This window comes from Miscanthus floridulus, chromosome 10 (genome assembly GCF_019320115.1).
Source record: "Miscanthus floridulus cultivar M001 chromosome 10, ASM1932011v1, whole genome shotgun sequence".
Taxonomy (NCBI): domain Eukaryota; kingdom Viridiplantae; phylum Streptophyta; class Magnoliopsida; order Poales; family Poaceae; genus Miscanthus; species Miscanthus floridulus.
The window spans coordinates 124342000-124414088 of NC_089589.1; the positions used below are offsets into that span (position 1 = coordinate 124342000).

The 72089-nt window shown below is 45.8% G+C and overlaps 2 protein-coding genes and 1 pseudogene across 2 annotated transcripts; 1 reads left to right on the forward strand and 2 right to left on the reverse strand.

Annotated features, from left to right (window-relative positions):
- The first annotated feature begins 6959 nt into the window (after positions 1–6959).
- On the forward strand, positions 6960–12056 carry LOC136485599 (uncharacterized). Its single transcript, XM_066482450.1, has 7 exons — positions 6960–7247; positions 9360–9551; positions 9636–9911; positions 10262–10364; positions 10689–10807; positions 10921–11061; positions 11192–12056. The coding sequence occupies exons 1-7, from the start codon at positions 6960–6962 to the stop codon at positions 11780–11782; spliced, it is 1710 nt and encodes a 569-aa protein (XP_066338547.1). The 3' UTR covers positions 11783–12056.
- A 188-nt stretch (positions 12057–12244) lies between these two features.
- On the reverse strand, positions 12245–16053 carry LOC136485598 (F-box/LRR-repeat protein 3-like). The gene is made up of 7 exons (XM_066482449.1): positions 15111–16053; positions 14257–14379; positions 14035–14139; positions 13518–13917; positions 13299–13428; positions 12914–13208; positions 12245–12827 (listed from the first exon to the last, which is right to left on the reverse strand). The coding sequence occupies exons 1-7, from the start codon at positions 15786–15788 to the stop codon at positions 12558–12560; spliced, it is 2001 nt and encodes a 666-aa protein (XP_066338546.1). The 5' UTR covers positions 15789–16053; the 3' UTR covers positions 12245–12557.
- A 46260-nt stretch (positions 16054–62313) lies between these two features.
- On the reverse strand, positions 62314–66734 carry LOC136489514 (receptor kinase-like protein Xa21; annotated as a pseudogene).
- Positions 66735–72089: the final 5355 nt, after the last annotated feature.

Below are 72089 nucleotides of genomic sequence, written 5' to 3' on the forward strand. Positions count from 1 at the left end.
CATCTGAGCAGCTTCAGAAATTTACCACTAGGATTTTTTATATATGTTAGCTTCCTTTAGAAAACAATCTTTAGCCATTATTTTTTAAATCATTGGTTTGGCTGTGGCTGTTTGACATGATTCTGTCTACTGTTCCATGAACTCGAGTCTCAGTAGTTTTGCCAGTGAAAGCTACTTGTATTATCTCTATACAGGTTCTTGTTTTATCTCTGGACATGTTCTGAAATGTAGTATCTTAATTTATCCTCCTGGTGAAAGTTACATTCTTGAGCCTGCTGATGTGTATTGTGATGTTTTCGACTAATCCTGATAGCAGTTTTGGTGTGCATTCCATCATGGAAGTGATGTTGTCATCAATGACTCCACTACTATTTTCTAGTCCTGATTAGTTCATAGATCACATTGTAGCAAAAGACAAATAGTAGGAAAAAATTGTAGGTTTGAGAAGCTCATATTATATATGCCATATCTAGAGATGTGTTACATTGTGGTATGCTGTTCACAATAAAATTGTCTTTGCCTATGACTTTTAGTTATTTATTCTTTCTTTTCTTCCAGAAGTGCGGCTATGGCTTGGCTCCTCAGAGTGTTTAGTTGATGGTTATGTGGTGCCACTGAGAAAGTTAGCTCATGCTGAAATGGTACCACTCTACCTTTCGCTAATGGCTGCAAAATATTGGAGTTACTAATGGGTGGGAATTAGCCAATGAGATGTTTGGATGACCCCTTGCACTGTCAGATTTGATGTGCGCCACTCAGTCACTGTAGATCATTGTCTATGCATGCATTCTCAGGTTTGGGTGTTAGGATGATTCATATCTGCAACCAGCTATTCAGTGCAATTGAAAGTTCTTTTGTTTTTCCAATTAACCATTGGCAACCAGGCTTTACAAATCGAAAGATACAGACTGATTCATTGTGAAGTTGTTAGATATTGTTGGCTTATAGTGGCCCTTTTTTGGTACACTTGGAACAGATTCTCATGGGTTTGGAATTTTTAATTTTAGGAACAATTGAAGGAGAAACACATGATGCTGTTGATCTGTATAAAATTTCAGTAAAGAGAGACCAAATGTTCTATAAAAATTTTTCAGTGTTTCAAGGTCAACAATGAGTTAAGAACTTTGATTTTATCATTACTTGGATATATCTTATATATGTTTCCACTGAGCAATCTAATAAGTGCTAACTGAGTGTGAAAATGACATATTCCTGATCTTTCTTATTACCTATGTGGCCTTTGTGAAAATTTGTAGCAGAAACTATATGGCCCTTGTTAATTTATGTACAAATTTTAATGATAAACTGGGACATATATGTACGAAACATACTATCACCGTTATCTTTTTTCTGCCTTCTAGATTTCCGGTTTTGTTATTTAACTTTAGAGTTTTGGTTAATGCTGTAAGACAGTACGTGTTGTATACCATACCATCTTGCCTCCGAGATCGGCAGGATTCTGATTATTTCAAATGCCTGAATATGACCATAAAGTTGATAGGTTAGCTATAAATAAATGCAACACTGATGACAATTGTTTTAAGTATCCAAAATCATGTATGTTATGTAGTGTTTAAGATTACTAATGGTGTTCATTTATGTCATTATGAGATATGCAACTTGATTTGATTTGTCCCAGTTAATAATACTTTCCTTATGCGGGACTTACAAGTTACAAGTGCTTCACTACAAGGGTGCCGGAGCCTCTGATTTCCATAACAGCATGCTAAGACATGGACACCTATTGCTGAACTTATTCACTTTTTTTCTTGAATTTATTCTAGTTGCATCTATGTTGCTAGGATGTAGAATTAGAGTGGGCTGCTCATGCTTCGATGACACAAAGGGCTGGCTCTTAACGTGTGTGAGATCATGCTTTGTTGACTCAAAAGTTCATGTGTCTATATATCTGTTTTGTTTGTTCAGATATATTAGTATTGAGAGATGTACATGGATTTGCAGTTAAGACATTGATGTATGTATTGAAAATATTTAATATGTTTTGCCTATAAAATCAAATATATTTGATGACGTGATGTTTTCTCTGTATAATTAAGTGGATTTCTGAAATTATTTAGATTGTATTAATATGAATATCTATTAAATAGTTTTGACAACATATTAGTTGCCACAGAGGACATCTTTCCAACCATACTATGGAAAAGGTCTCACCAACATATAAACTGTCGGGAAATGTATTACCTGTCGGCGTATGTCTTACCTGTCGGCGTAGGGTTAACGGTCGGCGTATGTTTCAACTGTCGGGAAAGGTATACTATTTAGCTACAGCAAAAGTGTCGGCGATTCTTTAAACTTTCGGCAAAACTTTCGCCGACTACTTCTACTATGACTATTTCTTAACTGTCGGCAAAACTTTTTGTGGGAGGCTATCTGTCGGCGAAAGTGCCCTTTGCCCACTATAGAAAGTGTCGACAAATGTATGTTGTGTTATAGTGAGCGTCCGCTAGAGTGGCGTGGTCAAAACCACTCAACATCGGTCAAAAACAGCTTTACCCCCGCCCATGTGCTAAAAGTGAATGGTTTTGACAATTGGGATACCGGTACTAGACGGTTTTGTAGTTGAGGATTAAAATTAGACCAAGACAATAGTTGAGGGACTAAAAGTGGACTTAATCCTATTATATATGTATGTATAGGGCCTGATTAGTTTAGTGACCTGCAGCTGCAGGGATGTCTGCCTACTCGGTTGTCTGAATAATAGATAAACACATCGATCAGGTGTTTGATGGCTACTCCCTTCGTTCCGATGCATAGGTCGTGTTAGCTTTTATGTGCGTGTATATAGACATATTGTACATCCGGTGCATAAAAAAACTCGATTCGCGGGGACTAGATAGCTCTGGGTATTTTAGCTTAAGATTTTCTTACGCAGATAGAGAAAACCTCTGAACCCCTACCTCACCCATACACAGCGTCACCGTAGCTCCGTAAGATGAGCTAGTCCACTACTAGAGAACAGACTTTAGAACGATGTCCCAATTTAGCATTAGCCTCGACATTTTTTTGCCCCCGAGACTAGAAGGTCTTTAGTCTCGGTTGGTATCTCCAACCGAGACTAAAGGTCCCTACCCAACGGCTAAACCGGGACTAAAAGTTCTCCAACCTTTAGTCCCGGTTGGTAACACCAACCCAGACTAAAGGTAGACCCTTTAGTCCCGGTTGGTAACACCAACCCGGACTAAAGGTCCCCGGATGGGTTAGTTCAAAAGGAAAGCATCCCATCCATTGTTAGATGTGTTGTGTAGGTGGGGTGGTAAGCTACGCGCGAGGCAGTGCATGAGGTCTTTGGTTCGAATCTCACAGGGCGCAGCGATGGGAGGCATTATTTTTTTTAAAGCTGGGAGGATCTTTAGTCCCGGTTGTGGCAAACCGGGACTAAAGAACAACACCTTTAGCCCCGGAAGAACAACACCTTTAGTCCCGGTTGGAAAACCAGGAGTAGAGCTAGTTCTCAACCGAGACTAGATCTCATTCCTGTAGTAGTGATCATAGACCTGTGCTTTGGATGTGGGGCAGACAAGGAAGTTTTTTTTTCTCTTAATCACTGCCGTCGAAGCCACAAATAGTGTGAGTAGTCCTTTGGGACTCGAACGTACATCAGGCGCATAAGATAAGCTATGTCTGTAAAAACGTGAGAATGACCTGTAGTTTGGAACAGAGGTGATAGTTTTCTTGCTCGCAGCTACGCTCGTGATCTCTCTCTTATACAGGCCAGAACATGTGCACTCCGTCTCCGTGACCACGAGCTAGGCCTAGAAGAAATGGAAACGATTCTCGTTTGCCCGAGCCAGCCGGCTCAACGTGGGTCTTGCTGCATGTCGTCGGCAATATGAGAGCTGCTATATTTCATATGCCTAAATTTTTAGATGATTCTAGGCGATAATTTTATATAACCAATTAGTTTAATTAAAAGAACAACTCATAATAAAATTATAGTTTTTCTTGTAATGAAAATGACAAAACACATATTATTAGAATAATAAAAAAAATCAAGCACATAATGTGTCTTACTGCACTACATATTCTTTATCATAGTCTTCATTAATCAATCAAGGACTAGCTATTGTCCAGTACAACCAGAGATACAACAAAAATTGCGGTGGTTCCTCTGCTTTAGCCACTGGTCGTAAGACACGTGTGCAGTTCCATTGGACTAGCCGGCCGCATGGCTACATACATGCATGCTACAGGTACAGCACGTTGTATGCACGATAGCCTCGAAAGCAACTACCGCACGTTGTATTTTATTAGGCACATGCATACACATTTAGGTCCTTCGGACAAATTATATCATTTTTTCCTGTATAAGAGGATTTAAACAAATCATTGACCTGCTTTCCCATTTTCTCTCTCTTTTTTTGTTTCTTTGAGAAAATTCTCTCTTTTTTGTTGGGAGATGGAGGGAGGATGCCTTGCGGACCAAGCGTTTAATGAACTTCATGGGCTGGTAATAGGCCGTCACAAACAGTGACGGCCCAGCACACCGATCAATAATGTGGAAACACTCAAGGCCATCACATAATTTCTTGTCGTTTTCTTTAAAAAAAACGATCACCACTGGCCACAGTAAGGACCTTGGGTGTTTTCCACATTTGTGAGATGTTCAGTCTGAGAAGAAATGAGGAACAAACGTGGTAGTGGGCATCATCTTTTCGATTTTTTCTATTTATGATTATGAATGGATGGAATGGACTAATCAGTCACCACCTTATCCATTAGAAATTAACAATTAGTATAAGCATATATAAACGAAGCCATTTCATCAAATTTTTATGAGTTAAACCCATGATGATACACCTCGTAATCTAACAGCGTGTGTTTGGTTTGCTAGACCGATTGATGCGCAATGATCTGATGCTATATATCCGGATCTGACCGTGGTGTTTGGTCATTTGCGTCAGGAGATGAACCCGTGTGTCATCGAACTGCTCCCGGTAGTACTCATGATAACTCATTTTGTATGATCATTAGACAAATGAGCTTCTGGGTTCACACCTTTAGTCATCCTGGTCGTGTTGGGGCCCGAGACTAATGTGAACATTAGTCCTCGGTCTAAATTTTACTGGCACCGGGGCCCTTTTATCCTGGTTGGTAACACCAACCGGAACTAAAAGTTCATCGGACATGCTATAAGTTTTCGAATGGTTACAAGGGAACATCGTTATTGTGTGCCGGATGGAGGGCTATTAGGAAGAGGAACGAAAGAGGCAAAGGTTGTTACAAGGGAAGGACCTAGACCATTATATATATTGATGCCCTATCTGACGACAGTTAAAAGTTCCAACTGATTTACAATTAAAAATGCGTCGACGGAAAAAATCTATTTGTATAGTCCCATGTCTCAAACGTTTAATTGGAACCTGTACTACATCCGGCCGAAAATTTAGGCCCTGTCGTGGGGTGTGTTTTTCTTCTCTAGCATGAGTCTCTGCACTGGACTAATGCTTCGCTGTTTGAGCCTCTTTTCGACTCTCTTTTCTTTTTGCAATTCTTTTTCGACCTTCGCTCGCCTTTTTCAGCATCGGTCTCTTCGCACAGTGTGGGCAATATGCCTTTTCTTGAGTTCGTTTTTAGTAAAGTCAACAACAACAACAGAGTCTTTAAGTTCCAAACAAATTAGGTTAGACTAGAGTTGAAACCAGCAGAAACCATCAAAGTTCAGGCATGAGAATGTTTTTAGTAAAGTCAACGAGTCAGAAAAACTAAAGCAGAAAATTTTCGAGTAGCAGCACTTCCAAACAACGGCAAGCTGATAAAGGGGTTCTTTGCAAGCGTGCGGAGTTTTCGTACAGTCTGATGCGAGAGCTCTATTTATTTGCAGCCTCTAACGATTTGCATAAGGTTGCAATAGTGTGTTTATTTGTGAGTGTCTCAGATAATGGTGTGATCCTCAAATAATACTCCATTCATAGTTGTCTTCACTTTTTTAAGTAAATCGCTTTTGCTATATATATCTAAATATAGAATATGTCTAAAATATGTATGTGGAGAAAACCAAAGCGACTTTCCATTTGGTACCGAGGTGTCTACCCCAATAGCCAATATGTATCAGTGCTGTATTCTGATTTTTGAACTAATTATTTTTGAGCTGTAGTGTCAGGAATCAGCGGTATGTGATACATATAACGCTTTGTCAATTTTACGATCTACTCCATTCGTTTTAGATTATAAGTTATTTTATCTTTTTTTCTATAATTTATAGCTTTTATTATGTATTTAGACATAATTGTCTATCTAGGTGCATAGTGGCATAAACTATGTATTAAAAAAACCGAACAAACTTATATAATTAAACACGAAGAAATTATCCACTATACTCTTCAAGGCGTTTACAGTGGTAGGAAGCGCACGGGCACAGTTTGCATGAGCAAACATGTTTTTAGCATCTGTACCATGTTTCAAAAAATAACAAACAATTTCTAAATGCCCGTCGATAGGTAATTTCATCATTTTTTAGATTTGTCGGTCATGTTCTTCCAATATGCTCATAAGAGCAGGATGTATATGCTCATAAATCACTCCAAATTAGCTATAATTGGCTAACTAGTTGACTAACAACAAGTTGAAGATTTGTTTAAAAAATTAGCTCACCTATTAGTCATCTTATTTAGATGTACTACAACTAATTTGAGTGAAGAGTGAGTTAATTTTTAGCTTGCTAGTAATTAGCCCTTGGATCAAACAAACCCTTAAAATGACACTTTGGAAGAACCTCGTGAAATTACAGTATCACATAATGAAATGTGATCGAACTTTTCAAAATCAAAAACAAAGAAGAAGAAGAAAAAAGAAATCTTTGAGAACTTAGCAACCAGGGGTAATTCTGTCCATCCCGTATTACCCGTCCTCCCAATTTTAGGCGCCCACGCCGGCCACGCTTCCACTCTACCACCGGCTCCCGCCTCCCAGCAGCGCGCACCACCGTCGATCGCAGAGGAATGGGGGCGAAACGGGTGGCGTCAGCGGCGGGGACGGCGGCCCTAGTGTACGTCGCGCTCTCGGGCCGCCTCTCCCCGGCGTCCGGCGACGACGCCGATGCGGTGAGGCGGCGGCGGCGGAGCGCGGAGGAGGGAGAGGCGGAGAGGTGGCCGGAGCAGGCGTCGACGAGCTGGAGGGAGGCGGTGGCGGTGCTGTCGAGGACGGCGGGGTTCGCGTACGCCGAGACGCTTGGCAAGTGGCCGCTCGGGGACATCGCCTTCGGGATCAACCACTACATGCGCATCCAGGTGCTGTGGTCGTCGTAGGAAGGCGGCGCGTGGTGCGTGTGTTCTTGCTCGGATAGAAATGTGGCTTTGTTCAACCACGATGAGATAGAAAAAAAAAAGAATTTAACTTATATTGTGTGAAACCTGCTTGATTATTCTTGTTTCTGTGGAGAAAATAAAGGAGGAACTGGATAAAAAGAACGACTTTGTGGCGTAGTTTCTAGATCCTTTGACCATGGTCTGCCCTGCTGCAGTTTCTCCTTTTTCTAATCACATCTAATCACAGGGCTAATGTATTAAGTTGGTTAATTTGCGATATTTTTGTTTGGGATTTTCTTTTTCTCGTTTACATTCAAACAATAACTTGGCCTTCTCGTTCATTTCCGAAAAGGTGAAAGGTACATTGAGTGATGGATGCTTAATGGATTAGTGAAAGATGATTAATTAGAGCTAGCAAAACTTGGGTTATGGTAGCTCGGAACTTCTGTAAGAACGTCCATCTTTTTTCAGTCATTCGAGGTTTGCCAAATAGAATATGTTCTGTCCAGGGCCGGTCTGAATTTTTAGGGGCGCAGGACGAAACAAATTTTTTAGGTCTGGGTATTAGAGAAAAAACATATGAACGATGCCGTAGTCATCGTGATGCACGACTTTAGCAAGGTGATATTGCGATGGATGCGCATGTTGTAACTGTTTTAGAGGTATGTTGCAATTATTTCATATGGATGTTGCACATATTGCAAGTGTTTCAGAGGTATGTTGCAATTGTTTCATATGGATGTTGCAAAAGTAGATCAGGGATGTTGCACATATTGCAAAATGGTTCAGAGGTGTTGTTCAAAATGTTTCATTTATTCCAGACGTATGTTGCAAGCGTTCTGATATGGATGTTGCACATACTTCACACATATATTGTAAGAATATGTTCCAAATATTTCAATGTTATGTTGCAGTACATGTTTTCATGGTTGCAAGTATTTTATCTGATGTTGCATATGTTTTACACATATGTTGCAAGTGTATGTTCTAAATGTTTCAACCGTTTCATACGGATGCTGCATTCAAATGTTTCATGTTGCACGTGTTTCATACTGTTTAGAGAGTCGATGGGCACAGGGAGTGATGGTGGCACGGCACGGGTGTTGGAGAATGGGCTGCGACGAGCTAGAGGCCAGCGGTCGGGTCACGACGGGGGCGGGGTGGGCGTGTGGGACGAGGCGGGCGGCTTCGAATCCAGGCGGACAGGGCGTGCTGTTGGGGCGAGGCGAGTCGTCTGGACACGTGGGTGCTGCCACAGGGCGGGGTGCGCGTGTGGGGCGGGAATAAAAATCAACATCAGTGCACGGGGGCAGGCTGCGCGGGCGTCCTGTCCAGACGTCCAGGAGCCAGCATAGCCCATTGGGGGTGGTTTGGGGGGGTTCGGATATTAGCGCATACCTAGTTCATAAGAAGGTACGTTCGTCTCGTTGAAGTCTTACTCCGAGTTGGCCGCCCGCCGTGGCGCCGTCGTTGAGTTGGATGATCGCGTCGCAGTTGCTGCGTTGTGATCGGGATTTGCAATTTGGTTCCGAGATGAGAAGTCGCAGTCGTAGAGTTGACAAACAAATCGCGAACGCCAATCTGTTAGGCTGCTGTGGGCCTTAACGAGCCAAACAAGCCTTATACTGATACAACTACGTATTAACTGTATACATGGGGTGGGGCCTGTGGGATTGGGGGCCCAGGGCGGCCGCCCCGCTTGCCGGCCGTGGTTCTGTCAGTTAACTTATTGCATTGACAGCTCTAAAGAATTCAGGATAATTAGGATTTCTGACCAATTACCCTCTCTAGCTTTGCTTCTCACTCCAATTTCTACTATTGAACTTGTCAAATCTAATACAAGCCTTCCCAATTTTTTACTTACAGAAAAATGCAGTTTTATTGGCTGATTGTCCATCTGACAGTTTTCTGGAAAGGGACTAAAATGTTGTTAAATCTCTGGTGAGATGTAAAGAATCACCATTTGGTTTGTTAGTGAAAACTCATGATTTTGGCCATCTGCTTTGTAACATTTTTTGATGCATGATACTGAAAAGCATTCGTTTCCTCAAAAAAAAAACTGAAAAGCATTCTCTCATTAGTGTTTATTTCCAGGGCAATCTGCAGCATGAGTACACTGGCAGCAATTGTGTGCCCCTGGATGGTCCTGGAGTAAGGCAGGAGCTGATTGGACTTCTCAGATACCTCAGACTCTGCATGTTCTTCTCCAAGAAGCCATATGAAGTGTTCCTAGAGTTTGGTGGTTATGGACAGAGTGATATTCTCATAAGGAAGTCGAAGTCACAGGTTTGTATTACCCTGAGCCAGCTGATGTTCTACAGCATACGTTGCAAGTGGAGATACCTCATAGAACTTTGTGATTCTATTCAGTTTATGAAGCCTGCATTCACGGTTGTCCGTGATGAAAGTACCAAATCCTTCCTTCTTTTCATTCGGGGAGCGACCAGCACTAAGGATCGTCTGACAGCCGCAACTGCTGCAGAAGTTCCATTCCATCATTCAGTATTATTACAAGATGGACGTAGATCCAATTTAGTGTCTGGACATGTGCATTGTGGAATGGTTGTTGCCGCTCGTTGGATTGCAGATCAGGCCATTCCATGCTTAAGCAAAGCAGTCGAACAATTCCCAAACTACAGAGTTAAGGTAATTTAACACTCTTTTCTGATCCTATCAGTGTACACCGTAAAAGATGCGCGTGGGATTTAATTTATGTTGTCAAACAACACATGTTATTATGATTTATTTTGGTTAACCGAAAAAAATAATCACCTAGTATGGTTGTTTAGTTTACAAGGAACTCAGTGACCCTAATATGAGTAATAATCCGTTTCAAAAAAATATATATGAGTAATAATGTGTCTGTTTGTCCTCTTAAGCAATCAATATTAGGAAAATTCGATTGAAAATACTGCATATCTGAAGCTAAAGTAAATAAGTAATGCTTCGAATTTGCTTCTGGCTAACAGAACTGCACTATTTTAATCTAATTTTAGATCATTGGGCATTCAATGGGAGCTGGGATTGCTGCGATATTAACATACATGCTACGCGAGGACAATAAGTTATCATCAGCCTCATGTATTGCGTTTGGACCAGGTACATAATCCAAGTAGAAACGAAGATTTGGCTATCAAACACATCTGTATCAACAAAAAAAAAAGTAAAAGATAAAAAATCATGGCATGCTAACTTAAGAACATGGATTCTTGTCAACACTTTACACTGATATAATTTCTTAGTTTTGAAATATAAAAGTAGCTAATCTAAAACAGAGTACTATGTAGGAGCAATCATAAGTTTCCACAACAAAGCTGTCACATTCCCCTTTTCTTGGTATCTGGTTGCAAGATGTGCCATATAAACACCTGTTATTAGATGTGCTCCTATGGTATTCTAACACTTTGAAGTGCTCCTGTCCAGCTGCTTGCATGACCTGGGACTTGGCTGAGTCAGGCAAAGACTTCGTCACCTCTGTTGTCAACAAAAACGACATGGTGCCATCTTTCGGCAAAGCTTCAGCTGCCAACCTTCGCACAGAGGTTAGAGGTACCCCGTGTTTACTGAGTTTCAAGTAGTAGTGACGTCTGGAATTATGAAACACACTTTCTCCCATTAATTAATAGCCTTTAAGTTGTCTTAAAATCTTATGCAGGTTATGGCATCGTCATGGGCTCCAGACCTCCAAGAACAAATTCAGCAAACAAGAATCTTGGGTTTTGTAAATAGCTCTGTGAATTTCATGCGATCCCACATTCCCTTTGTATCCAACACAGGGTCTGACAACACTCCTTTGGTAAACCCTAAACACCATGTTCTTTGAAGAAACTCATTGTATTACTGTCATATTGATGTGGAGTCTCCTAAATACATTCTATGATGTTTTTATTTGTAATACGCTGAATTGATTCCTCATGCCATCCCAGGATGAGTTGAACCTTTCCACAAATGTGCGTGCTGCTGTGCAGAAGCACTCTGCACTGTCCCGCTGGTCATCTGTCGCTGTTAATACCCAAATCCTGGAGTCTCTGGTGAACCCCACTCAGGGCATTCCAGCATTGATGTCTGCATACAGAGGAACTGAACAAAACACTGAGAAGCCAACAATTGCAGTAGAACCAGCCTCATGCTGTCCTGGAGAACTCAACCGTGAGAGATCTGATGCTGTGGAGATTGACCCAGAGGAGAAAGCAACAGACGAAGAACACATGGATCAGCTTCTGAAGGCCTTGCGATCATCGCAAATGGCCTCCCCGGAGCCTCACCAGCTGTACCCTCCGGGCAGAATCATGCACATGGTTGAGCTACCAGCACCAGAAGGGCCGAGCACCGGCGAGCAATGCCACCAGAATGAGGTAGTTGCCATCTATGAGACCCCTCGCAGCATGTATGGCAAGATCCGGCTGGCGAGAACCATGATCAGAGACCATTACATGCCGAGGTACATCGAGGCGATGGAGATGCTGATCGACAAGCTTGCAGAGGATGAGGATGACACTGACAACCGGTTGGACTAACAGATGAACCCCAAAAAACAGAAAGGAAGAAGATTGATAGGGAGTATTGATAGTATAGATTACTTGAACTTACTTATGACTTCAGGCTAGAATCCAGATTAGTGCAGATTGTTGTATCGTCAGCCATCGCAGGAAGAGCAGAAACATCTGCGTTTGTTGCTGAGGCTTGAAGGAACGACTACTGTTATGTTGTGTATTAGCAGTACTTCAGGATTACATTTTAGATAAAAGAATTCAGTGAACAATTGTGATTCTTGGACTTGAGAATGCTGAATGTTTGCTGTTTGGTTGTCCGTGATGTTTGTAAATAAGCAGGGGCAATATTTTAATTATTGGGTTGCGATTATTAGTTGTGATTCCAACCAGGGTGTTGGTTGTAAATATGAGAGGCTATATGCAGTAAAAATAAATACGATTCAGTTTAGGGATCTAATTAGAAAATTTTGGGGACTGTTTGCAAATATTCAGGCAAGAAATGGACCAAAATGGGGGTAAACTTTGACTACAGATGCAGGTGATCTTACAAAGTTCAGGCCAAAAATGCCAGTTAGAGACGCGAAAATGGACAGTAATCATAATGTGGGAACTCTGAAAGTTTGCACACTGTATTGAAGGACAGGTTATAGACACCATCAGTCTCAGCTACATGATCTTCTACAGTCTCAGCTGGGCACTGTTTGAGAGGTGCTCTCCGCGCTTGCCACGCGGTCTCAGCTGGGCACTGTTACTGATCTCAAGGATGCCTGTCTCCTTGATTTGACAGGCCAGTTCAAGCTCATCCCTTGTAGACGAGTGGCTTGTCGACCCAGCGGACACGGCAGCCACAGGCCTGCAGCATCTGGAGCAGCTCGGTGGAGAGCACAGACCTCAACCCATCCAGCAGCTTCAGCTTCTTCAGCCTCCCACACGCCGCTCGCAGCGCCATCTCAAACCCTTCAATGGAGACCCAGGAGAGGTGAACCATCTTCACGTCCTGGAGGCACCTCAATGAGCCCAGCAGATGGCAAAGGCCCAGGCCAGTGACTTGACAGTAGGAGATAGTAAGCTGCAAACAAGCCGGACAGCAACCTGTAATGTCCCTGATGCTTCACAAATTACAAAAGGAGAAGATGAAGTTGTTGAGTTCTTTACTTGTCTAAGGTTCTGGGAGTATCTTGAAAGAGCCCACAGGCCAGCATCATCCACAGAGTAACAGCGTTTAAGGTCCAGTTCTATCAGGCTAGTGCAACCAATGGCGATGGAGGTGATCCCGATGCCTGTGATGCGCACCAGGCATCTCAGCTCCAGGTTTGTGAGTTCTTCCAAAGCGCTTACATGCTTCAAACCAGCATCGGTGATTTGGGTGCAATAGCATAAGTTTAGCATCCTGATCTTCTTGCAGCCACTAGCTACCGCTGCCAGCCCATCATCAGTAATAGCACTACAACTGTGGGAAAGATAAACAACATGCTTTAGTTTAGAGACCAATGATTAATCAATAAATAATTTCTAAAGCATAAATATAAACATTGATTACCGGTATAGATCAAGTTCCACAAGCTTTCCACAGTTTGAACTAATATAAACAAGGCCTCCATCAGAAATGCTAGAGCAGAGGCCAAGCTTCAAGATCAGTAATTCCGAGCAAATTGCCAAGTGCTGCAAAGCTGAAAATGTGGGATTTTGAAATGATGAGCTCAAATTTAGGAATGAATTTTTCCTATAAAAAAATATGGCACAGCTATTTTTCAGTTACCTGCATCATTAATACGACAGTCAGTGAGGTCAATCTCCTTAAGGTGGGAACAGAGGGTTGCGATTCGCTCTAGTCCCTTCTCACTTATAAAAGGGCAGGATTCCAGTCGAAGGCATTCAATCTTTCTACAGTTCTCGGCAATTGCAGAAAGGGCATCATTTGTAAGAAGATGGCAGCATGTCACGTCGATAGTCCTTAAGTCACAGCAATGAGCAACTAGTGAAACAATACCATCATCTGTAACACCATTGCATTTGCTAAGCCCAATCTCAACCAAATTCTTGCAGGTAGAACCAATTGCCTGAAGATTTGAGGCAAAGATTTCAAGGCCATCGAGTCTTAAAACAGTCAAAGTTTCTCCTATTGTTGATAATTTGCTCAGAACGCAAGTCTCTATCTCCTGCAAGTGCGACCGCAGAAGGTGAACCACCACTGGAATTGCGAATTTTACTGCTTAAATGAAATCATGGATTCGTATCATTTGTTCTGAGAAAGACAAAGAAGGAACTGTACTCACATGCAAACTGTGTCCAACATTTATTTTTTGGAGAAATCTTTGACCATCTATGAGTGAAGCTAAGCCCAGAGATGACACATGGTTACACCTCGATATATCAATACTCTAAAACAGGTGAGATTCAAAATATAGTAAGCACAGAGGCACGGAAGAAAAGCTGACATCATAGTTTACAGTATGATGAAGTTCATACAAGATCTGCATCCTTGCAAGGTGTTATACCTGAAGCGAGTTGCACATACTTAGCATTTGTAGACCATCATCATCTATAAACAAGCAGCTGACCATTGCTATGTCCTCTAGCTTCTCAAGAGTAGAGAGTGATCTAAGGGATTCATTGGTCACCTGGGAAACAAGTCATAAGAAATTTGAGCATTCTTGGATACGAACAAGAAACAATCAGAACCGTCAAGTCACATTAGGTATATACTATATACAATGTAGGTAGATAGCAGGTGTGTATATGTTGTGTATTCAAATGGGTGAGTGAACCATACCCTTCTAAGTGAAATTTAGTAGTCTTATTCACCAAATTTGTTGACCGGACCTAAGTTTATTCAACGGAATTCCAATGGACTTTAATTCTCTAACATCAAGAGCCAAAATTAATAGAAAGAAGAATTGACCAAGCAATGTCAAGGTGCTAAGCATTTCTGATCACAGAGCTTCTGATTTACACTGTGTCGAGACAAAATATTCTTTGTTATTGTTGTTGTTGTAAGAAGCAACGACACTTTACCAGCAAGGAAAAGCTGGAATGCTGAAAATGCATCAAATATTCATGAGAGAACCGGCCCAAACACTAATAATAAGAATAATTTCTAATGAAAACGGACTCCTACAAACAATTTATAATTGAAGCATTTCACTCGCTGGACATTGCACTCGCTGTACTCAGTCCACATATCATTGAATGCTACGAATTCTGGAAAGTCAGGTGGTCCGGTCACAAGCAGTATCAATTGATTTGATGAGAGCAATCTCAAATTTTTTTCCTCAGTGCTACTGACACTACTAACCAAATTTGAGACAACAAATTTGAGATTGGGACAACAAATTTGAGGTTGAGACGCTACCTTGAGATAGGAGATGTCGACGCTGCGCAGTTGGGGGCACTTCTTGGCGAGCAGCTCGATGCCGATGTCGGAGATCTCGAGGCACCACTTGACGCTGAGCCTCTGGAGGCCGGGGCATCCGACGGCGACCTTGGCGAGCCCGACGTCGGTGACGCCGAGGCACTTGTCCATGACGAGCTCCCTGAGCCCCGCCGCCGCGGCGAGCGCGGCCATCTCCCTGTCCCCGGCGGCGACGCAGTGGGAGAGGTCGACGGCCTCGAGCCTCGGGCACGCCGCCACGAGCGCCTCCAGGCCGCGCCACCCGACCCCGCTGGCCCGCGCGAGCCGCACCCGTCGGACGGTCAGCAGCAGCTGGCCCGGCGGCGGATCGGCGGCGCCGGCGCCGGGGTCCGGGACGGGAAGCGCGGCGGCGAGGGAGGCATCGTCGAGGCCCGCGCACGCGGAGAGATCAAGCGAGGACAGCGCTGGGAACGCGCGCAGCACCCGCGGGAGCGCCTCCCGGCGGAGCACCCGCGCGGCGCGGCGGGACGCGGCCTCGGCGCGCGCGAAGGCGCGGCTCGCGAGGCGGCACGACTTGCGGTCCCGCGGGTCCCCGACGCCTGCCAGCGCGTGGGCCAGCAGGTCCAGCGAGAGGGACTCCACGCCCGCGCCGGCGCTGGACCCGGAGTCGTGGCTCATCGCGGTGGTGCGTGCGATGGGCGAGATCCGATGGATCCCGCGGGTGGACTGGACAGTGGCGAGCGCGCGGCGGGAAGCTCGAGGGGCGGAAGGCTTCGGTTCGCTAGCTAGCTGGATAGGAGGCGAAGACTGCGGCGAGTGGGAGGTGGCCAGCGGCGGCGGGGCAGAAGAGTGGTTGGTTGCAGTGGTGGCTGGCGGCACGGCGAAGGGAGGGCGGGTGGTGGGTGGAGAGAGAATGGGAGGGGAGCTTTGGCTGTTGCGCACAGTTGTGTTCTTGGCTGTTGCGCACAGGAGTTGTGTTCAGATCTCTTGTGTTTGTCGGGCCTTATTTAGTTCCTCCTCAAAAGTTTACACCCTATCTCATCGAATATTTAAATATATATAAAAAATATTAAATATAGACTAAAAAATAATTAATTACACAGATTATGATTACTTTACTAGATGAATCTTTTAAGCCTAATTAGTTTATAATTTGATAATGTTGTGCTACAATAATACATGTGCTAATAACAGATTAATTAGGTTTAATAAATTCATCTCGCGATTTACTGACGAATTCTGTAATTTATTTTTTTTATTAGTACTCGAACAAAACATCTCATATGACATGTGATGCGACACGCCGTGGATTTAAACAAGCCCTTAACGGTGGTGGAAGCAGGAAGTGTCACTGAGGTAACCGATAGATAGGCCCGGTTGCAGCGGATGACGTTGTCTGTGTAGTTCTCGCGGATAGGTCCCTGAAAAATTGTGATATTATAACAATGGCTCGTCGTAGTGACGTGTACAATGTTGTGTTGCACTGCAGCTCCCGTCACCTGATAAACCAAATGCTAATACTATGATTAGGGCGTTCGTTCGGGCGTGTGCATCCGGACGCGCCTCGTTCTTGGGTCTGCGCGGCGAATCAGGCCCAACATCCTCTCTCCTTCATCTCTAACCAGTGACATAACCCCCACCAACGAAAATCCCCACTCATTTCGCTTGCCACGGCTTCAACGCATCGAGCGTCAACTGCTCCGCCCAGCGCCCCCATCCCTCTCCGCACGACATCTGTCGCCATGCCGCGCCCACTCCTCCAGAACCTCGTCGACGCCAGCGTGGTCGACGAGTCGGACGTCTTCAGCGGCACGGGGGATGACAACGCGGACCTCCCTGGCGGGGACCTCGGGCTCGACGTGTGGAAGCTCTTGGCTGTCGTAGCGCTCTCCTTCACTGGCGTGCCCACGTTGCTCGGGTACCTTGTCCAAGCAGCAAGGTGACATTGAGCAATGCATGGTGCAAGTTTCCTCGGGGCAACAGATGTCGATGTCAGGCATAGAAACGGACTGCAGCCACGGACGTCCGTCCGAACACACGAGCGCTGGTAATGTCATCGTAAACCAAAACATGTACACCCGAGAACTTAAAATCGCCTAGATGCGGAAGCTTCCGTATAGGATTCCATGTGACTTCAAGTGGGCCCGCCCCACATGTCAAGAATGAGGCATCGCGGAGACTTTCCGTACGGTCCGCCCGTGGGGGGTCCCACGTGGGCAGCCGTACGTATCCAAGGACGGGCGTGCCTGTGCGGCCTCCTGCCGGTGCCGGTACGGACCGTGACCGAGTCGAGTCGCCTCCTGACTTGTCATCTCAATCTGTCTCGACGAAAAGAAAACACAAGAAAAGGGAAAACGAGTCGACGCATGACGTGTCCCAGCGACGACGGCCAGATCGGATCTGAAATTTCAAGGTTGTTCATTCGTTCAAGACGTAGGGAACGTGGTGATTTTGCCTTTTGGCATTTTCATTGGGGGTTGAAATCAGCGGTATCTTCGATATGACAATCGCTTTTTGTTTTAGCACAGCTTATTGTTAGTCAATAGTATTTTTCTTTTACAATGAATCAGTATTAACTAGACTTATCAGCCTAAAAACCAACCAACCAATAAACCGAAAGTGTACATCTATACTTCCGGAGCCCGAGTCTATAGCCCCGACGATGGCTGGAGCCAAATAAAAATGTACGAGAGCAATATAGTAGCTTGATCTTTTCTTTTCATGTACGTTTCCAATGGGCCGGCCGGACATTGCTAGATTTTTGTATAATGCCCTGTGTATCGGTTTTAATGTTCATTTGCTCAAATAAATCAGTTTTAATGTTCAAGCACTATATGATACTGTCCACTTTTGTTTGGTCCTTGGTTAAAGAGTTTTGGTCCATAATTTAGGAAGCAAGTAACAGTGGGAGTGGCCACGGTGTGCTAGGCTTTATGGTTGAGTAGAGATGATGATGTGTTTAACAGAACAACTACTAATTCTTTTCTACGAGTATATAATATCAGAGGGGAGGGGGACGTACCAGATCATTTTGGTCTCAGTTGTCTAAAGAGAAAGAAAGAAAGAATGGTGGATGGTGCATACGATTGAAATTCATGATGATTGAAGTCTTTGTGTACCTGGGTTAGAGTCGCCAAAGAAGGATAGAGAATTAAGTTTTCCTTGTATTTATATTGTGGGTCAATTTTTTATCCTTTGTGTTCTGTCCAGTGGTGTTTGATCTAAATACCTTTGGGTTGTAATAAACTGACTGTACTCATTCACATGTGGTGAGAGGAGGTCGGAATACTTTTTATTTGTAAATTTGAAAAAGGAATATGTACGGATGTCCATCCCACGTTAATTTACTGATGATTAGTTCGTGGAATTTCACTCATATATATGTCTATATATATCTGCAGTTCTAAGGTTTATTTTATTCAGTTTGAATAAATTAAAACATTGGTCTTAATAAGTACTCTAATAAATTTTTGTATTTGTTTATTCGTTTAGTATACTCCTAACATATATTATGGATGGTATTCGGTATAGTTAGTTATAAAATTGATGATAGGATCACTAATTGTTCCTTTTTGAAGTGACTAGTATACTGTCTGTGCTAAAGCTATACGGCAACATTCGAGTATATGCAAATTACAACTGAAATATCATTATAAAAAAAAATCTTGACAATACTGTAAAATGTCAATGTTGGCTTGAAATTTCAGAGACCAACAAATCAAATGTGTACTAACAGGTTGGGCCGAATGAACTCTATTCTTTTCACCTTAGATGATACAATTATTATTTTCACACACAAGCAACATTGATGCTAGACACGCAGTTGAAGAAACACTCTGAATAATTCAACAATAATAAACTCGGTAAATGAAAACAATGCAGTTCATGAGGAGCATACCTCTGATGTCTTTAATGTTTTCTGTCCCGGTCCATGTTTTCTATCCTGGTTCCGGTCCCTTGCAAGGTTCCTCCCACGGTAATCCTCTCAAGATTATTATCCTGAAAAGATGATAAAAGGGGATTCACCATGCCATTAATAAACTTAGTAGATTCACTTCAAAGGTGCTCACAGTTTCATGACCGTTAGGATCATCAATCTCCATGGGTTGTTCCTCCTTGCACTCCTACATATCAACAAAAAGAAAATATAGTGCAAGACATATGACCATCCCTCACCATAAAAAAGAAGGCTTGGTAATTGTTCCTTGCTGCTCTTGCGCCCAAAAATTCTCCCATGGCTTGCTGCTTCCTCTCCACCAGATGCAGCAGCATGGGGAGGGCGGAGGGAGTGGTGGGGCGGCGTCGACGCGGGGGAGGAGCACCTGTTGCACTAGTAGAGAACCTAGCTATAGTCTGGTTCTCAACCCCCTTTAATCCCGGTTTTAGAACCGAGACTATGCAATCGGGACTAAAGGTCTTGATTTTTAGTCCCGGTTCGAACCTATGACCTTCCACTTCAGCTCTTGCACGTGTTACCATCTCACCTACCACCACACATCTAACTTAGATAAAATACACTTTCCTTTTAAATTCAGTTTGGAGACACCTTTAGTCCGGGTTTGAGACATAAACCGGGACTAAATGTACCTTTAGTCCAGGTTCGTGTCTCAAATCGGGACTAAAAGTCACACTTTTAGTTTGGGTTCATGTCTCAAACCAGGACTAAAGATTCTCGCACTGACGTGCCTCTGACACACCTCGGTAACCGTTACAACCGGGACTAAAGGTCCAGTCCTCCCTTTAGCCATGGTTGCAATTTTTAAACCGGGACTAAATACTTTTTGGCCATGGGATGAAAGGCTGTTTCTCTACTAGTGTTGGCAAAGGAAGTCGCGGGGTCGCTGGAGGGCGTCTGCCGGTAGAGCGAAGGAGGCCGAGGGGAGGGGGCCTGTGGTGGCTGCCGCCTCCACGGTTGGGACACCTCCCAAGCGGGGTGCTTGCTCTTGTGCCCCGGCGATCAATGGATGGCCCCCGGTAGCCTATGACCTCGCAGCCGGCTCCCTAGTGCCCTAACGGCCAGCGCCCTACACGCCCTGGTGAGGGGAGGAGCCGCGTCGCGTGGGGGAGAGGATCACGCGTGGGGAGAGTCACGTGCCGGAGAAGAGAGGCGATGTGAAGCCGGGTGGGAGTCGAGGCATCACATCGCATGCGTGTTGGACTGAGGTGGGTTGAGGTTCCTTACGCGAACGGGCCTCCAGCCTAGTGGTTGGAGCTCCTCGTAAGCACCCTAGCATGTTGGTTCAAATCTCCTCGGGATGAATGCCAGACTAGGTTAAAAAAAAGGCACGGGCTCTCCTTATTTAAAAACCATAAATCACACATTCCCATCCAACCTTGCGCTGCACCAGACCCACGGGGTTTCTTCTGTGAAACGGTACAAGGGAAAAAGTGGAGTTCGCGATACGACCACGAGTCATATATGGGCTACAGTACTTGTTGGAAAAGACATTCCATATTTGAGATGAATTGTTTGGCGGATAGGCCTGCACATGGAAAAGCCCATGCGACTGCAGGGTGGGCTCGCAGCCCACATGTCAGGTCGATCGTCGTAGGAAATCCGAGCTAGCCTGGTTTGTTGGGTAGGTGTAACCGGACCCAGCCGATCGAGTCGGAGAAGAAATCGGACATATTACTTTGCTGTGTATATAGACGTATTATTTGATCTATATATATATAATAAAATAGATGTATCAAAAAAAATTAAAGGGGATTTATAATTTGGAACGGAGAGAGTGGTACGTTAGCTTGATCTTTTCTTTTTGTGCAGTTGTTCAATGGAGCCATTGCTAGATTCCTGTGGGATGCTTTGTTCATTAGTTTTAATGTTCAACCACCATATGATACTATCCACTTGTTTAGGCCTTGGTTAAAGAGTTTTCCTTCATAACTTAGCAACCAAGTAATAGTACGTGGAAGGGCCGCGATGTGCTGGGCTTTATGGTTGAAAGTAGAAATGATATTGTGTTTAACACAATTACTAGTAATTCTTTCCTATAGGTAATTTCAAGGGCGGGGGCCGGGGTGTGTGTGTGTGGGGGGGGTGTGGGGGAGGGGGGGGGGGTGGGTGGGGAGGCGGGGCGTACTAGATCAAATTTTGATCTCAGTTGTCTAAAGAGAGGAAGAGAGAGTGATGATAAAGGAAGGGTGCATGCGCTTGGAATTTATGATGATGGAAGTCCTTGGAAGTTGGGTTGGAGTCGGCAAAGAAGTATAGGGAACTAAGGGGTGTTTGGTTTCATGGACTAAATTTTAGTCCATGTCACATCGGACGTTCGGATGCTATTTAGGAGAACTAAATATGAGTTAATTATAAAACTAATTACATAGATGGAGACTAATTTACGAGACGAATTTATTAAGCCTAATTAATCCGTCATTAGCATATATTTACTGTAGCACCACATTGTCAAATCATGTACTAATTAGGCTTAAAAAATTCGTCTCGCAAATTAGCCACAATCTGTGCAATTAGTTATTTTTTCGTCTATATTTAATACTTCATGCATGTGTCCAAACATCCGATGGGACAGGGACTAAAATTTTCCTGCAGAAACCAAACACCCCCTAATGGTGGTGTGTGTTTGGTTTGTTTGCTGGTTTGCCTGTCGTTACCTTGTCAAGCAAGGCCAGCCTTGCCAGGAGCAGAGAGCCTCCTATTCGGCTTGCTCATCTTGGCGAGGAAAAAGTCTTGATAGCACTAGCCCCGAGACGGATGACAAATTAAAGAAAACAAACGCTACTAGACCATTGATTCCACACCTAGGTAGACAAGGTGAGGGAGCGGCAAAGGGTATCAAATGACCCCTAAGTTCTCCTTGTCTTTTGCTGCGGGTAAATTTTTTATCGTTTGGATTTGTTTGTGTTCTGCCCAACGCTGTTTTGGTCTAAATACCTTTGGGTTGTAATGGACCTATAGACATGTCTAGTGTATATATCTCCGGTTCTAAGGTTTATTTTATTTTGAACAAAACTTATCTAGGTTAAGGTATGGCAACCTTTATTTCTACTAATACAATTTAAAATACTCGGTCTGAATAAATTTATTTGAGGACCATTAGTAGAGAACAGAGTTTTGGTTTTTCGCTTTAGTCCCGACCGGAATTTGGCCCGGGAGTAATAGGAGATTTAGTCCCGATTCGAACCACTAACCGGGACTAGAATCCTCTGCCCAACGGATAGTGCAGCATGCTTTTGCAGCAGGGACATTTAGTCCTAGTCTATGGTTCAAACCGAGACTAAAGGTTGCCTTTCAATCCCGGTTGGAACCACCAACCAGGACCAAAGGTCCCGCTAGCCTTTTATCCCGGGTTTTGGCTCCAACTGGGATTATAGGTTGATCCTTTAGTCCCGGTAGGCTCCACCAACCAGGACTAAAGGTCCCCACCTATATATACTCGCTTCCACTTTCTCCTTAGCCCGAGACACACCGGTTAAATCTTGGTCTTTGCTTATTGTTCATCCGTGTTCTTGATAGGGGGAGCAAGTTCTTGCTCTCGGTCGCCGGCTTCATCTTCAATCTTCTAAAGGTTAGCAATTTTTTCTTCTAATCTTTCATTGCTAATAATGTAGATCGTTTCATGCTTTAGTAATAAGCATAGAAATATTCAAATATGTGGTTTTTTAATTAGGAATAATAATGGTGGATTTTATTTTTATTTATACATTACTTCTACATAACCTTAAACATTTATTATTTTCTAGATCTTTGTTAGCAACATTATTTCTTGATGCGAGTTAATAATCGTTAAACAAAATTAAGTGCAAAATGTTTAAGTTTACTTGTGTGTGTGTATATATATATATATATATATATATATATATATATATATATATATATATATATATATATATATATATATATATATATATATATATATCTTGATGATTTATTGTTGATATGTTTTTCTAATATATATTGTTACATGGTATATTTATATGGGGGTTCTATATTTATAGGGATGTTTTTTCAGTTTTTTAGTTATGATGAATGACGGTGGACTTCTCCAGCCACAGGAACCTGGTTTCCACCCTGACGATCTTCCATTCGCGCCATCGCTAGATAGAGCCGTTCCGCGTTACCCAGACCCTTTAATAGTATGAAATATTTGAAGTTTTGTGTGCTAATATAATTTTTGTATATATACACTCATTCATAATATGATTATTGCATATGTCACAGACTATAAAATCGGTCAAGTGGCTGGAAGCAGCATTATGGCTGCTCGGGGTGTGGGACATGTTCGAGACGACGACAAGTGAGGTCGTGAATGATGAAGGAGGCGAGTTATGGACATGCAGTCTCGCCTTCGACATCCTCATTAGGTACAATAATGAGGTGCACTAGGACATCGTGCAGACTGGATGACGATCGTTGACCAAGATAGGCGCCTAGATCGATGTCGTGCTGCTTTCTTGACAGGCAATTGAGCGAATTGGCTACCGTGTGCCTGATTTCTCGTCTTTGAAGATAGAAGCTTTTACGTCAGCATAGTCTGGATGTGCCACGAGTAAGCGAGAGGCATGCGACATTCAACTATATAAATGTGGTACGTCGTATATGATATGAGAGTAATGTTTATTTATTCTTATTATTATATGAGCGCTTCCTAATATTTTTTATTTGTCAGCTTGCAGGTTTTGCTCTATGATTTCACCTATGCTACATGTGGCTTACAACCCATTCTCACGCAAGTTCTTAAGTGACTGGGGTACGCTTGGGACTTCGTGGAAGCGATGGGCCAGAGGACGACAGCTGGCATCTAGTATTACGTGAGATTTAGGTAGTACCATGCCATCAATAGTACGTTAGTAGGCTACATCTATGGGATGCCATGTCCTCGGTGTTGTGAGGCAATGGAGAGTGTTGTAGTGCGAGCCTTGCATTACATAGACAATGACCGTAGTTACACAATCCGAGGCATACTCTACTAGCAGTGGAGACAGGCTAGGGTTGCAGCCGGTTTGCAGGATCCATGTGTTAGTTAGGTTTATTCTTACTATTATGTTTAATTAGGTTTATTAGAACGATTATGTACTTTAATTAGGTTTATTTGTATGGATATTTTAATTATGTTTGTATGCAAGTTAATTATGTTTCATTAGGTTTATTTGTATGGACATCATAATCATGTTTGTATGGATTGTAAGGTTCTCTAAGATCTTTATTATTGTTTTTGTTATTTCTTCGTCTGACAAAGTGATAGTTTACATTGTTTATAAATTTACATCTCTTATAGTCTATAAGAGATGTAATTTTGTGAACAATGTGCAGTACCACTTTGTCGGACGAAGAAATGAACAAAATAAAAGTTGTAGATCACGAAAAATAACACAACTTTGTAGTTGACAACTTTTTGACTTGAAATCATTTTGTCAAAGAAAACTATGTTTGAATTTCTAAAATCTGAAATTTAAATTTTTAAAATGTCCTCAAATGGAGAAATGACCAAAACGAAAGTTGTAGATCTCGAAAAGTTATGCAACTTTATAGTTTACAACTTTTTCATTTGAAATCATCTTGTTAAAGAAAACTTTGTTTGAATTTCTAAGATTTGAAATTTGAATTTTTAAATTGTAATTATAATTTATAGCATATGTTATTAAACATTTAAAGCATGAGACAAAAGCATTATAAATTGTATATGAAAGCAAATTTGTATTGCAATTTTTTGAGCTATATTTTTTTACTACGTAATTTCTAATTTTCAGCCTATTTATGTTAAAGGATATATTATAACCGTTGCATGGGTGAGAAACGAAACTGTCGGGTAGGTAGCAGTTTTGCCGCGTGCCAAAATTTGGCTTTAGTCCCGGGTTGGGCCACCAACTGGGAGTAGAGGCCTTTTAGTCCCGTTTGGTGGCCCAACCCGGGACTAAAGGTACCAACCCTACATATACTCGTGTCTTCTCTTCTTTCTCCTTTCAAGCATCGCCGGATCCGCGCCACGCACTCCACCGCGCCGCCACCCCCGTCGTGCGCCACGCGTCCGACCTCGCCCTCTTCTCCGGCTCACACGGTGGGTCCTCGTCCTCGTCCTCAGCTCCGGCGCGTGCGGCGGTGCCCACGTCCTCGTCCTCCATCAGCCGGCCAGCGTCCTCGACCTCGGCTCCGGCGCGTACGCGGCTCGTGCCCTCTTCTCTGGCGCATGCGGCGTGCCCTTGTCCTTGTCTCCCCGATGCGCGCGGCGGCGCCCTCATCCACGTCCTCCGGCGGCGGGCTGACCTTGCCATCGTCCTCGGCTCTGGCGCGCGTGGCGCCCTCGTCCTCCTCTCCGGTGCGCACGGTGGCTCCATCACCTTCCTTATCTCCGGGCAGTGCCTTCGCGTCTCTGGCCTTGCCCTTATCTCCAGCATTGCCTTCATCTGCGGCCTCGACATCGTCTCCGCCAGTGCCTTCTTCGTCTCCAGCCTCAGCCTCGATGCCGCTAGGTGGTAATACTCGTTGCCAACCCCTCTGTCATCCCTTCGTGCTGTGTGAACCGGGCTTGGAAAGATGCTGAATTTTGAATTTTGATACATAGGGTTTATTGATGTGAATTTTGGTATATATAGACTTATAAAAAAAATTTACATATATGAATTTTGATATATTGACATGTTATGCATTTTGATATATTGACTTTAGTGATATGAATTTTGATATATAAGGTTTATTGATGCGAATTTTGATATATATATATATATATATATATATATATATATATATATATATATATATATATATATATATATATATATATAGACTTATAAAATAAATTGACTTCAGTGACATACATATATGAATTTGGATATATTAACTTTAGTGTTTATGCATTTTGGTATATGGTAAATATTGACCACAGTGATTTGAATTTTGATATATAGGCTTTAGTGATGTGAATTTTGATATTTGTAGACTCATGAAAAAAAATTGACTTTAGCGATATACATTTTCGTGTATGAAAAATATTGTCTCCAGTGATATGATTTTTGATATATTGACTTTAGTGAGAAGAGATGGCTAGACGTCGTCTTCCTCCGTCGGAAGTCATAGGTTTTAGCGGCTATGTAAAGTGGATGTGATTCGATCCAGTGTTGTTGAATGTACCGTTTAATCATTCAAGCATAGTAAGTAACTCTATATGTTTCCAATAAATTAATGTATCAAATACGCTTGTATAAATATATTTTATGATATATATATATATATGTGATTCTTAAATGTACTGTAGGTAATTGACCCAATCATTTTGCTTAAAGAGACTCTCAAATTTGGGGGTTCAGGCAGTGGATGTTTAGACCTTTCATGTAGATAATGGTCTATTAATCCAATGTTGAATTAGTTTTTCCATCGCCACTAGGAGGGGTAGAGGTATTGTACAAATCTCAGAGATGGAAATAAAGGCACTCCAACAGACTGTTGCACAAAAATATGCTGTCATTACATGTGTAACTAAGCTTGCGAATATTGGGTACACCCTGCCTACACTATCCTCCGTGCTGATACAAGCTATAAATGCGGACATGCGTCATGATGTTCAGGGCTTCTATGCAAGCATTGCTCGAAACAACCGAAATCATGTGGTAAAGTCAAAGTCGAACTCATAGCTTATATCTGGATTTGTTGTTATATGTTGCAAAGCTTGGTTCTCATAACCTTTTTTTTCTGCCAACACTTACATGTTGAGGACTATGACTTAACCTACAAAGGGTGTAGTTTTGAAGCCATTCTAAACCAGACAATGTATCAATTGGGTTATGATTAGAAATATGCTCATAAATGGCCAACACTCACTACGGAAGGATTTCAAGCAAAGCTGCTTGCGACTAAGAGGGGAGACCCACCGACTTCTCGAGCACCGTTAAACGTCGTTAGTAGACCCTGTGCTCATAGTTATGAAGCAAGGGAGAGTGCACTAGTTAATACGTTGGTCTTCATCACTGATATTTTTGGATACCACATCGGTGACCTACACTTCACCGAATTGAAAATACGAGAAAGTGAACTTCATTAGGTAGTAGTGTTGACATACTATGTTTGCATGGACTTTGGGGGGCACTTGGACATGTAGTGTGTAATGACTTGGTTTAAATTTATTATGGTTTGTATGAAATTTGATTGTGGGATGGATGATCATTGTAATATACAACATTTTACTTAATTAGTTTCACTCTTAATATGTGCGTACAATATTCAATGCAAAGAAACCGTAAAAGAAAAGAAAAAAAGAAAAGAAAAGAAAAGAAAAAAAAGAGACATTCAGCCTCGGTTGGTATAACCAACCGAGGGGTGTAATACATGGCAGCGCCTAGAGCTCGGGCTGGAGCCGCCTTTACTCCCAGTTGATATTACCAACCGGGACTAGAAGTCCCTAATCAATCCTAGTTGAGGGGACTGGGACTAAAGCCGGGCCTTTGGTCCTGGATTGGCAGTCCTGATTGAGAAACCGGGACTAGAGGAGGTTTCCCAACCGGAAATGAAACCCACTCCTGCACTAGTGGACGTAAATGCTAATACTATTTACTATAAACGTGGTTAAATTTGAACTAATTTGACCGGCGTGGATATCATAGTTGTATTCTTTCCTGGACGGAGGGAATACAAGACTGACCTTCTACATGACCTTAAGGTCAAAAGCTTGGGGATCGACTTCTTGTAATGTGTGGTACATGCCTTAAACATAAGGGATGTTGGCCTTGTAATGTGTGTTCTGATGATGAATTGGCGGATGACTTCACCAAACCAATAGTGGCGTCCAAGTTGGCTCAATTTAGAAGCAATCTCAATCTAGTGGCGGGTTGAGATTGAGAGGGGTGTTAAGGTATGCGTTACCATCACGATCGGCTAGGTTGCTACAGGCTTGTAGTCCAAGGCAGATGAGTTAGTTTCTTTCGAGGATATCTATTGTTTTCCTTGTTTGCTGTACACGCCACGCCGGAGGATGTTCCCGTGCCCATATAACACGTAGTCAAAGACCTCTAGCGAGGTATCTCGTTCACGGGCGGACCCATAGGATATGCCGGGTGAGCACCTTGAGGTTCAGGTGTAAGTGAACCATAATACTCTATAATTTTTTTTGTGAAAATAAAAGAAAAAACATACCTGGTCACACGCCCGACGCTGCCCTGCCGTTCGGCTTCTGTTCGCTCACGAACACGTGCAGACGGTGCAGTAACTCCACCCCACCAGTCCCACACATTGACCCACGCGCTTGGCAGTGAAACCGTCCCGCCGTGTCATCGCAAGTCCGCAATCGCATCCACGCAGGTCACGGGAACGCCGTCACGCGCCCACGCCGACGCCGGTCGCCGCCATGCCGGAAGCAAGGAGCGGAGGTTCGGAGACTCGGAGGCGCGACAATGTCGTCGTCTCGGCGACATACTGCACGTGAGCACGTCTGCACAGCGGCGTCGTCTCGGCGAGATACTGCACGTCTACACAACGGCATTGACAGGTTTTAGATTAATCTTCTATTCTTGTTCTCGCTTGTGTACAATGTACTTAAATAGTTTTAACTATTTTATGTATTTATGTATGAGTGATTTTTGTATTCCAGTTCGTGAGTTCATTCAACAGCAACAGATCCTAAGGACTTCTCCAACAATGATTTGCTAAAACTTGAATTGCAACTTGATAATTATATTGATGACATTAAACGAGATGATAGCTTTCAGGGTCTAGACAGCATTGTTGATCTCTCGGTTAAGATTGTTGCAACATAGAGCACAAAGTGTATGATATGGTTTACTTGCTTCTCAAATTGATATTACTTTTACCGGTGGCAACTGCGAATGTTGAAAGGGTATTTTCTGCATTGGTTATAGTAAAAACAAAGTCAAGGAATAAGTTAGGTGATAGTGTTTTGGATGATTGTCCTTTCATATTTATTGAGTATGATATTTTCTTTCAAGTTGATGAAGATGATATAGTCGAGACATTCATGTCATCAAGAAAGCAGCGGATAAACAAGTAATATTGTAAGTCTCTTCTACGGCTATATTTCAAACTATTTGTATTTCATTTGAACAATTTATATCGAGATTTGTCGTCGTTTCTAGCTTAATCTTTGAATTTAAGGCTTATCATGATATATATTTAATGTACGTGGTTTTACCGAAATAAAATATGGTTTTACCAAATTATATAAGTAATTTTTTTAAACATCCCCATATCCTATCGTAAAATCCAGGTCCGTCACTAATCTCGTTCCACCCATTTTTCACATGCGGCCCGCTAGTCCGCACCCCATTCGGCTCGCCCGTGCGTTCCTGTGGTTGGTTGGCGGTGGCCCACGGGGATTGAAGGATGCCGGGAGAGACGGCGAGGACGAAGCGGGTATATGAGTTGAGAAACTTCGCGAGAGCTCGGGCTATTATGGCTGAAGTGGGAGTGGGCGAAGACCCGACCGATCCAAGATGAGACGATCTCTTTCCCACTTAGGCTATTGCTTCAGAGGCCTGCGCTTGTAAAAGCCCATGCGACTGCAAGTGGGCTGGCGACCCACACGTGAGGCCTTGCACACCGCGTGGGCCCGCGGCTGGCTTTCGAGTCTTCTCTTCTTCACGTACACACGCAACCCGCAAATAAAGCCAGGCCCAACGCAAAGGCACAGCACAATTAGGCCTGCCCGAAGGCCGAAGCCCTAGCGCACGCTTTCGCCAAGAGATCGAGAGGAGGTCAGTCGGTCGTCAGAGGAGGGTTACGATGGCGGCGGCGATGCGATCGGCCTTGTTGGCGAGGCTCGGCCGCCGTGCCCGCTGCATCCCTGCGCCGGCGCCGAGGACGACAATGCCGCCGCGCCTCCAGCCAGCGGCGGCGTTCGATGTTTCGGATCGGCAAAAACTACTACTACTACCACCACCAAGAAGTTGCTCCGGACGAAAGACAAGCCGAAGATGTTTGTGAGCAGGTGTGTGACGGCTGTTTCGGAAGCAGAGCACATAGAGCACTACCTTTTGGCGTTGGCAATGTTTGGTTTGGCGATGATACAGTCCGGCTATGTCATGGCACAGTGTTGGCGCGACGGGTCTCTTTTTCGTGGTCCTAAGCCCCGTCTACCGGACGTGGGTACTTACGCCTGTGTGGCAATAATAGTAGCTAGCCAATGTTCTTAGATCTGCAAATGATTTCTTGTTTGTTTTTAATCCATTAGTCAGGATCTGCAACTGATTCGGGGGTAAATACTGGAGAAAGCTCCATGATTTATAAAGCAGCAAAAGTTGAATGGTTTCTGGGCCTGAATCAAATGGCAATCGTCATAATCTCAACTCTCTTGCATATATTATTGGCTTTTTTATTAGAACACTAAAAAAACCCCGGCAAGCATGCAGATCGTATCTCCTCGAGGAGTAACAGCAGCCAAACAGACAAGTCACATGTTTTGTATCACTCGGTAATCAGTCCGTATCTCACAAACTACAACTCCACTACTCACTAATTTTAGTAGGCACGTAGATCCACGAGTCCCCTAACCACCAATCGAATTTCAGCTTGATCGGACACAGTTTGAGCACCCGGACATATCTTCTACCCAAACTGCTCCGTTCTGAAATTATATATAGTGCACTGAACTAACAAAACCCCTCTCAAATCTGGTGCTCTACTCAATTAATCCTCAAACAAACTTCATAGATCAAAGTATTCTAAGTGAGGATGTGGTGTGGTGTGTGTTCTGCTCTCTCCTCCTCTCTGACAGCTGCATCAACTCTTACAATGAGAGGCTAGGGTTTTTGCTTTCAAGAAGCAATCTAAACCATTGATCTAGGGACCAAATCAACGGTGCACAAGCACAGGGCTTGTGGGCTGTTTTGGTGGGTTCAAAAACATCCTCTATGTGGAGGGATAGCCCAACTTAGGCTGCTGCTGGGTATATGCAAGTGCCATGTCTCAACCCCACTTGTATAATAGTTAGATTTTGATACATACCACACCATTATTACATAGTCTATGCCATTCTCTCGTAGGAATTCTTGAAGTTCGTGTTTAGTTGGTTGTAAGGTTTTGCAGCCTGCTTATCTTCTCTCTCCTCTCCCCTCTCTTCCATCTCAGTATAGATTTGACGAGGCAACCCATACAACTCGCTTACATAACCTTATTATACTTGCTCTAAGTGGCTATGTTGATGCTATTCATGTGGTTGAGGCTTGTTATGAAGTCATGCTGTCGATCTATAGCCTAAGGGCTATTGGGTCGGGCTGATGAGGCCTGGGCCAATGTTTATAAGTTTTTGTCACGCTATGGGTGGGCTCGCGAGCCAAGTGTTTTATTTTTTTTTATCTATAATTCCAATCCAATCTGATGATTAGGCCTAATCTCGTTGCATGATACAAAAACACTTATGGTAGCATGGGCACATGCATCATATCATAGAGATGACGTGGCACATGCATGATACAAGCACTGCTAGCACCTTTCGTCCACGTCATGTCGGCGATCTATCAGCACAGACAGTAAAGTGGACATGGTACTATACATTAAACAAAGCAAGACTCGTCTGTTTTGTGATATTCGTACCTCGTCAGCTTAATTGTATTGCGTTGTGTCGTCGTCATTTATATACTTGTCTACCGGCGTGTCATATTTATAATGGTTAAAAAGAACTTATGTATAACATTAGTGATTAGACCACACATTAGATGTAAGTCCTGGCTATATACCTTGTGCTGCCGTGCAGATGCCTTGCGCATGGTACTGCGCGGTACGAGCTTCGCTGCGAGCGAATCCCCATCGTTCCACCTGTACGGGAATGCAGGTCCTAGTGGAGCGAGACTCTCGGCCGACATTGACTTCACGGCCATCGTCGTCATACTTGTGAAGACTCAAAAGAGATGACACGGTACACGCGTGGCGTCTGCAGGGCAAAAGGAGGGCCGGCATCGAGCACCGCTGCGTACGGCGCCCACCGGCGGTCACCATCGACGTACTCAACGCGTCAGAGCAGTAACACGTACGCCTTGTTGACGCTAAATTTGATCGCAAACTCGATAAGGAGCTAGATCACTCGAGGTAGAGTCTAGCCGATTTTTGATCGGCCGGCGCCTAGGAGATGTCCACACCTAAACCTTGTGTCTCCAGCGATGAGCGCGATACGCAAGACACGTCGCCGGAGGAGCCTCGTCGGGAGCGCGATACGCAAGACACACCGGCAAGGTCTCTTGAGACCCGAAACCTCACACGCCCGGGAGGGACCCCGTCGGGGCGTGCAGCAGCTATGGGCTGCTCTAGCTGGCCTGGTCGCTCTAGAGCTTCACTGTCGTTGATCCACCGTCCATGCAGCGCCGACGAAGAACGAGGAGAAGTAGAGGGGAAGAGAGGGTAAAAGAGAGGTAGTAGATTGATTTGTTGTGTTTTGACGATTGGATAGATCGGAACTCAATCGGCCATGATCCTCTCATATATATAGAGGGGGTGGTCTTATCCCCGTAGAAAACATCTACAAGGCTTATTTTCCAAGTTTTCCATGAGTTTGGAATAGTTTAGATCGGAATCCAAAAGACCAGATCCGAACATGGTTTTTTATTAGGTATGTCGGAAGTTCTGACCTCCGTCGGAACTTTCGACCTTTGTCGGAACTCCCGACGTGGGGATAACCCAAGGCACCCGAGCAGGTTTTTCAGGCTTCCCGGAAGTACCTGTCCGAACTTTCAACAGTGGGTCGGAAGTTCTGGCAACGGAACATCTTCCTGGGGGTATAACCCCTTCATTCGGACTCCGAATTGGACGTTCCATATATATTTTTTGACCATCTCGATGAGAGGAACGCAATGATGTAGTCCATTTTACATTTTGACTACTTCATAAAATGGACAATTTTAGTTGTCAACATATGCCCTCCTATTTTCAGGTGAATGGTGCATGAACCTGAAAACACTTAATCAAACAAAACCAAACAGCGACAATACCCATCTCGTTGGCTGCCCAGCGACTAAGGGCGATGTATACATCGGCCACTTTTGTTCTAAGGGCGATACATGTTTTGGCCATTGCTTGGAGAGCACTTAGGCTTCTTGCCAAACACTTGGAAAGTACTTTTTCAAATACCTCCCGTTGATTGATCTTGTGAGACGTTCACCTTGCATTGTCTCTAGAAGATAGGAATTACCGAATATGACTTTGATCATTTTGTAAGGACCCTCCGAATTTGGTGACCACCTGGCAAACTGATTGCTCTTTGATCCAATTGGAAGTATAGTTTTCCACACTAATTCTCTCACTTGGAAGGATTTGCTCTTGACTTTCTTGTTATACGTATTGGCTACTCGAGCCTTGTCATTCTCTATTTCCTTGAGAGCTTTTAATCTAACATCTGTCACCTCATCGATATTATCCATCATCAAGTCATGATACACAATAGCAGATAAATTATTTTGTTTAGCAAGCCTGTATGCATCCAAATTCACTTCGACGGGTAACACAGCCTCTTGGCCATATACCAACTCAAAAGGAGTAACTTTTGTAGCACCATGTCTTGAAATGCGATGTGCCCATAGAGCTTCAGACAAAACTTCATGCCACCTCCTTGGATTTTCCTCAATCTTCTTTTTGATAAGCTTGATCAAAATCTTATTACTAGACTTAGCCTGACCATTGGCTTGTGTATAGTATGGAGATAAATTGAGCAACTTGATCTTATATAATTCGGCAAATTCTCTCACCTCCTTGGACACAAATGATGTCCGTTGATCTGTAGTTAATTTTTTAGGGATGCCAAATCTATAATATGCTCAAAGATGAACTCAATTACCTCCTTGTGTGTCATATTCTTCAAAGGAACTACTTTAGTCCACTTTGTAAAGTAATCCGTAGCACAACCAACACAAAACGGTGTCCCTTTGAAGATGGGGGATGAATTTGCCAATGAAGTCTAGCCCCCAACCATGAAAATATCATGGTTTGATGATAGGATGAAGCATAGCAGCAGGCACAAGCTAAATATTCCCAAACTTCTAGCACTCTTCGCATCCTTTGTAGTAACGAAAGCAATCGGCCATCATAGTAGGCCAATAGAAACCGGTTCTACGCAATATCCACTTCATCTTTGGGGTTGATTAATGCATGCCACAAATGCCTTCATAGACGTCTCCCATAGCCACTCTTGCTTGATCTGATCCCAAGCACTTAAGCAGCAAATCTTCAGCGGTTCTCTGATAGAGCTCATCATTATGCAACACATGTTTGAAAGCGTTCTGCCGAACACCTTTATCAATTTTAGCACTTGGATCACGTAGATATCTCAACAAGGGAGTCCTCCAATCTTCTAAATCGGTCCCAACATCACTGGAAGTTATGTTGGGCCGATTTAGGGGCTTCTCGGGCGAATGGACCGGGCTGGTCACAGGGCATTCAGTTAAGCCGACTAGGGTAGTCAACTTAGCCGACTTGGAGGAGTCGACCTAGACGACTAAGGCGGTCGGCCTAGCCGACATGGCCACAGCAGAGGGGAAGTCGGCTGAGCCGACTTGGTCAGTCGGCTTAGTCGACTGGTCTGCACCTGCACGGGAAAAAACAAGTTTTCATGCATCGGCTGTTCTTGAATATGAAAATTACACCCACCGATGTCATAGCCAGATGCTTGTTGTTGACAGTAGTTAACAAATATTATAAACCATCAATATAACTTGTATAATGGCATGAAAGTAATCATCAACACAGATTTAGGGGTTTACACTAACAAATTCTTCGAGTTTTGGTGAATCTGTGTTTTCAGCAGAGTTTATGCAGAAAACCGTCAAGGTGGACCTAGATGTCAGAAGTAATCGCGCTTATCCACGGCGAAAACAACTCTAGAAGGTTCCAGAGGACACCAGAAGCCAAACCACCGAAGTAGACCACGAGTGTCAGACAGGTGGGACCAGTCGGCCCCACCTGTAGGACGGCTGGCCCCTGGGGCCCACTATCAACCTCTGTCTCATCATGTCGGTTCTCCACCACCTTAGGGTTTGCATCTACACCGTCCTTTCAAGTCAGTTTGATCCGAGGGCTCAGAATTGATGCTACGGCCTATATATACTAGCCCCTACCCCCTCCCTTTGGCATTACATTCAGTCAAGAAGACAGAAACCCTAATCATCCTCAGAGCTCCACCATATTCTAGGGCATAGCTAGCTAGGCTAGATCTAGAGGGAGGCAAGCTTCGCTTGGATTCCTGACCTTGTCAAGAAGCGTGGCTTGGTATAGCCCCTTGTATCCTCTTTGTATCTTTCTTTATTCATATGTTTGCTACAATTGATTCGACATTGTTCTTAATATTATTCATGTTCCTAGTTATCATGTTCATCGTCTACTTTGATTATATGCTTAGTATAGTTAGATTATCATCATATTCAAGCATAAGTTCGTATAGCACTCGCTCCAAGGTACCAGGGGTGAGTGGTCGACATTGTGTAAGCGTGGTGCTTATACGTTATTTACCTATGGATGCACCCTATATTCCGGGCCATGTGGTAGATCGTGGATGTGACACTCCCGTTGAGTCCATTGTAGTCCACTCCTCGAATATAGGACAAGTAGGATCTAGTTACGAAGGAAGACAAGCTTTGTTCTTAATCTTCCTTAGTAATATCCCTTATGTGTAGATATGAAGTTGATCTTAGCCATGGCTACTAAGTGTAATTGCACTAATCAATGTATGCTTTGACTTGTAATTAAGAATGACTTAGGAATTATTCCTCTAATTTCTACTTAGCAATGCTAATGCCATAGAAATGTGTACTCTGAGTGATCATTTATCATTTATCATTACTTATCTTATTTATCTCTTGACTTACCCTGTTATGAGTAGAAGTTGGGTTATGGTTTATTTCTCCATCATGTGTATAAGTTATCAATATATTCCAACCGTCCATCCTTCCCTGTGGTAAAAATATAAATAACAATACCTAGAATACTCTTGGGTGAAGTCCTACAATGGTATATTATCTGTGCGCTTGCAGATTTCTTTCATTATATATATGTATATATATATATATGTATGTATGTATGTATGTATGTATGTATGTATGTATGTATGTATGTATGTATGCATTCTTTCTAGTCACATAAAATACTAAAAGTACTTCTTAGTATCATTCTAGAAGTGGCACTAGGTAGTACCAACAAGTATTTCTGGCATCATAGTTAGGGATGACAACTTAGTAAAAGTGATGCTAAGAAATGTCAACAAATATTAGGTGGCTAATTAAACAAGTGACAAGTTAATAAATACCAACACTTGTTGAGCTAACATGTTGGCCTTTTGATTTTCATGCCTCGGAATATGCTGAATTCGAAATTTAGGAAAATAATCAATAATATCAAGGCAAGCATCAAGACAAGTTTTTAGTGATCCTTCTAAACATTGAAATTCACCAGCAACTTGCTGTACCACCATCAAGGAATAATCACCATAGGCTTCATCATGTTTTATCTCCAATGGAATGCAACATAATCAACCCGAATAAGAGAGCTTCATATTCGGTTTGATTGTTCGTACAATAGAAATCCAATCGGCTTGACAATCCAATTTCAGCACCATTGGGAGAAACAATAATAATACCAACACCTTGACCATATTTACAAACCGATCCATCAAAATAAGGTTTTCATAGGGTAAAAGTAAGGTAATTGATCTCATCATCTAAATCAACAAACCGATCCATGCTCAACAATAAAATAAGCAAGAACTTGACCTTTTAATGTTCTCAATGGTCCAAAGGTCAAGTCATATTCAATTAGTACGTATGCTCATTTGCCTATCCATCCACTAAGTGTTGGCCAATATAACATGTGCTTTATCACATCAGCCTGGCAAGCAACAACACATGTACTAGATAAAAGATAATGTCTCATCTTAGCACAAGCGTAGTACAATGATAAGCATAATTTTTCTATATGGGCTTACCTTATCATATGATCAAGAAGACATCAATCAACATAGATGATAACACATCCTTTCCTTTTTTCTTCTTGAGTCAACACAACATTGATGCACCCTCTTTGGCAATAATATATAATGTGAATGGAGCTCCACTCCTAGATGCACGAAGAATCGGTGGCGTTGATAGAGAATTCTTGAGAAGCACGATTAACTTAATTTTTAATTGGCTTTTGGATTTTGATTTGAAAACGTCGGCCGTGGTCTAATGCCAATCTCAATATCAGTTTGCTCACATGGGTTGGCCGATGCAATTCCTTGTCCAAACAGAATTTACACTACATGATGATATGGAGCCGATCATCAATCGACTCTAGAGAAACAGGAACAAAGCCTCCTCTAATGACTCAAAACCGGCAAGGTCTCTCCCTGACAAACAAATCATATCATCATGCCCCCAAGCAAAGGGGCATTGGCCGTGGTATAACCCGATGAGTCTGCATGGACGATCTCAACTTCATTATTCACCCACTGAATGAGGAACTGGTGCAAGCTAGAAGGCACACATCGATTGCCTTGAAACTATTCGTGCCCAAGAATCAAACTGTAGCTCCCTTGCACCTCCGCAACAAAGAAGACGGTGGCCAACATTTTGCTCCCGATAGTAAGCTTCATCAAGGCAAATCCCTTAGCCAAAATAGAATTTCCTCCAACACCTTTGATAGTCCTATTGGTCTTAACTAATCAGCTCCTCATCAGATCCGCCAAGCTTATTAAAAAGTGAATATGGCATTAGATTCACCATGGCTCCGTTATCCACCAACATGTAGTTGACCAGTTTGTCATTAATGTAGCCCTTCACATACAGTGGCTTGAGCTAATTCACGTGGTCTGCTGGCTTTTGGAAAATAGCTTGACCTCCAGAAAGCTACTCAACACCTGTAGGGACTAGATCAACAATAGCAGGAACCAAATCAATTGGAGATACCCTGGAGGCATCCGGGCCTGAGAAAGTCAGCTCAGCCGGCTAGGGGTCGACTAGGGCATCAAGGACAGGGGGAGTCGGCTCAGCCGACTGGGAAGTCAGCTCAGCCAACTTTGAGCTAGCAGATAGTTCTTTCTTGCATGATTGAGGGAAAATTGGTTGAATATTTCTTTTCCCATCTTTGTTAGCCCTTCTTCCTTAAGCTTATTGCAACAAGCATGCTGGAGTTTGCGCTTTTGTGTTCTTGTCAAATCAGAACGACACCACGGGTTTGCCGAGTGCTAGATCACGGGCACTCGGCCAACCCCCTCATAACCACCTCGGCCGGCCTCACACACACACACGCACACATGCACACACACACAGCCACCCACACACACGCACACACATGCACACACACAGCCAGCCGCACACCACCGTCGCCGCTTGCCCCGCGACCGCCGCCGCCGCTTGCCCCACGGGCGCCACCTATCCCGCACGCACCCCTCGCCACCCTCGCCCCCCGGCGGCCGGCGCCCTCCCTCGGTGGCCAGCACCCTCCCCTGGCCGGCCAGCGCCCTCACGCTGGCAGCTGCCCCCGGTGGCCAGTGCCCAAGTGCCGACGCCCTCCCTCGGTGGCTAGTGCCCTCCCCCGGCGGCCAGCGCCCTCCCCCGACGGCCAGCACCCGCCGCCTCCCGCCAGCCAAAGGTACTGTAAATACCAGATTGCCTCATCTAAACAATAGGTAGAACTATTAGCTAGTGATCAACTTGGATGGCAATGAAATCTGAATAAAAAAATGGAATAAGGGATGAATGCTTAGACGCTAATTGTATTAACTCCTCTTGAGAGACACTGTGCCATTTGCTTAACAAAAAGAGAGTAGAAGACCATGGCAGATGAAATTGTTAGTGTTACCTATTAATCATTTCTATTTGAAATTTAGAGCAAAATTACTTTTGGTCAAATTTAATGTAACTCACTATGCTGCTATCTTTAATAGATTACGCGGCCACCGCTCCCTACCCTGCCGCCGCCGTCCGTCGTGCCCTCCCGCCGCCCCCACCTTGGACCTGCCATGGTTTTGCAAGGTATAAGATGTGTATGTGGTTGTCGGCCATCGTGCCGTTGGTTTGGTGTGTATGTGGTTGTCGGCCATTGTGCCATTGGTTTGTTGCAGGTTTTGGTTACCTCACCGTGCAGGGGAGGTGCCGCCAAAATTTACAATTGCCACTATTATGTTCGTTTATTGTAGGAGAGACTATTGCAAGAATTGAAGAAATATACGAACTCATGTTTCATGGTTGCAAACCTCTTAATCCCGTTATATTCAAATAACATTGGTTTGATCCTGAAGTAGTGAGACGGACCCCTAATCTTGGGCTAGTCGAAATTCAACAATCATCCGTCTTACTAGGAGATGATGTCTATATTGTGGCTCAACATGCCACACAAGTTTATTATCTCTCATACCCGTGCCAACCGTTGAACGTCTTAAGGGTTGGGATGTAGTGTACAAGGTATCGCCACATGGTAAACTACATGTCCCAAACAATCAAGATTACAACATAGACCCCAACACATATGACAGAGAGTTCTTTCAAGAAGATGGGCTCGAAGGGAGTTTTGAGATAGACTTAACCGAAGCTCAGGGGATGGAAGTAGACAATGAAAGTGGTGCTGACGAGGATGCCGGAGACGAGGTTCAGAATGTGAAGGACTTAGAATTACTTCAGCGATTACATCTAAGCAATGACAGTGATGACGACATTCCTCCTTCGGAGCACGAGGATGATTATATCGACATGCGTGATAGTGATGATGAGACTTATGATCTAGCTAATCCCGATCATGATAATTATTTCTAATACATGTATGATCCGTGCTAATTGATTTATTATTTGTCATACCATGTTATTTTCTAAGTATGTTTTGTTTATTTTGCATCTATTTCGATGTATTATCTGTGCTAATTGGTTTACTCTTTTTAATTGTAGGTGATTGATCAATGGTGGGCGGTATGAGGAGGATAACGTCGCTTTACTCAAAAGCGACAGCGACGCGTAAAGGGACCAATGCAGCTGCAGGGTTCGATGTAGTTGAGGGGTCCGGGAAGAGACCTTGGGGTAGACCCAGGGGTCGAGGGAAGATGAGGCCACCGTCGCCTATACCTTCATCGCCGTCTGAGGTACCTTCCGCTCACTCATCCTCCTCATCCTCCGAGGAGGAGGAGGAGGCAAGGGTGGAGGAGGAGGCAGGGGTGGAGGAGGAGACAGGGGGTACCTCTTCCTCTACTTCGTCGCATGTGTTGTTATGAGGTCCCTCGACCCTCCCGAGGCGACCGATACCTCCTTTGAGGCGCCCGCTGATTCGACCCGATGGAGACAAGTAAGTAACTTTAGATGTTATCACTAATTTTTTGTTTGATATATTCAAAATTACAATAGAAACTAATAATTTATCTTAATCACTTGGGCAGGGGTTGGACGAAGGTCGGTGGGGGTGATCACGCACACCATGTGAACGACATCCTTGGTCTTTTGATCAAGGAAAATTCCCTGGCCTAGTGCGGAACTATCAAGCTGGCCTACACGTGGGCCCACTATGCCATCGTCCCCAACGCCCCTGATCGGGATGGCAGGGTATTCACCGACAAGGCGCAGCGTGTCAAGGCCGAACTTTGGGTAAGTCTTTCTCGCACTACATTGCTCAATACATCACATTGATTGGACATTCTTGAAATAATGACTGGATACATCGCGTCTATATGCAGAATTTCTTTAGATGCGAGAAGGGATACGAGGCCAAGGCGGATGATGTGGCTAACAAAGCCACCAAGAAACTCATCAAGGACATGCACTACAAGGCGTGCATCCTGGCCGTGATCCAATACCACACAGAAATCCTTAGAGTGAGGGTCCCTAAAAGTGCGGCAAGAACCTTGAGGCCGACTACGGAACAATACCTGAAGGTAAATATAGAACATTAATACTTATTTTTTTGAGATTAATTATGCTTAATTTCATCTTCTTATGTCATATACTTGATGACGTAGGTGCCTCTGTGGTGGTGTGCCTACGATCTACAGTGCTGGGCCCGGATGGTGGACAGGTGGTGCGACCCCGTGTGGGAGGAGAATCACAACGCTTGCCGAGAGCGGCGTTTGCTAATGTCGGGTGCACCACACCATCAAGGCAACCTCAACCTCTCAGGATACGCAGCTAGATGGGTACGTGAATTCATTTCTTTATTCTAACGTTCAATTCTGCATAATTTCTAATCATATTGCTTTTTTTAATAGTCGGCGGCACATGGTGGTGAGCCTTGCTCCCAGTTCATGGCATATGCTTTGGCCCACAAGGGCAAGGCGACGGCCGACGTCGCCTACAACCCGGAGGACCCACCCTTGGAGTACAGCAACGAGTCCGTCCATAGCCGGCTCAATGGATACACATCGATGGCAAGGGCGGTCCATGGCCCAGAGTACGATCCGAGCGTCCATGACCTTGATGGAGAAGTGGTCATGAGGGCGGGAGGAGGCAAGAAGCATGGTTGGTTCTAGATTGTCGACGGCACAATCGACACGGCCAGTACTCCCACTCTCTCTCAGATTCAAGCACAGAGCCTGAGTTCTAGCCCGGCGATACGCCCACGGCCGGACTCTATACGGTTCCAGATGAACGCACTTTAGGTTATTTCTGTTTTATTCATCATTCATTGATTTTTACATACTTTTGCATTGCATTGTAATATTGGGATGAAATATTGTAGGCTCAGCTGGAGCAAGAAACGAGACGCTGGGAGGAGCTAGAGGCAAGGATGGAGGCGACTGATAGAGGATGGAGGTAGAGCGGCTGCAGATGTTTAAATATATGAGGGGTGTTTACGCTGCAATCGGTCAACCTCCGCCACCGATGCCAGTCCCTCCTCCTTAACCGGCTCCAAATATTGTTTCAGGCACTGTGAGTCACTTCACAACCTTATAATCACTGTTTCTAGTTTATGTAGAATCAATCTTACAAAGATGCCCAGACACTAGAAACTAGAAACTAGAAATAAACTAGAAACTAGAAATAAATTAGAAACTAGAAACTAGAATGATTTATAGTTTACAAACTAGAAATAAACTAGAAATTAGAATGATTTATCTCTTCTCCTTTGTGCAGAATCAATCAGCGGCATCGAATGAACCTCATGACCCAGCCTGGTCACAGTGGACACCGTGGCCTTCTCAGTGACTACTTGTGATTTTATTTGCATTTGCATTTGCATTCGCATTTGTGGATTACTTGTGACTACTCAGTGGCTACTCGGTGGACACCATTGCACTCAGTGAATTTTATTTGCATTTGTGGTTGTGAATGAACCTACTTGTGATTCTAAAGTTTATTTGTATTTATGTGTTGCCGATATATCTATATGAACTGCTGGTGATGCTTATTGTGAACTATGTGTGATGCCTGTAATGTTTATTTGAGTGAGGTACGTTGACCGAACCATAAAAACTGAAAATATATGCCGAGTGCCAAGGTAAAAACACTCGGCAAAGCGGACATGTGGCCAAAATCTGTATATTCTGGGCCAGTCTTTACCGAGTCACTCGGCAAAGCTGCCATGTTTGCTGAGTGTCAGTGCCTGGGCACTCGGCAAACAAGGGCATATTTGCCGAGTGTCAGGGCCGGGGCACTCGGCAAACATGGCTGCTTTGCCAAGTGTCAAATCCCGGACACTCAGCAAACGCACCGTGACCGTCTCCGCGCCGTCACGTTACTTTTTTTTGCCGAGCGTTGGTTTCAGCTCTCGGCAAAGTATTTGCCGAGTGCTCGATAAAAAACACTCGGCAAAGAGATGTTTGCCGGCACTGTAGATGCCGTGTGCTGTTTGCCGAGTGTTACACTCGGTAAAGCCTTTGTCGAGTGTTTTTTTGGCTGTGGCACAGGCAAAGCTACCGTTTCCGGTAGTGATGGTCCTTGCTCCAATGGCATGCATCTCAACAGCGCTCATGTCTTTGGCTCGCAACACTATTAGGAGTCGCCGACGAGAGGTGGACGACGGGACGGTGTCAGGATGAGCAGGGAAGAGTAACCGGGTGAAAAAGATGAGCTTTTTATCCATCCCGCAACAGGAGAACGGACGGTGGCCGGAACCTTTTAGATCCAACATTCCTTTAGTTCGGCTAGAGGCTAGCAGACTTAAAACAACTCCCGCCAACCTTGCAAACTTTGACCCCCAATTCTCTCAAATGGGAAGCTACGTATCAATGTCTCGTCCCATACTTCTTAGCGTCACTCCGGTCAATCTCCTACTACTTTACACTATATTGCCATGACCTCTGCTCGTCAAGCCCACTTGTCAGCTTTGTGGGAAGAGAGAAAGGACAAGTAAGAAGAGTATAAGAGGCTCCTACGTATGGGGTTCAGGAGAGAGGATGAGAGCCCCTCAACATAGCTCGGTTGAAGAGCTTTTTCATGTGTAAAAACTTTCAAAATGGGATGAGGGCTCAAGTAAGATTTTGGTTGGAATTGTTCTTAGATTGACCGGGCAACGAAGAAGAAAAATAAAAGAGTATTACTGCCATTTCATTGTTTTTACCGAGCATGAAAGGTATTTTACCAAATGGATTTTTTAAAATAGCTTTGGCTAGCTCCACTTCAGCTTCACCGGCTGAAACTAGAAAAAACTAACTGGTTCACCATTAAAACGGAGTTGTACTAAACATGACTTTACTCCCGCGTGGAAAGTTTATTGTAAGCATCTTATATATTTTTTTAAAGCGTGCATAGCACGTGCTTCGTTAAGGGAAGTTGGAATTGTTACACAGCCCGTAGGCGTGTGACGGCGAGTTGCTGCTGCATGCCTACCGGTGGGACACTAACAGCAATCAACGGCTTTAACGGTGGAGCTATCCTGTCGTACTAAGTGATTAACTAGTTTTGCGACCAGGAAATGTAATGACGCTCCCTAGTTAGCTACCGCGAGCAGCGAGGCCAGGCTCCGGAACCCGGCGGCGATGCAGGAGTCTTCTTCCTCGCGGATGAGAGCAAGGATGTGCACCGTCGTTTCAGCGTCGTGGTCGAAGGTCCGCCTGTTGCGTTCTTTCCAGATGGCCCAGGAGACGAGCAGGACGAGGGAGTCGAAGCCGCGCCTGAAGGTTTCTGGGATGGCAACCCGAGTCTGCAGCCACCAGTCGGCCACGGCGGAGTCATGGCGCGGCCCCAGCTGCTGCAGCCCTGCGTTCGATAGCAGCCGGACCCAGACCTCGCGCGTGAAAGAGCAAGAAGCCAGTAGATGATCGGTGGTCTCGTCGTGTTGATCACACAACGCACAGCTGTCCTCCAGCTGAAGGCCATGACGTTTTCGGCGCTCGGCTGTCCACAAGCGACCGTGAAGGGCAATCCAAAAGAAGAATTTCACCTTTGGCGGCACAACAGCCCTCCAAACGAACTTGGCGCCAACCAAAGAGATCATTCCAGTGAAGAATGCTCTGTATGCCGAGGAGGCGGTGTAGGTGCCGTTCGCCGTCCACTTCCAGATGAAGCGGTCAGAGGAATGCGGCGGTAGCTGGAATGTCTCGACCATGTCCCAAAGGTGGACGTATTCGCAGAGGACTGCGGCAGTCGGAGCGCCAGTGATGTCTCTTGCCCATTGGCGATTTGTGAGTGCCTTCTTGACGGTGCGTTTGTGCCGGCGGCACCCAACCGCCTGGAAAAGGTTTGGCGCAAAGTTGCAGATGGCACCGTCCGGCAGCCAGGAGTCTGTCCAGAAGCGTGCGGAGGCGCCGTCGCCCACTTGAACGGTGACCGAGGCCCGGAACATGTGGTCGACCTTTGCGTTCTGGCCCGGAACATGCGGCGTCAGGTTGTGTCCGACACAACCATTCCCAGCGTAGGCGCAGGGCAAAGCCGAGTAAGGTCCGGCAACCCCAGTCCATCGTGGTCCTTGGCGCAAGCAGACGATGGGCCAAGCGACTTTGCACTTCCGGCCGGCGACTGAGTCAGTGCCCGCCCAGAGGAAGGCGCGCCTCCTCTTGTCGATCTCCCCAATAGCCCGTGCCGATAGGCTGCCACAGATGGAGACGTGTACTGGGATCGCGGAGAGAGTTGTCTGCGTCAGCGTGGCTCTACCCACGCTCGTCAGAAGGCCAGCCTTCCAAGTCAGGATTCGGGCGGCGACCGCGTCGACCAGCACCTGTTCGTCGGCGCGGCTCAGTCTGGACAGCGACAAAGGAGCTCAGGTATTTGGTTGGGAATGTTGGCCCACAGGATCACCGGTCTATGTGAGTGAACCACTCATCAATCTTACCAAGCACCCGCTAGTGTTGCCGAGCACCCACTAGCCGTGCCGATCACGAACAAGCATTGTCCGTCGCCACACACTATGGCTGAAGCTAGAAGAAGAAGGGAGAATAGAGCATGCACACACAGTACAAGACACCCGCGTTGGTCGAAGCCCTGTTTGTGAGATGGCAAATCTAAACTCTCTTTACTGAGTTGCCGTGGTACTCTATTTATACAACTCTACCCATCTAGTACTACTACAACGCATATGCTGTAACAGTAACTAGATAACATACAGGGCTGACCCTACGCCGGCCTCTGCATGTGGCTACAGTGCTGCAGGTGAGCCGTACGACGACTGCACCTGCAGCGCCTACAGTATCACAGCAGGGGGCCTTTCGGCGCCGCCTTCCCTTACTGTGTTCACACAAGGAAAACAATAGTTTATTCTAACAATTTTTCCCTAAACCTACTGCTATCTATCCCCTCCACGCTGATTATCTCCTTCAGCTCCGTGAGTCGAAGACGTCAGAGCAACTTGGTGAGGACGTCCGCGAGTTGTCGACTAGTTTCGACGAACTCGATGATCTGCCCTCCATCGACACAGTCCCTGAGGAAGTGGAACTTCACGTCGATGTGTTTGCTCCGGTCGTGCAGAATCGGATTCTTCGCGAGGGCAATGGCGGGCTGGCTGTCCACCATCAGTGCTGGTAGGTGAGCTTCCACGCCGGTCAGCTCGCCCAGTAGCCGACGCAGCCACACAACTTGGCACGCCATTGTGGCCGCTGCTACGTATTTCGCCTCGCACGTAGATAGCGCCACCACCCTTTGTTTTAGCGACAGCCATGAGATTGGGACCAACCCGAGGAAGACGAGCATGCCAAAGGTGCTCCATCGTCCGTCGATGTCCCCCGCTATGTCTGCATCGCTGAACATAGTGAGCTACAGCCTACTCCCGCCGTTCTTTGGGAAGATGATCTCATGATCCACCGTCCTCTTGACGTAGCGCAGTAGCCACTTCACCGTAGCCCAGTGATCCTCTCTGGGATCCTCCATGAAGCGACTGACGTAGCCCAGGGCGAACACAATGTTCGGCATCGTGTGGACTAGATAGCGCAGTACGCCAACAATGCTCCGGTAGAGTGTTGCATCCACCTTCGCCGCGGTGTTGGCCTTCGTTAGCTTCAGCCGCTCCTCCATCGGAGTCACGCATGGCTTGCACTCAGCCATGTCGCTCCTCTCCAATAGCTTGGAGGCATACGCGCTCTGACCGAGCGTGAGTTCCTCCTTCCCCTATCTCACCTCGATGCCAAGGTAGTAGGAGAGTGCGCCGAGATCGCTCATTCAAAAATGAGCCGCCATCTCGCGCTTGAAACCGTTGATGTCCTCCGTGCGCGCACCGGTGACGATCAGGTCATCCACATACACACCGACGACGAGCTCCTCCTTCCCCCGTCGCCGCGTGTAGAGCGCGTGCTCGGTTGCGCATCGTTGAAACCCAAGCTCGCCCAGCGTGGCGTCAAGCTTGGTGTTCCATGCTCTTAGGGCCTGCCGTAGCCCGTAGAGCGCCTTGCACAGTCGGAGCACCCTGTGCTCCTCTCCCTTGACGGTGAAACCTGGAGGTTGCCTGACGAAGACCGTCTCCACCAGTTCACCATTGAGGAAGGCCGATTTAACATCCAAGCGATGGACGCGCCAGTCCTTTGCTGCTGCCAAGGCTAGTAGCAAACGAACCGACTCCATGCGCGCTACTGACGCAAAGACCTCTTCGAAGTCGATGCCCTCACGCTGAACAAAGCCTCGGGCGACGAGGCGCGCCTTTTGCTTGACAATGGCGCCGAGCTCGTCCCGCTTGACCTTGTACACCCACTTTAGGTTGATCAGACGACATCCTGGAGGTGGATCGACGAGCTGCCATGTCTCGTTTTCCTCGATCGCCTTCATCTCCTCTAGCATCGCCCGTCGCCAGTTTCCGTCCTGCTCAGGCAATGCGAACGTGGGTGGTTCCTCTGCACTGATGAGCAGCAGCTCTGCATCATTGAATAGCCGACCAACCAGTCCTGAGGGTTCTATGCCGCCGATGATGTCATCCAGCCTGCGGAACCGCACCTCCTCACCTTCGTGGTAGGCGTCCATGAACTCAGTGATGCCACTTGGAGGTGAGGCAAACTCGATCAGCGTTGATGGAGTTCCCTATTTCACCGGAGTGCTTGGCATAGCACCTTGAGTGCTCGGCACCCTGGTTGCAGTGCTCGGCACTACTTCTGGACAACTCGTCATAACTCCTGCAGTGTTCGGCCCAATTGTAGGAGTGCTCAGCCTCAGCCTTGGAGTGGTTGGCGCCACTGTAAGACGTCTTGGCTCCGCCACAGGAGTGCTCGGCACCTATCCTAGAGTGGTCTCCACCACTGTAGAACCTCCTGGCACCACTCCTGGCGTGCTCGGCATCCCTCCAGGAGTGCTTAGTACTCCTCCCGGAGTGTTCGGCACTGCCCCAAAAGTGCTTGGCTCTACCACTGGAGTGCTCGGCACTCCTCCCGAAATGCTCGACACCTCTTTCCCAGCGTCTCCACCACCGTGGATGACCAAGTGCTCGACGAAAAAGGTGCTGGTGAAGCCGCCAGCTTCCCCCGTGCTTGGACTGCTCTAGTCCCAAGCCGCCTTCTCATCGAACACGACATCGCGTGAGACAAGCACCTTGTCTCCGCGTGGGTCGTAGAGCCGGTACTCCTTGGTACCCTCCGCGTAGCTCAGGAACACCATCTGTGCGCTCCTATCCTCCAGCTTGGTGAGGTTTAGCTTTGTCTTCCTAACGTGGCCGATGCAGCCGAATGTCCGGAGGAAGGACATGCTCGGCTTGTGCCCATACCAAGCTTCGAACGGCGTCTTGCCTGCTAGGTCTTTGGTCAGAGCGCAGTTGAGGATGAACACCGCCGTGGTCCCCGCCTCCCCCCCAGAACCTTGTCGGCATGCCTTTGGCCTTCATCATGGATCGGGCCATGCCGACCACCGTCTGGTTCCGTCGCTCCACCACGCCATTCTATTGTGGTGAGTACGGCGCGGTGTAGTGTCGCTCTAGATCCTGATCTGCGCAATACGCAGCGAACTCCACCGAAGTGAATTTGCCGCCACGATCAGTCCTCGGCACTCGGAGCTTCTTGCCGCTCTCGGCCTCCGCGCGCATCTTGAACTTCTTGATCATTGCCGCCGCTTCATCCTTGCTCATTAGAAGTTGCAGCCACATGTAGCGACTGTAATCATCCACGAGTAGGAGGAAGTACCGCCGACCACCGTTTGTAGCTGGCGTGATCGGCCCGCAGAGGTCGCCGTGGACGAGCTCGAGAGCGTCCTTCGCGTGATACTTGGCCGCCTTTGGGAATAGTAGCCTCCTCTGCTTCCCGGCTAGGCAGCTGTCACACAGCTCGCCTCCATGCTTGATGTGGGGTAGCCCTCGGACCATCTTCTCTAGGAGACCAAGCGTGTCGAAGCTGAGATGTCCGAACCGGGCATGCCACATCCACGGTTCCTCAGAGTGCCTTGCTGCTAGGCACACCGGCTGCTCTACCTTTAGGTCGAGCAGGTACAACCGGTTCAGGGACCTCTTCACCTTGGCAAGAAGTCGCTGCTTCCGGTCCCTGATCCTAAGGACTCCGTCCTTGATCAGTACCTCGCTACCGCGCTCATCCAGCTGACCAATGCTGATGATGCTGGAACACAGCTGCGGGATGTAATATACATCTGTTAGCGCGCGGTGCTCCCCATTCTGGCACCTGAAGATGATGGTGCCGTGCCCTTGGATAGCCACCCTTGAGCCGTCACCAAACTTCACCATACCGGTCACATCGTCGTCGAGCTCGGAGAAGGATGCCTTGGAGCCTGTCATGTGGTTGCTGGCACCAGAGTCCAAATACCACCGCTGCTCCTGGTCGGCGCCCACACGTCCGAGGTGGACTTGGACGCGTGGTTTGTCGAGGTTGACAGTCTTCAGGGCCTTCCCAGGTCCTTCCACCGTCGTCGCCTCTTCCCTCTCCTCGGCCTCGACGTCGTGCAGTACACAAAACGTCGCCATCAGGATAGTGGCCTCATCCTCATCATCAACTTGCACCAGATGAGCCTCAACCTTCTTCTCATGCTTGCAATTTGAGCACTCCCGTGCCCAATGGCCCATCTTCCTACAGCGCCGGTAGACATTGGGGTCGACTTGCTTCTTCTTCTCCGAAGAAGCCCTGCCACAACGCTTGCCATCGCCACCGTGGCTAGAGGAGGCTGCCTTCCGGGAGTTCCTCCGAGCAGCACACTCCTCTTCCGTCAGCAGCAGTTTTCCGCTGTCATTCATTGCTGTCGCCTGCTCCAGGCGCTCGTCCACCGCCCGCAGATGGCCTGTCACATCCTCAATGGTGAGGGTGGACAAGTCCAGCATTGTCTCTATGGAGAGAGCGATCTGGATGTACTTTGCCGGCACGGAGTGGAGGTACTTGGAGACCGCCTCCTCTTCGTCGATGGTGACGCCATGGCTCTTCAGCTTGCTGATGAGCGTCTGCAGGCGGAGGGAGAAGTCCTCCATAGTTTCACCATCCTTGAACTTGAGGTTGGCGTACTCCTGCTTCAGAAGCTGGGCCGTCGCTTTCTTTGCGCGATCAGAACCGACGCGCATTGCCGCAATAGCCTCCCACGCCTCCTTAGCCGAGCTCTTCGCCCCCAACAGCTCCCTGTACTCTGCCGGTATAGCAGCAAGGACATACTCCAACGCTGACATGTCATCTTCCTCATTGTCGGTGTCCATGTCAACATCAATCCAGAGCCGTCGAGCTCTGAGCTTGACCTTCATGGTCACCGACCACTCTCCATAGTTGGCGTGAGTCAGCGTCGGCCAACTGGTGCCGCTGACCTCCCGCACCGTGCGAACAACGACCTCTGGTCGTGGCTAGGCAGCCACAGCAGTGCCACTGCTGTCGTCCAACTCCGAACCGCCCGTCATCGCCAGCGGTTAGTCCGGCGATGGCGCTTGTACGGCTCCGATACCACTTGTTGGCCCATAGGATCACCGGCTCAGGTGAGTGAACCACTCACCAGTTTTGCCGAGCACCCGCTAGTGTTGCCGAGCACCCACTAGCCATGCCGACCACGAACAAGCATTGTCCGTCCCCACACACTATGGCTGGAGCTAGAAGAAGAAGGAAAAACAGAGCATGCACACACAGTACAAGACATCAGCGTTGGCCGAAGTCCTGTCTGTGAGATGGTAAATCTAAACTCTCTTTACTGAGTTGCCGTGGTAGTTTATTTATACAACTTTATCCATCTAGTTCTAGTACAACGCACATGCTGTAACAGTAATTAGATAACATACAGGACTGACTCTGCGCCGGCCTCTACATGTGGCTACAGTGCTGCAGGTGAGCCGTGCGGCACCTGCACCTGTAGCAGCTACAATATCACAGCAGGGGGCCTTTCGACGTTGCCTTCTCTTACTGTGTTCAAACAAGAAAAACAGTAGTTTATTCTAACAGGGAAGTCCTACAGGGAAGTCCTAGAGCCTGCAAGGGAACACCTCCTGGACGGCCTGGATCACGTCTGCAGAACATCGGATTGGGGTGATTGTGCACTTATACAGGTTGGTGGATAGGCGAGACGCCCGGCGAACAGCTCTAGGATCTGTCGGATGCAGCTGAAGTCTTGCGGTGTGGGCGCGAGGAAGATGACGAGGTCGTCAGCGTACACCGAGGCACGGTACTTGATCGCGTTCCCTGGCAACGGTGTAAGGACCGCGTGACGGTCAGCCTCGGTGATGATCGCGTTCAGTACTTCCATGACAGTAAGCATCTTATATAGGAGCTTATAGATAGTAGTACATCTGATCTTCTTTATAAGCAGGCACCAAACCCCATAAGTGAAACGAATTCAACACCTACACATATCAACATCAAACACAACACATATGGCGGCTGCCAATGCCGGTTTAGGCCTGCTCTTGGAGACGACGGCGGCGCAGCAGCGGAAGCAGCACCAGCTGCGCCCACCAGCAGCAGCTCAAATCACGAGCAAAGCCACCACCCTCCTCGCCACCAACACCGCGAAGAGCGACGTCGTCAAGGGCACTTCCCTTCCTTTAGCCGCTCCTCCTCTCCCTGTACACCACCGCCGACGACGTCGGCGAGCTGCTCGTTCCTGCAGCGGTGCTTCTTCTGCCACAGGGAGCTCGCCGAGGGCAGGGACATATACATCTACAGGTCCGTCGGTCTGAGCGCGCGTCGTACAATACAAGGCGCACATACGTATGGCCGGAGCCCGGAGGTTTGACTTGTGACGACTGAGTACTGACAATGGCGTATGGTTTGGTCTCGTCGTGCTTGCAGAGGCGAAAGGGCGTTCTGCAGCGAGAGGAGTGCCGCTGCCGGCATATCCTGGCAGAGGATGACGACGACGACGACTGCGCCTCGGTCCGGGTCGTGGTTGGCGGTTTCACGTTCTAAGGTGGTGCCCGGCCTGCCGGGCAGATACAGGATGACCACCGAGGGGACTGGTGGGACAGCTGCCACCGGCGGCCTGCAGGCGGGCAGGAATTGAAGAAGAAAGGATGTCCATCGCCATCAGTCAAATACCTTGTCCAACTTACCAACCTACCAACGTGTCTTACGTTGAGATGAGTGTCACGGCTGATATCACTACCGGAAACCCTTAGTTTGCCGAGTGCAAGAATCATTAGCGAGTGCATTATATCGGACACTCAAAAGCTCTTTGCCAAGTGCTACCACAAAAACACTCGGCAAAATAAATGCACTCAGCAAAAGAGTTAAAAAACACTCGGCAAAGTTTGGCACTCGGCAAACGAGAACAAAAACACTCGGCAAAAGATGGGCACTCGGCAAAGTCGACATCCGTTAGTACGTGTGCCGTCCCAAGAAAAAGAAGGAAAAGAAGAAAAATGAAAAAAAAATCCTTTGTCAAGTGTCCCGATCCAACACTCGGCAAACCCAGATTTGTTGAGTGTCAGATCTCGGACACTCGGCAAGCACATCGCGGCCTCCACGTCGTCGATCCGCGGCACCAATTCCTCCGCCAATCAGAGACCGCTGCTCCATTCTATAAATAAACCGCACCCCACGTCTCTCCTCACAACAATCGAAATTCCTCATCCTTAGTGTGCGTCTTCTCCTTCTCCAGCCCGCGGGTGGGGAACACGTGGTTCAAGGCGCGACTGGAGCGGGAGCGGGAGCTGGGCGTGTACGTGCACGTCGCACTACCGGAATCCTGCTCTTTGCCGAGTGTTTTTATGTTTACCGAGTGTATTTCCTCGGGCACTCGACGAATAAGTGATTTGCCGAGTGCTGCGCTAAAAACACTCGACAAATAAAAACAATCGGCAAAATAGTGGTTTTGCCGAGTGTAAAAAAACACTTAGCAAAGAGCAAGTTTGCCGAGTGTAAAAAAAAACACTCAGCAAAGAAATAAAATATTATTTCTAGAAAAGAAGGAGAAGAAAAAAATAAAAAAATCGTTGCCGAGTGCTAGATCTACGACACTCGGCAAAGAAATATAAAATATTTTTTCTAGAAAAGAATGAGAAGAAAAAGATAAAAAAAAATCTTTGCTGAGTGCCAGATCTGCAACACTCGGCAAAAAATATAAAATCTTTTTTCTAAAAAAAAGGAGAAGAAAAAAGTTAAAAAAAACGTTTGCCGAGTGCTAGATCTACAACACTCGGCAAAATTTTTTTCCTCAAAACTCCTCCAAGCGCCAGCATCGTGTCCTTCATGCCGCTCACTCTTTCCTGCATCGTCCCTAGCTTGTGCTGCAGCACCTGCACTTCCGCGCCGCCAGCGACCTCCGGCTCCGGCTCGTTGGCGCCCTCTCGCCGCCGCTTGGCCTCCTCGAGCTCCCGTAGCCGGCTGTCCAGCGCCGCCTGCAGCTCCATCACCCTGCCCTCCAGCCCTGCAGCAACTGCCGCATCCTTCGCGTTCAGCGCGGGGAGGCGGGGGCGGGACAGAGCCGGAGGCGGAGAGGGAGGCGCCTCCTCGATCTCCGACGTGCCGCATGGTGGGCCGAGGAGAAGATGGCGGGGGAGGGGGACGCCTGAGCCGCCGGCGTGCCAGTTGGCCGCCGCCGCATCCCTAGCCGGCCGGAGTGGTTCCTCCTTCCTCCGACGGTGGATCCAGGGCGGTGGCGCCCGTCGGCGGTGGATCCAGGGCGTTGGCGCCCCCCCAGTGGCGGATCCAGGGCGTTGGTGGATCCAACGAGCGGCGGTGGCGGGCCAGCACCGGAGCGGCTGATGCTTTTTTTTTATTTTTTTCAAAAAATGTTTGCCGAGTGTTTTTGGGGCACTCGGCAAAGTCTTCGCCGAGTGTCCGACGAAAAACACTTGGCAAAGTTAGTTTGCAATATTTTGCCGAGTGCCCTTTACCGAGTGTTACACTCGGCAATATTCGTGGATTTGCCATGTGCCAGTGGGGCGCAGAGCTGACGCTGGACCACAGGGTGTCGCCATACCTCAAGGCGGAAATGCTGGACCTGGCATGCTTCCACAACCTGGAGGCGCACCTGCACCTGCTGGACGGCTACCAGGCCCGCGGCCGGGAGTTTAGGCTCTGCGACCCCACGGCGAGGGCACGGCATCGATGTTCACGATGTGCTCCTCGTGGAGGTCCAGCAGGCCGAAGGTGCTCCGGGATGCGGCGCGCGGCCGGTCGGCGGCTCGGGACGGGGTGGCGCAGCTCTACGCGGCTCGCTGGCTTCCTCGACAACGCCTGCAACTCCTCCCAGCACGCACCCGCGCAACGCCGCGCAGGCGAGCGGCCGGAGCGAGCAGAATGCCTTGCTAGCTTGATGACATCACCGTGAAGTCATGCTCACACATTATACGACCATTTTTCTTTTGAAAAATAAATTCAGAAAACCTTTAGAAATACACTTCTACAGTCTGTCTGGATGTTTGGCGAGTGTTTTTCGCGTGGACACTCGGCAATGCGCGCAACGCTGCGCGGGCGAGTGGCCGGAGGGAGCAGAATGCCTTGCTAGCTTGATGACATCACCGTCAAGTCAAGCTCACACATTATACGACCATTTTCCTTTAGAAAAATAAATTCAGGAAAACTTTAGAAATACACTTCTACAGTCCTCTCTGGATGTTTGCCGAGTGTTTTTCGCGTGGACACTCGGCAAACATAGCATCTTTCCGAGTGCCCGTGCCGTTAGACACTCGACAAACGCACCATGACCGTCTTCTCGCCGTCACGTTACTTTTTTTTACCGAGCGTCGGTTTTAACACTCGACAAAGTCTTTGTCGAGTGCACGATAAAAAACACTCGACAAAGAAATTTTTGTCGTCACAGTCTACGCCGTGTGCTGTTTGTCGAGTGTAACACTCGGCAAATTATTTGCCGAGTGTTTTTTGGGCTTCGCCGTGTGCCTTGGACACACGGCAAAACTCCTGTTTACGGTAGTTTATAATCAGATTGGGGTTAGTTCAATTTCAGCATTTCAAAATGATGAGTGGTTAAGATAATATACTTAACTTTAATTTGTTTTTTGTTGGAGGTGATTTTTTTTTGTGTGGAAATTACGTTCTTGGAAATTGCCTTTTTTTTTCTTTTTTTTTCTTCACTTTGTGTCTTCTTCTTCTTTGTTTTGATGAAAGGAGATCATCTTAGCTTTTAAGAAATTAAAGCTAGTAAGGAGTGTTAATTACTAGCTTGGGATACCACATACCAGCTAACAAAAGGAGTTTATAACTCCGACCAACATCAAACAAAATGATACACCTATTACAGAAAGAAGATAGCAGAACTCTACTGCTTCATCACCTCCTTGCTCATCTATTAGTCAATCAAGCAGTGAACTAGCTTCTTTATCTCACTACTGTAAAACAGACAATCACTACCATGATATCACTATCGATTTTTGTTTACAACCAATAGTGATGTATCATTGCCGATTGTAAGCATAGATCGCTATCAAGAGATCTCCAGCAATGCTATCTAAAATAGGTCCCCCTAATTGGCTGCTTGGATAGTCACCTATTTTTGTACTACGCATTTTTTGCTTTCAACTCCAGTAACACTACATAAACCATGGCTCTCATATTCCATTCTACCCGTCAATGACATGTGGGACCCACATGTCATCCTCCTCCTTTCCTTGTCGTCTTGATGGACTCGGCCATCGAAAGGGCCGCCAATAGAGGAGGGGTCGTGCCGCGCGCTCGAGAGAGGAAGAGGGTCGACGGGGAAGAGCATTGTCGATGCGGGAGGGGGTGCGACGGTGGAGGCTATTGACCCTCGAGTTTGGTGAGGTCTAACACCGGGAGGTCCGTCGTCAGGGAAGTCCACCTGCGCAGGGAAGGTCCGTCGTGTTGGGTAGAAAAGTCAGAGCTTGCGCAACTTGCGTCGCCGCTGCTTGCGCAAGCCCGAGCATCCGGCAAGGTCGAGTGGCGCCGTTGGCTGTCCAGATCTAGCGTCGACGAGGACCGTTGGTGACAAAGGAGGTAGCGGCGGGGCGAACGACAGTCGGTGACATGATCCGTGGAGGCGTCGGGCGTAGCTACCTATTGGCCCAACAAGAATGGATAGTGAAAAGGGTCTAGTAGGAGACTAAAAAAACTTAGAAGCCTGTTGGAACATTTTTTTTCTCTATATACTGTCCAAATTAGGGATAGAAGACCTGTGATGTGTGATTTTTTTTAATTTTAACACTTTTTGAAAACTAATTTTAAATCTAACACGGTCGTTTTTTTTAACTAACACTTTTGGCCGCGCCTATTGCCCTGGCGCGGCCAAATGACTGTGTCGCGCCATGCATGATGGCGCGGCAGAGGGCTGACGTGGCGGCGACTCGGTCCGCTGACCGCTGACGGGGCAGGGCTCTACCGCGCCACCCATCTTGGCGCGGCACTGCCGTGCCCTGATCCATGGCGCGGCAGGGCCAAATAAATATAGCGCGCGAGCCCCCCGCCCGCACGCACCCCTGCCTGCCCGCCCACGCCGCCAGCACGCCGCCGCGCCCCGCCGCCGCCCAGCACTCGCCTCCAGCGCCCGCCCACGCCGCGCCCTCGCCGGCCACTCCCGCCGGCCACGCCTGCCCGCGCCCTCGTAGTACCCTCGCCGACTGCGCCACGAACCCCGGCGCGTCAAGGCCGCCCGCTCCTAAGGTAGCTCTCTCTTGATTTAAAGTTATTTTGATTATTATTGTATTAGGATAATTAGTTTGTGATTTACGTAAGTAGTTTTTAGGTTTTAGGTATTTATTATTTAGTTTGTGATTATTATTGTTTTTGGATATTTAGTTTGTGATTGATTAGGTATTTATTATTTAGTTTGTAGTTAGTTATTTAGTTAGGGATTATAGTGATGCGGTTGTCACTGCTAGATCCGGTTATTATTTAGTTTATAGTTAGTTATTTAGTTAGGGATTGTAGCGAGCCGGTCGAGGGATCATAATTCATTCGAACGTTTCGATCGTGGGTTAATCCTGCCGTGGCCGTAACGCTGAGCGTAACTCGCTCCCTCGCTTCTTGGTTGGTGTTTATTTTACGATCTCTAGCCCCTATCCACGTCCATAGCACATGACCATCCGGCTTTACCTCTTTTGCTCGCTTGTTTATCCTAGCCTTGTGCCGATTTATTTTGGGTTAGTGTTTATTTTACTTTGAATATATACATGTGCTTTCATATTGCATAACAAGTAGTTCAAATTTTGCAATGCTACATAATGTTAATTTAAATTTTATTAATTTGAATACTCTAACGTTTTGTTTATCAATTTGTAACAAGATGGCCCCTCCCACGCAGCACCCGTTGTACCCCATTCTTGAGGTGGAGTACGACGACCAGCACCGAGCACACATCTTGAACGACAATGACGCAGAGGTGGCCTTGCCTCCTTTGAGGCCCCGCACGCACACCAGGGCGCATCAGTGGGACGAGCGTTACGCGCCGTACATACGGCATGCCGACTTCCTCGAGCTTGTCCGTGTTGTGAACCACGGTCTTCCGCCCCTTGACCCAGCACTACTTACTGTAGCTGTAGACAGGTGCGAGTGCATTCTTTGTACGTAAACTTTCTTCTAATAAATTTGAGGCAACTAACAGTCGTTCTATTCTTATAACAGGTGGAGGCCCGAGACCCACACGTTCCACCTACTTGTGGCGAGATGACTTGACGTTGCAGGACGTGAAGGCTATTTTAGGCCTTCGGTTGGGGGGACTTCCAGTGACAGGTATAGTTGACAACGATCATTGGAGGGAGCTGGTGGCTCAGTTTACTGGCTTTCTTTCACCGGACGACGAGGCTTCCAAGAAAAATAAGTGAGAAATTCAAGCCTATTTAATACTTGCATTGCTTTACAGCTGGCATTGGGTCTTATTTTCTTTGATCAATTACAGGAAAAGTTCCGGTGTTTCGTCGTCCTGGATCACGGAGCGCTTTGAGTACTTGGACCCACAAGCTGAGGAGGCTCAGATCGACAGGTTTGCTCGAGTGTGGCTTTGGCACTTTCTTGGTGCTTTCCTCTTCCCAGACGCTCCAGGCAACACCATCAGCTGGATCTTCCTTGACGTACTTCGCCAGCCATGGGAAACATAGCGGGGTACAGCTGGGGCAGCGCAGTCCTGGCATGGACGTATCGACAGCTATGCGTTGCCTGCCATCGCACCTCAGGACATGCGAACCTTGGGGGTTGCTCCTACCTACTCTAGGTTTGGTGTTGGCAACGATTGCTCGTTGGGAGGCCCCTTAATAATGGTTTATCGGTAAGTACTTCGGTTCATTATATTATTCCAGGCAGTTATATATGATGAGATTATTTGTTGCTAATTCATTATCGTGTTCAATGCAGCGATGAAACGGACATGATACACTCCCTACAGCTCTATATATCTGGACGGAAGCACAGTTAGTTAGAGGGAATGCGTGGCGCAAGTACAGGAAGTACACAGACGGTCTCGACGTACTGACACAGCACCAGGTTACGCTCTCTATACTATCGTACCAGTGTCTTCTTCGATGTACACTATATCACAACCTAACATAATTACAAAATTTTAGGTATTTTGGTGTCCTTAGGATTCTCCGGAGCTCCAGGGCTATCTGAGTCCTGTCACTAGGGACGAGTCACACGAGTATCGCTGCGACGTCCCTCTTATTTTCTTCCATGTGGTCGAGATTCACTTGCCCATCCGGGTCTGTAGACAGTTTGGAAGAATGACATGCTGCCCACCACCGCTTTACTCCACCAACCAAGAATTGCACGGGTGCGTTATCGATTAATAACAATGCTATAATTCAGAGGTGTGTTTGGTACAACTAACATCGTTTTGTTGCAGGTTTGACCGCAGGAAGAGGTACAAGACCAAGAACTGACACGTGACACACATCTTGTACATCCATTTGTGGCAGACCAGGGTACCACATGCGGTCCTTGCGGGTCCTCCACACGACCAGCACACCTTCGACGAGTACCTGCGGTGGCTTCACATGTCTACGAGGACACATATCAAGCCCCCGTACACTGACGTGGCGATTGACGAGGACTCGGAGGAAGATGTCATCGAAGATGTTTACGACGTTACCACTAGGGAGGACACACAGCTACAGAGAGCCTTGCTTCAAAGATACATGGTAAGATACTTGAATGGTATAATTTGTTATCCTTTTGGTATTAAGTATGTGTACTAAAACTGTCCAACCGTGTTTCTCTACCCAGGCGACACAATTGTCAAGGCTGTTCAACGAAGCAGCGTTCCGGCTTCACGAGTCTAGAGGGCAGGGGCCAGGCGTTCTCGCGGCTTTTGTGGAGGTAAACATAAACTTGTCTGTTTCAAAAATATTTCTTTAGTGTATATGCGTTTGGGTAATGAACTAACTTTAACGTCTATTTATGCAGAAGGTGAAGAAGAGCTGCAGGAAGCTAGCTCAGAAGCTGAGCTGCATGTACACTCCTTATGAGGAACCGCCACTCCCGGCGCGGTCGGGTGGCACGTCTTCAGCCTCTTTGAGGACACTAGACGGCTCTTCTCAGCCGATGACAGGTGCCACTTCCGCGGTGCGTACACCACCACATCATAGCGCTGGGAAGGACCCTGCAATCGAGGACGAGGAGGAGGACGACGACGAACCCCCGGGCTTCCGCGGACAGCACGACCAGTGGGACGAATGGCCGTAGGACGAGATCGGTATGTCTCAGTTAGGTGGTGCCCTGCTTGGCACCCAAGGAGCCTCACAGGTATTAACAAAGATAGTTTGTTTCAATACGTAGGCTCCATGAACTAACGATCATAAAGAATTATAAGTAATCGTGCGTATCATATACCTGCAGGGTACGAGCGGTACGCACCGTCGACGCGACCATACCGACGTTGGCTACACTCCCAATGTGTTGCCAACAAATCCGAAGAGACAGAGGCGTCCGAGGGGTCCTTACACTCCTGGGTCTTAGTTTGTTAGGTCAAACGAATATTGGCATCCGAAACTTGCGGGGTTATTTGGTTATGTTATCTCTAACTTATGTCAAAACAATGAATATATTATGTGGCAGCTTGTCAACTTGCTTCTTATTCGTTTCTTTGAGTCGCGGCAGCACTGCCGGCGAGATTAAGTACCAACTACTTCGAGAACTGGCAGTCCCGACGTATCTGGACGCCGGTGGCGTTTTTTCGTAATCGATTAGTTAATAACCGTATTATGAAAGATAAAAAACTAATCATTGACTTATCAAATTCTCTATTCGGGCGTGAAAAAAACTCAACAAAATACGGGCGCGACGCGTTTTGATTCAACCAGCCAGGTACCCCGGACGGGCGGCAGGCGCAGCGGCCAGGTGGTGTACCTGCTCGGGCGGTATATTTGGTCCAGCCGCGCCACGGATCAGGGCGCGGCACTGCCGCGCCAAGGTCGGTGGCGCGGCAGGACCTGCCACGTCATCGGTCCCCCAGGCCGGCCCTCGCCACGTCAGCCCTCTGCCGCGCCGCCATGCATGGCGCGACACATGTATTTGGTCACGCCAGGGCAATAGGCGCGGCCAAAAGTGTTAGTTTAAAAAAAAAATCCGACAGCGTTAGATTTAAAATTATATTTAAAAAATGGTTAAAATTAAAAAAAATTCTTATGTGTCGGTCAAAACTTGGCCCATGTAAGCCAAAAGCCCACACCAAACTGTTTCAAAAAAAAAGAAGCCTACACCAAACCCTCATCCGCCAGCTTTTCCGTGCCTCTGGCCTCTACTATATGCCGCCAGCTTCTGCTCCGCGCCGCGCCCATGGCCACATGCCCGCGAAGAGCCGCGCCGGCGAGGAGGGCCGACTTCCGGCCGATTTCCTTGGAGCGGAACCCGAGCCCACGCTGGCGAGGAGCGCCACAGGCCAGCGCACCCGAGCCCGTAGGTCTGAGAGGAAGACGCCCGTGGCCCTGACGAATCCCCCGGCTCCCCTGCTCCGTGCCTCCGACTCGCCGCCGGCCCCGAGGTCAGTGGCCTTGAGATTTTCCTTTTGCTTTTGAGATTTGAACTGACGATTAGCTAGCTTGCTGTGTTGAATTTGGTTTGCTATGTGAAAACTGTGCAGCTGGCTAGGATTGTAGTGTTGGGTTTCTGAAACTACATGGAGAAGAGAATGCAGCTTAATGGACATGGAAAATTAATTAAGCTACCTTTTTTTTTTTGGGGGGGGGGGGGGGGGGGGGGGGGAGAATGTACTCATGTTGAGAACTCCATGAACTGGAGTGGCTGCTGGCTTCTAAGTAGCATGGCCTGCAGGTGTTTTTGGTCGAACAATACCTCATGATAAGTATTCAGTACTACACAGATTTAAACAATTTTATTTATATATATTTCAGTCTAAAATCCATGTATGGCTTGTAGCACTAGAGAAAGTAGGGGCATATAGAGATAGTGATCTTTTCACATCTTAGACCAGCTTGTTATTTTTTTCTAGTAGAATAATGACATGACATGGTTTGTTGCTTGGAGTGGTATTCAGCATTTTAGTCTTGTCAGTGCCCTGCAATTTCTATTTTTATGTTTTTGATGATGGTGTTTATGTTTAATCCTCTTTGTTTGGTGTATGTAATATGGGTTGAGAAACGTGTTGACTGGTCCATGCCCCATATACCCACACTGTACAGGGTCTGCTGCTACCTTTCAGTATGAGGGTAGAGACCTGTCAAGCGAGGAGAGTGTACGGGTTCGCATTGCTTCAGGTTTGCACAACGCTGTTTACATGGCCCATTCCCAATAAAATGGTTTACTGCTCTGTGTTGTCAGTCGTTATAACTAGAGGTCCAAGCACTAGTACCACTATACGGATTGAGATTGTCCACTACTTTACCATTTTTTTCAAAGAAAAAGGAGCCCATACCCCACACCTATAGTGAAACAAATTGGAAGTAAAGTCAGATAGATAGTAGGCTATAACCAAGGAAAAGAACACAGTCTACAAATATCAACGTTGGAGCATAGTATTTTTTATGGCCCCCATGTGCATACTAACTTTCATTACATGTTTTGCAAATAGGGTTTTAATGCTAGGATATAGTAGCAATCATATGAATGATTTTGTTATTTATTGGAATTGCCATTGTAGTTCAGAGGCTGTTGTTTAGTGAAAATGGCATGGTGTTATTCAGTTATGTGAAATTTTGTTCTGTTCTTCAGATTTCTAAATTTCAGAGAAGGTTGGTCATCTTGCTTTTTTTGCATAATATGTGCTATGAAATGTAAAATGGGAGGCCACAAACACATGATTGAAACACATATTATATAGATGCCTAGAATATTCATTTTATTTCATCATCACACTTTGGAGTTATTGCTTGAAAAAAATAGAAGGGCATCTTGCTTTGCAGCATCTAACTAAAACTTTAGTTATATATTATATGGGATGAAGTGTGTTATATTTTAGCACTGTGGGCTAGCATAAAACCATTAGTTTCATTGTATCAGTCATTAATGTTTCACATTGATAGGGCTAGGAATCTGGCTGTTTTATTGATGAACTGGAGGAGGATTACAATGGCTAAACCTAGAAATGGTAGCAGCGATAGAGCTAGTTCACCCTCCCTGGGAGGCTCTGAACAAGATGACTCTATTTCTGCTTGCCTTTCCTAATCAGCCGACCCTTAGTTATAATCCCTAATGGCCGGCGGAGCACCACAAACTGCTAACCAATCTCCTATTTTTACGCTATAGATCCTAACTTATAGGAACAGCCTCCTAACAGATAACTATGGCCGATATTTAGCCACTAGAGGCTGCTGGCGCCTTCTTCTTCTTCCTGCTATACTGCTTTCCAATGAAAGCGTCCACAACACACATTGAGTTCAAGTTTGTTCTAAAAGGGCTCGAATTTTTTTAGGTCATCACACAATTGGGCTATGATGCTTAGGGAGTTTGGGGTAACATTAAAACATGTGGTGATTCTGAACTAAACATGCGGTGGTAGAAGCAGTCATGCGTACTGTTATTTACACTTGGTATTGTTTCCCAGTACCACACTTAGTACTATAGCCAGGGTTGACACTTAGTACGGATCCCAAGTACTGCACCAGTTTTATTTATACTAGGAAAAGTACTAATACTTATTTGTCCCTGGCTACGCATTTATTTGATCAACTGCCTTGTACAAATCTTTTTCCATACGCGAAGTGCAACTGCTACAGAGGTACTATGTGAATTACAGTAACATAGATACACTTCCCAATGAGCACAATGTTGAAAATTCTTCTTTGATGGCCAACATTTCAGCATAAACCTCCTCTGTTCTTGGCCGATCCTTGGGTGACATCTCAGAACATTTTAGACCAAGGTTTGCGAGTTGCATGGCACAGTGCTGCATTTCAACCATTTCCTGTCCTCCATCTTCACCTTCATGATATCCAGTGAGATTTGGTTCTAAAATGTTATGGATATTCAGTGGAAGTGATGACTCCACAAAGTTGCGGATGTTTACACCATCCTTAAACATGTCATCAGTTGGTCGCCTTCCTGTAATAATCTCCAGCAGAATAATTCCATAGCTGTAGATGTCACCCTCAACTGAGATTTTGCACCCCACGCCATACTCTGCAATGTTGTGCAAAACTTAATATTAAAGTCCTCCACTTAGCTATTTCAGAAAGTTGGTAAAAATATCGATACTGTGCCAAAGCATCATTTACAGGACAAATATCGTGTATACATAAGTACAATTCATTCTGATTAAAAAAAAAACAAGAGTCAAACATGTGCTCACCTGGTGCAATGTAACCGATAGATCCTCTTGGTCCTACAGCACTCGATGAATTATTGAATCCTGTTGAAAAGTCAACAGAAAGAAACTTTGCAAGACCGAAATCACTGAGAGATGCAACCATTTCATCATTCAAAAGGACATTGCTTGGTTTCAGATCACGCTGTACCAAAGGAGGAGTGCATCGATTATGAAGATAGTCCAATGCAGCAGCAATATCTACAGCTATTGCTATTCGTGTGCTTAAACTCAATGGTCTTTTCGTGTTTTTTGTGTACTCTTTCTGATGGAGCCTGCTTTCTAGGTTACCATTTACCATGTACTCAAGAATGAGTGCTTTGAATTCATTTCCAGTTGGATCAAACGTTGAACAGACACTAATCACTCTTATAAGATTCCGATGGCGAATGTTTCTCAATGCCTCACATTCAAAAAGGAAGTTACTTGGTGCTCCAAATTGGTCGAGCCTGAATACCTTTATGGCAACTGCACATTCTTCAACCTTGAATTGACCTTTGTACACCAATCCAAATCTTCTGGATCCAACAAGACTGTTAGGAGAGAAACCATCTGTTGCTTTGAATAAATCATCATACGAGAAATTCTTTAGCTCTTTTAATGACTGGTTGGTTAGTTGCTTTCCTTTCCTTCTCTTCTTCAAAATAATGACAGCAACACACGCCATTGTGACTGCAGCTACACTAGCAAGTGAAACCAGAACAGCTAAAATGTAGGCATGCTTCTTTCTTTGGGGTCTTGATGTCAAGCACTGTGGTACTTGTAGATCTGGAGACGTTGCACACAACTTATTGTTTCCTTGGATGTACACTTCATTCGGTTTAGCAAAGATGCCGCCTCCAGGGACAGGGCCCTCAATGTCATTGAAGGATAGATTTAGACTCTGTAAAGCGCTAAGTGACTCCAAAAATTCAGGAATTCTACCAGACAGGTTATTCTGTGAAAGATCCATCACAGTGATGCCTTTTAAGTTGATGAAAGAATCTGGGATGCTTCGTTGCAGATTATTTGCTTCTAAGTGGAGTGACTCCAGAAGAAGGCACTGACCAAGTGTGGAGGGGATCTCACCTGATAATCGATTGTTGGAAAGACTAAGTGAATTCAGATTGATCAATCCACCAATCTCAAACGGTATGTCTCCAGTGAGTTTGTTATTGGACAAGTCTAAGCCAACAGAAAGTGTAGATATCGAAAACAGTTCCCGTGGAATGCCTCCATACAAGTTATTGGAAGAAAGATTGAGTGTTGTCAGTTGTTTGCAGCCCTCTAAACTAGAAGGTATGGGTCCGGTCAAATTATTTTCCTCGAAAAGAAGTTGAGTAAGCCTCTCTAACTTCCCAATTGATGTTGGGATTTCTTCAGAAAGTTGGTTTTTGGATATGGTCAGAATGGACAAGTTTTGGAGGTTCCCAACCGTCGCTGGAATTTTCCCTGAAAGAAAATTATTATCTAACTGAATTACCATGAGGTTCGTGAACTTTCCTATCTCTGATGGTATAGAACCTGTGAATTGGTTTTCTTTTAGAACCATGATCTCTAAGCTTTTTGGGATATTGGTGATATAAGTAGATATTATACCTTGGAGGTTGTTTCTATCTAACCATAAATTCTTTAACTGTGTGCAGTTGACTAGAGAGGACATGAAAGACCAATCTCCAGCTTCAAGCTTATTTGCACCTAGATCTAGGTAACTCAACAAGGTCAGGGATCCCAGTGAAGGAATAACACCTGTGAATGCATTGCTACAGAGATCTAGATATTGCAAATTTGTGGCATTGGCCAGTGAAGCTGGAATTGGACCTTCAAACCTGCTCCCTTCCAATATCAACTGTGTGATGCTTGTAAGGGTGTTGCCGGTACTGGTGGGAAGTGTACCGGCAAGTTGGTTGGCCCCAAGTCCAAGAAAAGTAAGAGAGGAGATGTTATAAAGTCCAGGTGCAACGGTGCCTGACAAGTTGTTATAGCTGAGGTCTAGTGCTTGCAGAGTTTTAAGCTTACCTAAGCTCTCTGGAATCCTTCCTCGTAAACTGTTATCAGAAAGCAGTAACAAAGCAAGGGAAGAAAGATTACCAAGTGAGCTAGGAATCTCTAGAGAGATTATTTTCGTGTAAGCTAAGGTAATTCAGAGCCGAGGAAGATGCCTGTGAGAAAGGTGGGACAGACCCGGAAAGAGCATTGTGTGACAGATCTATGTAATGAAGAGACGTGCAGTTGAACAGAGCAGGGGGTATCCCACCAGTAAGGCTGTTATTCTGAATATTCACCCATGTCAGGTTTTTGCTCTGCCCAACAAATTTAGGAATGCTTTCTGTGAGATTATTGCTGGGGAGAAACAGCGTGTAGAGACTGGGAAGCAGGCCAAGCTGTGGAGGAATGCTTCCCTGAAGATTGTTGTAGCCAAGAATAACAGTCTGAAGGGATGAGCACTGAGCAAGACTTGGAGGGAATTGCTATCAAGGTCGATCGTGTCTGTTGAGTCACTCAGTTTTGCGTGAGCTAGGATAGCCGGTCACCGTGGCGGCCACGACCCGAGTCATGCGCTCCGCGTGCACCTTGATGTAGGCCCCGTTCGGCTGGCAGAATTTTGGCTGAAACTGGTTGAAAAACACTGTTCTGGCTGAATTGTTGTGAGAGAAAAACACTGTTTCGGCTAAAAAAAGAAGCCGAACAAGCCGAATATGGGGTAAGCCGAACGGGGCACCCGACGAGGCAATACAACAGTTGTTGGCTCCTATTCCTATTCTCTACATGGTATCGGACGCGCGGGTTCCGTCGTGAAACCGCTTCCTCCGCTCGCCGCGATCGTCCTATTCCTATTCTCTACAGTGTCGAGGTGGGAACATGCGGATATTGCCTCAGGTATCTCACCCCGAAGGGAGTTCATGCTGAGGTTGAGGTACGGAAGCTGGGTTAATCGGCCGATGTCAGGAGAAATCAGACCATCAAGCTGGTTGTTGGGCATGTGGATCCTTTCAAGGAAGCTGAGGTTGGCAACGCAAGGGAATATGCTGCCAGCGATGTTCTCGGATTCAAGGTGCAATGACTCGAGATGCCTGCTGTGTGCTGCCGCATGTCACCCCATGCCACTTGCAGAACACAGGGGAGTCGTCTCTCCATGAGGCCAATGCACCTGATGGGTAGCGGAACTGAGATTTGAGACAGGAGAGCACTGGATTCATTCAGTGCTGCGGGTGATGTGTATTGACACAGGGCAAGGAAGTGGATGGAGATGAAAGCAAGCAGCGGCAGGATGGAAATGCTGTGGATGGCTATATGAGAGTGAGACATTGTTTCTATGCATATATGGATGGATGCATGTGTAGATCATCCTGCTGCCTTGGGCTAACCGTATATGATGAGGTTATGTAGAGCTTCATGCCTATTGCACTGTATGAATCTGACTTCACAAGCCTGTCACCCTCTGCTTCTTCAGCAATAGGACTATTCAACATCTTGCCACAAAGAGTCAATAAAGGAGCTTTTATATTGCGCTCTGATGTACAAAATAAAGGAGCTTGCAGACAATTTGGACAGCTCAGTCAACACGTTTCCTGAAAATATGATATGTGAATTATTTGACCAAAGCAGAGTGGCCCAGATTTTCTATGCGCCTGATGTAAACAAAGTAAAGGAGCTTGCTGACAATTTGGACAGCTTATTTAACACATTCCTAAAAGTATGACATAATTTCTTTGACCAAAGTAGTGCTAATAGGCACTATATCACTGCAATCTCATGTACTAGTCATGTATTTTTTTCCACTAATAATGTTTGTTGGGGAGTAAAATGCCATAGCAAACAAGTGAGCTCCTCCAACACCAGAGAGCTCAAAGCTTGAAGTCGATGGAGAGGAGAGAAAATAACAAAATGAGTGAGAATAATGAAACCCCACATTTGCCCAAACAGCCAAACTCTGTATTTGCAAGTGATGATGTATAGTATCATGCATTTGACCAATCAACAAGAACAAGCCTACCATCCTCTTATATTTTAATAAAACAACATGTCTATCAACGCGTGCCCTTGTAAGGGCTATAATCTTAAGGGACATAAGTGTAAGAAATTCGTGAATGAACTTTGTACTTACAACTGACTAAATTGCTCATCTTTGCATGTGCACGATTTCACTGTTCATTTGCAAACACTGTATGGCTTAGATATTTAGGACCTGTTTGATCACCAACTAAACTTTAGCTGGCTAATTTAGGTGCTAGGGATTTAGCTAAAAGACCAGCCAAAGTTTAAATAATTATAAAATAGTACATAAATCATTTTTAGCGACGCCACCATTTTCTATCAGAGGCGGTTCAACTAGCACTCCACCTCTAACCACGTCGGTGAGCATTGTAGCTCCATGACAGCCTCTGAAGATCCATCTTCAGGGGCGGTTCTATTACGAAAACCACCTGTGAAATACGTCCATTTTCAGGGGTGGTTGGTTTAAGAGAACCGCCCCTGAAAATGGATCTTCAGAGGTGGTCCTCTTACAAAACCGTCTCTAAAAGTGACCTCTTTTCAAAGACGGTTCCTTAAGAGAACTGCCCCTACAGATGAATTAACAGAGGTGGTTCTTTTTAGTCAACTGCCCCTAAAAATGCCTTCTTCCTCCTCGGGACAGTCTGCATGCTGAGCACCATTAGCTCACTTGGAGGGCACGAAATAGCAAAAATAGAGGGGGATGTTTTGCCCATTGAACCTTTGAAGGAGTTGGGTTTGAGAGGTGAGATAGTGACATCCCTAAACTTTTTTCAAACTTTAAGTTATATTAATAAATACTATAAATATGACAAAAGTTATTTTAAAAAAATAAGCTTATACATTTTGTTTAAAACAATACGTCATATTAATATTGCTAATTTAATTTTAAATATTCTATATTTTATAAAAGAATACTACTACACATATATTTACGTGATATAACAAACTCAATATATTGATGCTTTATTAGTCTTGTGCCTTTATAATATTCCATGTGATACAAGACTCTGAGCCTCGATCTGCTTTTGCACAAATGGTAGCCTTTCGCATCATGCCAAGTACTTGCTCTGCACCATGATGACCCAGGCTTTCCAAACGAAGACTCACTAGTCAATAGTCCTCCTTTGTATCAGTGGAGAAGCCACTCAAAATCTTCTCACGAACTCACCGTTCTTAGTCTTTGATGTGACCATCAGTGCAATATGACCGAATAGATCATCTGGCCAAACGGCTGGTTGGTGTGGTGTCAGCTGTTAGTCTGTGATTAATTCATATTGTGCTGGATTGGATGGCTGCCCTCTTAATTCTCTCGTGCCACTTTTGAGACTAACAGTGCCAAAGGCGACACCGAGAAACTAAGCTCATTCGCTGGTGGACGATTACGGTAAAATTGCACTGACAGCCACGTCATGACGAAGAATGGCGAGTCTTCCGTCTTCGTATGAAGAACTTGAGTGGCTTCTCCACTGATGCAGACAAAAGACTATTGACCAACGTCCAACGAGCCTCCATTTGGTCAGCATGGCGCAGAGAACGTGCTTGGCATGATGTGAAAGGCTTCCATTTGTGCACAAGCAGAGGCTCAGTCTTGTATCACGTAGAAATTTATACTAGGTTATGATCTCATTCGGCGTAGTGGGTGAGCAAGAGGGTGTGTTCTACTTGATTTATACTAGGTTATCTATTTAGTCTACTTACATTTGTACGAACTTGGACAATATGTGTACTTTATGACACTTGGTTTCTATCGACTAGATTGAAATTATATTGTCAACGTGTACTATCTCATTCTATCACATAAATATTTTTCCACGTATATAATCTTATAGACTTTTCAAATTCATGCATTTGAAATTTTGAATATATAAACATTATATATGTATATAATATTTAAAATATCAATTTTCAAATAGATTTGTAGAGGTAGCTAGGGACAAGGGTCGTTTTTAGAGATGGCACTTGTTCCTAGGCGTCTTTAAAATTCGATTTCCTTCTCTAGAAATCATTGTGGAGCTAAAGGCAGCTGGATCAGCCACCTCGATATGATAGAAGCTTCCCATCCACGAGGTACCTCAAATCAGTTACACTTCTTGCCAAAGGGACAGTGATAGCTGCTTCCCTTCTCCACATTTTATTTGTCTCGTGCCATTCATGCATTTGACCATTCAGCAGAAGCAAGGGAGCTCTTTGGACGTGGGGCAGTTCTGTCATTTCAGCTTCATCGTCAAATATATATAGGGTTGAGCTGTATGCTTCATGGACGCGGCGGTTCCCTTGTAACTGGTATTGACCATACACCCCCAGTTCGCCCATCAGAACTAGGAATTGAAGCTCACTGTTCTCATAGAACAATGCTAGCAAGGCGTTACTTCCTTCCTGCTGTGTTTCTAGTGATTCAGCTTATCCTGATAAGCATCATCAGCCAGGCTCAGGGGAACGTGGAACCTGGAAATAATTGTCGTAAGTTCTAAGCGACTAATTGATTGTTATTGTGTGTTTTTTTTTCTGAACGTTTGTTTTAGATTGTGGCTTTAGATAAGTTGTTTCTTATTCGTCTTAGTTTTTTCATGGCGCTTCAATTGGATCTGCAAAGCGTGTCGAAAGTGTATAATATTTATAGTACCTCTCGGGCATCAGAACACTATCTATTTATAATCCATAAAACAGCCTCTGGGACATGTTAATTTTATATTAGTATACGTATATACTTGGTGTAGCTTTGGAACCTAATAATGGATTTTGGTAATCAGTCTTGATTTTATATTCTTATACATAAACTTGGTGTAGCTTTCGTAATCTGACACATTTTGCTAAGTTTGGGGCTGGTCTGGCATCGCTGGTGCCAGCGTGGACCACCAGGTCAGCAAACACTGATGTACCATGTGCCAAGTTTAAGGATCTAGATGTGCATTTTAGGAGTTTGGGGACCTAGATGACACCCTCTGCTAAGTTTAGGGACCGCTAGTGCATTTTACTCTGAAGATCACATGCTTGACGATTTGCTTTTGGATCCGTCTGCAGGTACCTGGGATCCAAAGGGTTGCCCACTACCTTTTCCGGCACCGCCGTGCCATCGTCCTCCATGTTAGGAACTTATGCCAAATAATGACATATGAAGAAGTTATTGGTTGTTGCTCATCGGCCTAATTATAAATTCAAAGTTCTATCCCAGTTGATCCAGTCTCTAGATTATATTCGGTACACATCTGAATTTCTACAGAAGCTCTGGTAATAATATCCTAATACTGTATGAATTTGTAATTTAAAGCCGAATAATATAAATATTCGATCTGTCACTGCATATTTGGAGAGAAAACATTACCTTATTCACTCTTCTTTTGTTGGACGACCTTCTTTACTCTTCAAATGTCAGCCTTTGGCTTTATTTGGAGTGGCTGCGGCAGTGCCGCTGCGGCTCCACAGCAGGCAGCCTGGCAGCATCCAGCAGGCGCAGCCGGGCGAGCAGGTGTCGACTGGGCACGCACGCGCGGTCACGAAGGGGAGGGGCCGGGGGCGGCTGGCCGGGTGGGCCGCAAGCGGTGGTCAGCTGGTTGCACTGTTGTGGAGATGAGTGCTCGAGATGGTTGAGGCTGGGCGGGGTTGGTCGATCACCTTCTTGGCTTCTCCTATCATCGAGTCACGGAGAGGAACGGTCACGCAGTCCATCTTTAAGAGTTTGTCAAATTTTACTTGGCAAATCTTATAATTTGCCAACTCCTAAAATTATATGCCAAGTAAAAAAACAATCCATCTCCAAGAGTTTGGCATTTTTGACTTGGTAAAATAAAAAAACCCGTTAACAAAACGAAAAGGCCCGCTAAGCGAACGAAGAGCCCCGCTAAGAAACGAAGAGCCCCGGATGCCAAGCCGTATACGCGCGCGTATATTTGCGCGCGCGGAGGGAAGATTTGTCAAGTTGCTATTGATGCCAAATTATTTTGCCAAACTGTTGAAGACTATTTTTTCTTGTTTTACCAAAATTATATGGATGCCAAATTGAGATAACAAACTCTTGGAGATGCTCTGTTGGCCAACTCGAGAGTGTAGTGGATCATGCATGGGATAAGTTACTCTGTTGGCCAAACAAAGGACAGTGACAGATATCATATCCAATCTTATCAGTCCCAAGAAGCTGCTTTTCCCTTCTTCCATTTTTTATTTGTCTCGTGCCTAGCATTTATTTGACCATTCAACAGGAGCAAGTGACCATTCGGCGGAAGTTTCTTCATTAGAACCTCATCGTCAAATACATAATTGATAACTGAGAAAGAGAGAACGCGCCTGCCTTTTTACCCTCATGACAGGTATAGACCCATAGACCCTGCTCTCCCACAAGAACTAGGAGTTGAAGCTCCCATTCTCATACGATCGATGTTACCAAGACCTTGCTTCGTTCCTATGGTGTTTCTGGTGATTGAGCTGATCCTGATAAGCATCATCATCAGCCAGCAGATTCAGGGGAGCGGCGCGACGGGTTCTGGATGTAAGTGCTGACTGACTATTTTGATGATGATTATTGTTAAGTTTTTTCTGAGGATGTTTGTTTGAGATTGTGCCTTTGGGTAAGTTGATTGCCATAATTAAGTCTTATTAGTATCTTTCGAGCATCAGAACGTTATCTACAGATCCATAAAAATCGCCTCTGGGACATATTAATTTTATATTAGTATATATGTATACTTGGTGTAGCTTTGGAAC

What these genes read in the sequence shown, in the direction of transcription:
- LOC136485598 (XM_066482449.1), bottom strand. Translation starts at nt 15,788, where the DNA reads ATGAGCCACGACTCCGGGTCCAGCGCCGGCGCGGGCGTGGAGTCCCTC. An exon ending in GTATGTGCAACTCGCTTCAG is followed by an intron (nt 14,140 to 14,256) that starts GTATAACACCTT and finishes CACCTGTTTTAG; the next exon opens with AGTATTGATATATCGAGGTG. An exon ending in ACTCCCAGAACCTTAGACAA is followed by an intron (nt 12,828 to 12,913) that starts GTAAAGAACTCA and finishes GCTTGTTTGCAG; the next exon opens with CTTACTATCTCCTACTGTCA.
- LOC136485599 (XM_066482450.1), top strand. Translation starts at nt 6,960, where the DNA reads ATGGGGGCGAAACGGGTGGCGTCAGCGGCGGGGACGGCGGCCCTAGTG. An exon ending in ACCACTACATGCGCATCCAG is followed by an intron (nt 7,248 to 9,359) that starts GTGCTGTGGTCG and finishes GTTTATTTCCAG; the next exon opens with GGCAATCTGCAGCATGAGTA. An exon ending in GGTCTGACAACACTCCTTTG is followed by an intron (nt 11,062 to 11,191) that starts GTAAACCCTAAA and finishes ATGCCATCCCAG; the next exon opens with GATGAGTTGAACCTTTCCAC.